This window comes from Cimex lectularius, unplaced genomic scaffold (genome assembly GCF_000648675.2).
Source record: "Cimex lectularius strain Harlan isolate CLEC.00 unplaced genomic scaffold, Clec_2.1 scaffold256, whole genome shotgun sequence".
In the NCBI taxonomy this organism is placed as follows: domain Eukaryota; kingdom Metazoa; phylum Arthropoda; class Insecta; order Hemiptera; family Cimicidae; genus Cimex; species Cimex lectularius.
Genome location: NW_019392862.1, coordinates 10,053 through 82,141, shown reverse-complemented (window position 1 = coordinate 82,141; position 72,089 = coordinate 10,053).

Sequence of the window (72,089 nt, the reverse complement as noted above, 5' to 3'; positions counted from 1 at the left end):
GAGATTAGGAGGTCCAGTTTTGCTCTTTAGATCAAAACGTTGTTTTTTCAGGAGTAAAACATTTGGGTCGGTGTACCCGGCTGCGGAAGTCGCTGAGAACATCGGAAATGGAAAGTTCTGAGACAGTGCACCGTTCGTTACCCGTATCTCGCCATGATCTCAGAATTGGTTACCCTATCTCGGGCAAAAGAGAGTTATTCTTTTACTTCACGCAACCTATTCTCTGCTATCTTCACGCCAAAAGTAGGTATTAGGTCCAACGTTTAAAGGTCTTTTTGTTACTAAACCGTCTAATTTGGTGGAAATTCATATTCCTTCTATCCCACCTGAAAAAGTTTATTTTTAGCATGAAATAACTGTTACTATACCATAGTTGCAATTCAACATTATCAAAAACACAACGGAATTTTTTTTTGATTTGTAGAACAGTCTTTCTCGATATAATTGTAATGTCCACGGTTTTAATACACCTAGATAAATTTAACGTTAGGTGTCAATATTTATCAATTCCTCCGGCTGAGTGGAAAGACGTGTAAAATGTTGCTTGCGGTTAAGGGGATGCCTAAGTATTGAAAAACTCCCTTAATACTTGGGATCCTAGGTTCTGCACTTTCCCAGTTACGGTATCGAAGGGTATAAGAGGATTTATTCTTTCGCCTCCATCCCAACGGCTTATCTCCGATTTTACAGCAAAGATTTTAAAACAATTTAAATGTCCTTTTAAATCTTATATAGGAGAATATGTACTAAACCGGATAACAAACTAGGCCCCTGATTGCGCGTTGTTTTTTTTTATGCCGAGAGATTTTCCCGCATTTTATATTTTATATAGGTTACATCAGACCATCAGAGATTTATAGTATATGCATGACAATTTTTTGATATATGAGGATTTTATCGAAGGATTGGTCGTGCCTGTTCTGGGTTAGCTGCAGATTGATCTTCGTCTGTATATTCTCGCTAAATAAAATTTCAATTTAATTTAAATCAAAAAAGTTTTCTTCATCTCAAAGACCTTACGGAGATATCTAAATAAATTCTAACGTCTGTTTTCCTTTGGGATAGATTTCTTTAGGAAAAGTTTTCATATACTATATCCAATAAAACCTATATTTTCTTTTAGTGCGATTTATTTCATTCAAATTCATAGTATTTTATTGAAAAATTCTTCTTTACGGATGGGCAACCACTGAAATACAGCTTTATCACCGTTCAGACGATACGGAGAAGTCTCGCAAGAAAAAACTGGGATGGTTCCTTGCATTTCTGTGCATTTTTCCGGTGTCAGTTGAAAACGAATAGCTGGAGCGATGTGTTATAACGTTGCTTACAATCCATTATATTTCGTGGTCTGATTGATTAAATAACTTCTTTCAATTAATTAATCGTTTTATGTATGAAAAATGGCAAAAAGGAGGGAAAATTCGAAAGGTGGTTGAGATGGAAGTTGGTGTCCGAGTGGATCGAAGTCATGACAGCTCAAGTGGTAAAGTAGCGGCTTATCTAGCCGAAGGTCGTGGGCTCGAATCCCGCGCGTGACACTAACTTTTTAATTTCAATCAATACCTTACATAAAATGATTAATTGCTTACAATATGTTATTGAAAGTTACCTTTAATCTCTCATTGACAGCAGATATACGTCAGGGTTATATGGAGGGAGAGTCTGTACTCATTTCGTGTCGATGATATTGTCCTGTTGCAATTTTACTCGATTTTGGCTTAAGATACTTTCTGCTTTAAACTAGCATCTACAACATTTTATAAATAAGGAAAACGTCCTGCGGTTTATCAACCTTTGACTAATGGCTGTAGCTAAAGTCTTTGAAGTATGTAAAATACGGTCTTCAGATGAATATGTTTTCACCCAACACGGTCATCTAGGGATATTTGAACAAATTTGTGCCGAGCTTGTGGTTCTAGCAAAACATGACGACTTAATTTTTGATGGATTGCTAGTTATTATATAAAACACATTGAAAAATGGCAAAAAGGAGGGAAAATTCAAAAGGTGGGGTTGAGATGGGAAGTTAGTGTCCGAGTGGATCGAGGTCACGATAACTCAAGTGGTAGAGCAGCGGCGTATCTAACCGAAGATCTTGGGTTCGAATCCCGCTCGTTACACAGACTTTTTTTTATCTCAACTAAAAACCTTAATTAATTGAAATATATTAATTGGTCAAGCGGACCACTAAAACTAGTGAATATAATACACATATATGAATGAATTACATTAAAAATAATTTGAAAAATGGCAAAAAGGAGGGAAAACTCATAAGGTGGGGTTGAGATAGGAAGTTGATGTCCGAGTGGATCGAGGTCACGATAGCCCAGGTGGTAGAGCAGCGGCGTATCTAGCCGAAGATCGTGGGTTCAAATCCCGCTCGTGCCATTAACTTTTTTTCATCTCAACTAAAAACCTTAATTAATTGTATTAAAAATAATAAGTATATGATATCTCTAAGTGTTTAGGAATGTTAATACGCTCAGGAGCTTCTCCATATCACATTGAATTTGAATTCAATTAATTAATCTTTAAGTAAGGTATTGGTTGAGAAAAAAACGCAATGTCACGAGCGGGATTCGAACCCACGACCTTCGGCTAGATACGCCGCTGCTCTACCACTTGAGCTATAGTGACTTCGATCCACTCGGACACCAAATTCCCTTTTTTATCTTAACCTATACCTTACTTAAAGATTAATTAATTGAAAATGATTTATTTGGTCAATCGGACCACGAAACCTAATGGATTTAATAAGCAAAATGAATTTCATTTGTCGCCGAGAATCAGATAGATTACTCGACATTTGAAAAATGGCAAAAACGAAGGAAAATTCAAAAGGTGGGGTTGAGATGGGAAGTTGTGTCTGAGTGGATCGAAGTTACGATCGCTCAAGTGGTAGAACCGGGCGTATTTAGCCGAAGGTCGTGGGTTCGAATCACGCTCGTGACACTGACTTTTTTATCTCAACCAATACCTTACTTAAATATTAATTAATTGAAAAAAATTTATTTGGCCAATCGGACCACGAAACCTAATGGATTAAATTTGATTGTTTTCAATATTTATTACATACGTCATATATGGGGAAATGGTAGGCTGAGAATACTGAACTGAAGTCGAGAAAGAAATGGGTCTATTGTTAAGATTTTGTCAATTGATATTGCCAAAAGGCAAGTCGCATCGACAGCCCTTGAAGTCGGAATAAAGTTGATAAGTGCTGTTTCCACGAAGTTTCTTTGACCTCAATCCCATCCGGCAGACAAGCATCTTCAGACCTGCCCCCTTTTAAATTCTTTGGATCTTTTCCTTTATTAAAACACTGTAAGGCCGGATGTGAATTCTTCCAATCGGGATGTTTTGATTTATTCATTTCAAAAACGCCTCCCGTGTGTACACAGGAAAAGCTTTTTTGTTTTATTACATTTTTTGATGTAGGCAGGAGTAAACCAAGTTTGGGACGATTTGGAAAGAATGAAAGCACTGGTTAGGTATGCATTGAATCGTTCAACCTTAAATATTCTATACTACTCCTCAAGAGTTTCTCTCGCCTCATCTATTTTGCATCAGGCTCCATTCTTTTTGCTCCCTTTTTCAATGTATTGCTTAACAAAATATGCGACTTTGAAAACTTAAATTCCCCAGATTTTGGTTCATAGATTTTTACCTCAAACGAATCAAATTCATTTAGGTAAAATTATTTCCTGGAATTTTTGCATGCCATTTAAATCGTGATCGTGTCATCATGTAGTGGAATACTGGTTTTAGTATATTTGGCACAATTAGATGTATTTTAAGACGAATCATTATAAAGATTTTGAATAAACTGGCACTTCTATATTTGATTACAGACCAGAGTTTCTATTATACAAGTGGATAATTCTTATCAAAATTTCGAAAAATATCTTGTTCATTATACGTTTCTTTTGTGACAAAAATAAAGGTTGACAGATTGAAAAAGAATGATAGCGAAAAGTGACATAGATAGACAGATAGATAGAAAGATAGAGAGGGAGAAATTTTTCGAAATCGAACTCCTCTTCAACATATGTTAAATTTACGCATTTGAACCATTTTTTTAATATTCCAGGTTGATTTTACAATTGAATAGTTGAAGGTTTTGGAACTTCGATTACGCCATAAGAAAGCTTATTGAATGAAGACCTTTTCATAATGTTTTGTACTCCTACAAATATGTTGGTTGAAAAAAGTTCTTTTTGGAAATTTATCATACAAATATTTTTTTAAAGAGATGCTCACGATCTTGAAAAAATCCCAATTTATAACTTAAAGACGGGATTTTTCTCAAAAGTGAAGTTATGAATTTTTACATGTTTTTTCGAAAAATTCTGTCCTCAAGCCATAAAGTGGGATTTTTTCAAGATCTTGAGCATCTGCTCCAATTTTCAAATTCTGCATTAAATTTCCTATAAGAAGGGGCTATTTTTAATCTTATCAAATGCCGATGTATATTTATTAATTTAACCCAAAATGAAGAATTTAAAAAAAATTTAAAAAAGTAAATTTCCAAAAATAACTGTTTTACAACAAGCATATTTGGAGGGGTGCCAAGCATCACAAACACTTCTTCATTTAATATGCTTTCTTATGGTATTCTCAAAGTTCCAAAAATGTGAACCCTTCAACGGTAAAATCAACCTGGAATAAAGAAATTTTTATGGTGTCTGGGACCTCAACAAATACTTTGTTAAAAAAACTGTTATTTTTTGAAAATTTGTAAAAAATTGGAAGAGATGCTCAAGATCTTGAAAAAATCCCAATTTATGACTTCAGGACGGGATTTTTCTCAAAAGTGAAGTTATGAATTTTTACATGTTTTTTCGAAAAATTCTGTCCTCAAGCCATAAAGTGGGATTTTTTCAAGATCTTGAGCATCTGCTCCAATTTTCAAATTCTGCATTAAATTTCCTATAAGAAGGGGCTATTTTTAATCTTATCAAAGGCCGATGTTTATTAATGCAACACAAAATGAAGAATTTTAAAAAGGAGATACTTTTGATAATGTTTCAAAAAATAACTGTTTTTCAACAAATGTATTTGTAGGGTTCCTAGTACCTAATAACAGGTTTTTTTAACAAAGTATTTGTTGAGGTCCCAGACACCATAAAAATTTCTTTATTCCAGGTTGATTTTACCGTTGAAGGGTTGACATTTTTGGAACTTCGAGTACACCATAAGAAAGCATATTAAATAAAGAAGTGTTTATGATGCTTGGCACCCCTACAAATATGCTTGTTGGAAATCAATTATTTTTGGAAATTTATCAAAAATTTCTCTTTTTTTAAATTCTTCATTTGGGTTGAATCAATAAACACACATCGGCGTCTGATAAGATTGAAAATAGATTCTTCTTACAGGAAATTAACGCAGTATTCAAAAATTTTGTTCAAAATTAAAACAGATGCACTAGACCTTGAAAAACAGCAAATTTACTACTACTGCTTAAGGTCGGAATTTTTCGATTTAAGAGAAAAAAGAGACAGAGAGTGTTAGGGCGTCCCACTCGCATTTGCAATTATTGAAAAAAAAAATAGGCAGAAAATTTGAAAAAAGTGGTTTGAATCCTCATGGGCGACTCCCAATCGTTGGATATTAAGCCCTCCTTTTTTTTCCAATTTTCAAAAAATAACTGTTTTTTTAACAAAGTATTTGTTGAGGTCCCAAACACCATAAAAATATCTTTATTCCAGGTTGATTTTACCGTTGAAGGGTTGACATTTTTGGAACTTCGAGTAAACCATCAGAAAACATATTAATTGAAGAAGTGTTTATGATGCTTGGCACCCCTACAAATATGCTTGTTGAAAAACAGTTATTTTTGGAAATTTACTTTTTTTAAATTTTGTTTAAATTCTTTATTTTGGGTTAAATTAATAAACATACATCGGCGTTTGATAAGATTAAAAATAACACCTTCTTATAGGAAATATAATGCAGAATTCAAAAATGTGGTTAACAATTGGAACAGATGGACAAGATCATGAAAAACAGCAAATTTACGTCTTAAGGTCGGGATTTTTTGGAAAAAAAGCGTAAAAATTCATAACTTCTGACCGGAATGAAATAGAACAGTTCAATTGGTTGTATTTTACTCTATTTTTGATGTACTAAAATCCAATTTTTTCGGGTTTATGCTGGACCACCCTGTATTAATGTAAGAACACAAACCCACATTCCCACGGAATGATTGTAAGAAAGGGGATCGACAGTGGATAAAACAGAAAGAGCATTTTTTTGGTGTCCCTTAATGTTAAACAATTAAAATTAAAAGATACCTCAATATCAAGTATCTTGGAAAGATTGTTAAATACAAAAATGGCGTTGGACAAACACTTTGAGCAAACTGGCACGATATTGACAGTTTTAATGGTATACACAGTTGCACTAAGTTTTGAATTCGAAGTCTCAACTTACTTTGGACTTAAAACGCGAAATTTACCTGACTATCCGACTTCCAATCGTTGGAAATTAAGCCCTCCTATATGACTGGATATCAACAGAATCCATAAAAATAGACAGATTAGCACGACAGTCTTTTTAAATGATAGTAACAGATTAGAAATTCGTTTAAAAATGGCACGCCCTTATCATTTGTAGGTTACTATCTAAATAACAGCTTTTAGGAAGCCGTTGGGGACTTAAAATAATTAAATTTAATACGATTAACCGGTTAAGTGGATAATGCCATTACATAATTTTCCTTCAAATTAGAATATTACATTTTGACAATGGATTTATATTTGACCCATTGCAATTTTTTCGAATCGTACTGTGCACCCGGTGATGTAGAATTTAAATAATGATACCCTTCGAGAGGTCGTTAAAATGGCTCTAAATAATTTATGAAGCCCTTTTCTTTTCTTTAATTCCGTCTAAACCGCATCCGAGGCGGGCGGGATCCTTTTTATTAAATTTCCTCACTCGAACGGTTTTTATGACTGGGAAATTAAAATTCATGGGAGCGCAGTTGAAAAATTACAGAGTTCAATTAAGGCGGGGCAGGGGGAATCGGCCATGGATTCACTTCACATTACCTGAGACATCAGTATTCAAGATTTGTCCTATCCGGCCTCAAAAGACCGTTGGAGCAATTCTAAAATCTCTCAAGTGTAACCATATACACTGATGGACAAAATTAACGGACCAAATCCAACTCTTCTAGGAGGGTAGGACAGTAAGTGGTGCGCTAAATTTGTCCATCAATAAACTTATTAATTTTTTTAAATTCACTATTTTTCGTGGTGAGATGGGAAGTTAGGGCCCGAGGGGATCGAAGGCACGATAGCTCAAGTGGTAGAGTAGCGGCGTATCAAGCCGAAGGTCGTGGGTTCGAATCCCACTCGTGACATTGACTTTTTTATCTCAACTTAAAACCTTAATCAATTGAATGATATTAATTGGTCAAGCGGACCACGAAAAATAGTCAATTTAATGAATTAAAAAGAAATACACTTCACTAAAGCTCTCCGTGGCCATTTCATTTGTCGCCGAGAATCAAATAGGTTATACGACATTTAAAAAATGGCAAAAAAGGAGAGAAAATTCAAAAGGTGGGGTTGAGATGGGAAGTTAGTGTCCGAGAGGATCGAAGTCACGATAGCTCAAGTGGTAGAGTAGCGGCGTATCATGCTGAAGGTCGTGGGTCGAATCCCGCTCATGACACTGACTTTTTTATGTCAACATAAAACCTTAATTAATTGAATCTTATTCATTTTGCGAAGTTGTAATGTAGGTGCACTTCTGCCGGCTTACCAGAATTTACAATTAAATTAAACGTTTAAATTTCAATTTTTGTAAGTTGAGCTGTCAAATGATACCCTGGAACACATATTAAACTTAATTTTCTCTTATAAGCGTCAAACATCTATCTCTCACTGGTAAATCATGTTATGATGTTCGTCGACGTTATAATTTCACATTAATTCCTTTCTTCTTCCTTGTATTAATTTTCAAGCGATATCTACTCGGAGATGGGTTTAACTTTTCATTATTGTAAAGGGACATGGTCAAAGGGAATCATTCTTTTGGGTGTGCGAGTGTAAATGAGAGTAACTTTATTACTTTCGAAGAATTTAGTTTGTACGGTATGAATATCATGTCTTCTCTCCTTCATCGTTTCATTTAATGTTTAATGTGACATCCTTAATTCAGACAATCATGGAAAAAAGAAAAGAAGTAGCAGTTTTACGTTTTTATTTCTTTTTCGCCGACATTTTAATCCACTTATTAGATGAATAAACTTTTTAAAGCCCTGAGTTGATCGCATGTCAACTCAGGGCATTTTAATTAATGTTTAGGCAAGATGGAATTAAAGGGTATTATTTTTTTCTTATTATATATTATATAATAAGAAAAATATTATGATATATTAATAATGATATATTATTATTCTCTTTCTAGAAAATACAATTATAGGTTTAATTGATACAATACAATTGATAGGTTAAAGCACAATTATTTTAATTGTAATATATTTCGCGTTTTTTTTTCAATTTTTCAAACTTCTTTATGGTTTATACAAACCTCTTTTGTTCTTTACATGATTTTTTAATCATAGTTATCTACTGTTTGTACAGCATTTAAACTTTTTCAATAATCTAATTGCATTTATTTGAAAGTAGTTTTGATATATATATATATTTGACGAGGGTTCGCAACAGCAGGAGTTATATCATTGTTAATATCATTTATATATCATTATTATATCAACTCTCGGAATATATCTTCTCGTTTTTGAAAAAATGCCCATCTGTAAGTATGTCGTGTTCGAATCCAGAGCCACTGGATTCGAACCCGAGACCTTTACCTTACAGTGATGAGCGCAGTGTCAACGCCTAAATCCAGGAACACACTTAACCGATGGGACGCTATCCGACGCAAGCACACGTCGCGTACAGTCCACTGCGTTTATCACAATAATCACTATCACAATCCAACTCATCTTTTGTTCTTAATGCACTATTTTAAGCAAAACCTTGTAATAAATTGTTAGTTAAATTTTATGAGCGCAACCACCTAATAAATTGTTTGTTAAACTTAATTGTTTTAAATAAAGTTATTCCTAACCATCATAATTAAACAATGTTTATAAAAACTTATGCATTTTCGTTCTCGTTTAATTTGGTTTACATTAAAATACCATTTTTTCTTTCTTTTCTTTTATTTTCAGTAATTTCGTGGTAATTAATTGTAATGTATTAATTGGTCAAGCGGACCACGAAATTAGTGAAATTAATGAATTGAAAAGAAGTACACTTCACTGAAGATCTCCGTGGCCGTTTCATTTGTCGTCGAGAATCCAATCCAATTACACGACATTTGAAAAATGGCAAAAGGAGGGAAAACTCAAAAGGTGGGGTTGAGATGGGAAGTTAGCGTCCGAGTGGATCGAGTTCACGATGGCTCAAGTGGTAGAGCAGCGGCGTATCTAGCCGAAGATCGTGGGTTCGAATCCCGCTCGTGCCATTGACTTTTTTATCTCAACTAAAAAACTTTAATTAATTGTAATGTATTAATTGGTCAAGCGGACCACGAAATTAGTGAATTTAAAGATGGAAACGTTGGCAAGATAAATTTAACAGTTCTATGTAATGATTTCTTATAACACTTTGTTATTTTATAAGGCTTTAAAATGTTTATTATTAGAAGCTAAACGAAATGTTAAATTTTATCAGATTTATAAATAAATTCATTAGTTTTCGTGGTCCGCTTGGCCAATTGGCAAAAAGGAGGGAAAATTCAAAGGTGGGGTTGAGATGGGAAGTTAGTGTCCGAGTGGATCGAGGTCACGATAGCGCAAGTGGTAGAGCAGCGGCGTATCTAGGCGAAGGTCGTGGGTTCGAATCCCGCTCGTGACAGTGACTTTTTTATCTCAACTAATAACCTTAATTAATTGAGAGATATTAATTGGCCAAGCGGACCACGAAAACTAGTGAATTTAATATGTTAAAATGAAGTTTACCTTCACTAAAGCTCTCCGTGGCCATTTCATTTGTCGCCGAGAATCAAATAGATTCCACGACATTTGAAAAATGGCAAAAAGGAGGGAAAATTCAAAAGGTGAGGTTGACATGGGAAGGTAGTGTCCGAGTGGAATTAATTTGTAATCACAGTTAATTTGTTTATTTTAAAATACGTAATTAATATAACGACAATATACATGTGGTTTGAATAAAAGTATGAGTGTCCGGTTCTTTTGTTTTACTTCGACTGTACTCGATGGCCGATGCGACCCGACGAAAATCTGGACAGTGGGGATCGCACAGCATCGGGTAGATATGCACGGGGGTAATGCAACCTTATAAAAAATCGGAATTTGGATTTGCTTCGGGTAGCATCGGGTAGCGTACGTGTGTTTCTGGCTTAAACCGTTGCGGTCACCGACGCTCCCTCCCATTTTTGATATTGTAGTTGAAGTTTTGAGACTAGGTGGAAGAAGGCGGATTTTATGTTTTTTTCTCGGCATGTTTGTTTATCTGTTTTTCAATATATTGTGTTTGTTGTGTTTTCTTAAATTATTAGTATATTAATTAATCTTTGATTTTGTTTGAAATGAAAAAGTTAATTCACGAGCGGAATTCGAACTCACGACCTTCGGCTAAATACGCAGCTGCTCTACTTGTAAATCCGAGGCCCTGAAGATGATCTCAATAAAGATCGAAACGTTGGCACTAGAAAGAAAATGTTTTTCTGAAACCTACATCACACCAGACAGCATCTCACGATTTCTGAATAATCTACCACTTGAGTTATCGTGATTTCGATCCACTCGGACACCAACTCCCCATCTCAACCCAATCTTTCGAATATTCCCTCCTTTTTGCCATTTTTCAAATGTCATGTAATATATTTGATTCTCGGCGTATTTAGCCGAGGTCGTGGGTTCGAATCCCGCTCGTGACACTAACTTTTCCATTTCCACCAATGCCTTACATAAAGATTAATTAATCTAAGAAAAACTACTTGGTCAATCGGACCACGAAATATAATGGATTATTATTATTCTTGAATTGTTGTTTTTTAAATGAAAGTTTTTTTTTGTAAAATAACATTGTTTAGATCTTTATATTCTTTGAAGGCAGAATTGACAAAGGGAAACCGCCTTTCTCCAGGCCAATTATCACATATCAAAGCATTTCGACGTGCAATGCGAGAGGGGAAAGTGATTAGGAAAAATACAAAATAAGCAGTTACAAAGAAATGTCAGGTGATTGGAGAAAATTACCGGCCGTAAAGGTTTGACTGCAAAGTAATGACAGAGCAGGGGCATTTAGCGATCGATGACTCAGTTCAACAGGGTCTCACGAAGAAAAACCAAATAAGCAAGCATTCAGCGTTATTTCCCCGGGCAGCATATCGGCATTGCCGTTTTCGGCGGTTAGACCCGTAGTTTTCGGTTATTTACTTCCACTTAGCGTGCCGATTGTAGTTCTAATTCCGTCAAAAGGAGTGTAAAAACGAGTCCCACTTAAGAAAAGGGGGCCAGGCTCTTCAAATGACAAATGAAAGCTCCTCAAAAACGTGCAACGCCTGTTTGGGCGCAGAGGTGACAATGCCGACGGGGTGGCCTTTGTGGCTTCGGACGCCCCTTCATCCCTCATCTATCTTATTCGATACACCCCGGGAAAAAGATGAATGAAACTCTCAAGTGGGATCTCTCGGGGCCGTTCTACATCCCGGCCCATTGTCTGCTAAAATTGGTACCATGCAAATCGTCCCTGTAAATCGAGGACGATTTTATTCTTCTATGCCTTGTCATCAGAAAACGCAAGAGGGTCGGGCTTTCTCAATGAGTTGGCTCTTTTTGAAGAAAATCTTAGAAATTTCCACCGGTTCCAATTCTTTCTTTTATTCATTTGAAAATAACACGGGTGCTGTTCACATGTTCATAAAATTTTACAAACATACAACTGTATAACTGTGAACAGACAATGCCTGTCGGGAGTTTACTGATCAAAAGTACATATAATCATAACAGGTTTTTTGGCCCTTGACCAAGGTACAACTTCTGAATGTGAGGAGTGGAAGAAGGAGATTAAACTGTTAATAGATTCAATTTTATAATTTTTGGAAGAAAAAGAAGAAAGTTTGGCTCATCATAGATATAAATATTCTTTTATTTGAGCAATATGTATATTACAACTTAAATGAAGAACACACACACACACACACACACACACACACACACACACATATATATTTATATATAATAAAAATTATTTATACATTTTATTAATAAAATTATTTTTTGATTCTGATGGCTTTATTATAGATAATTTTAAAATCGCAACTGATTATAATAAAATTTGTTCATGTGTTGGTAAGAATATTATATGTTTTATATATTTAGTGATTTCGTAATGTTGTTTTAGTATTTTTGCTTTAATAGATTTCAAATTTTCTTTTATTTTTAACATAATTGTCAGGAATTTTTTTATGCATGTACTACATGGGGGTCTTTGTAAAAAGTTGGCAGAGGTTCCCGAATAAACATTGTTTTTGGGTAGAAAAATAAATGCACAAACCATTTTGTTCATCGTTCTAAGATTATTCACCATAAACTGTAAGGGTATGTAAAAAAATCAATCCCCTTTGAGGGGGTGGTCGCCTAAGAAGGCGGCTCAACATAGATCGTTTTTCAACTTTATTATACAGGCATGCTTTTAAATCAAACAAGACTCTAATTTGTTACATTTGTCCTGAAGAACCGGGGAAAAGAAGGGCCCTCGTAAAGTTCGGCGGTTTGGCTGTTGAGTCAACGAAGGTCGTCGACTGGTGGGGTTAACGAACCACTAGAAAACAAATCGGGGAAAAGTTTTTGAGTGGAGATAAATCTTGGAAATGGTCAACAAACGATCGGACATAGTGTACTAGGATAAAACTGGGATTCAAATTGATGGAAAATTATTTGACAAGCATAAAGAAAACTATTAAATTTATTGTTGTTCTGTTGAAAAGAAAACTTCTAGTACGTTCAACTATTTTTCGATGTTTTATTATTGTTAAATACCTCTGCATAAAATGCTTGAAAAGTACATAGTATAAATTTATTGCAACAGCATTAATGTTTATTATGTGTGGTGGTTAGTGACAGTTAGTCAATGATTATTCGGAGATCGTGAGATGCGGTCTGGTGTGACGTAGGTTTTAGAAAAAATTTTCTTTATCGTGGCAACGTTTCGATCTTTATTGAGATCATCTTCAGGGCTCCAAGTGTTTGTTTTCCTTGTAGATGTGTCATTCTTGTGTGTCGAAAGTTGCAAACACACAAGAATGACACATCTACACAAACAACAAACGCTTTGAGCCCTGAAGATGATCTCAATAAAGATCGAAAGTTGCCACGATAAAATTTTTTTTTTTCTAAAACCTACGTTACATCAGACCGCATCTCACGATCTCAGAACAATCAATGTTTATTATATTAATTCATATATGTTTAGTGATCGAAATTGACCATATTAATTATTTCAATTAATTACTACGTTAATAATAATGAATTATGCTGTGAATATGATAGCCTTTTTGGGAAGGTATTGTAGAATGTTTGAAATAATAAGACGAAAACTATAACATAGGTAAATAAACTTACAAAATCCACGATGAGAAATGAAATGTATTATTTTTTTTTCATTTAGGGAACATTCGGATATAGGAATGTTTACTGTTGTTCAAAAATTAATTAAAAAGATTCTTTGTCCTAATTTTATATTTTTTTCTCAGCCCTGTAGGGCATAAATAATAATAATAATAAAGTCTTATTGGGGGCGTCGGTGGCCGCAACGATTTAGGCGTTGACACGGCGCTTATCACTGTAAGGTAGAGGTCCCGGGTTCGAATCCAACACCCGACATACAAAAAAAAATTAAAGTCTTTATAGTTAATTAAATATTACAAAGAGATATACATTACTCAACATTTGACAAACAAACCTAAAACAAACGAAACACTTGCTCTTATGGTGCAAAAGTGCTTTATTCTAGTTAGTATAATTTTCAAGGAATAATGTTAATAAAAATACGTTTATCAATCATATCATCATATATATATATATATATTGCATGTTTCAGCAGCATGTACCTACGTTGTTAATTTACATTTTTGCCACGATTATCTCAAAACATAATAAGAAATGAAGAATAATAATATTAGAACAATAGGACTGATTTGTTTATAGTGTTTTTCCAAAAAAGATTGACCGATATGTGACAACCAGTAAAAAAATGGTCAATTCATATTTTTGGCATGATGAATGACAAATTTAGTTTTATTTGTTCATTTATGCTAAGTTATAAAGCGGAGATAATCTTCAGTGGGACCATTTGCTACAACTATTTGCTAAAAATTGTAAAATTGAGAACGTTTTCAATTTCGTCTTGGTGTCTGAGGGTTGACGAACCTGTAGTTTGTTCGTTTTCGATCATTTTGGTTTGCATATCCTTGCTGTTTTGGTTTGCCAGATTAATATTTTTTCCAATGTGTGTTTCTTATTGATCTACTGTTTCATAATTTGTTGATGTGGTGAGGAGCGATCAAGAATGAGGTAGTTTAGAAAAACACCTTTTTCATTCTTTCGCCGACGTTTCGACTTTTATTCTTTAGGGCATAAAGTGTGGTGCTATTCTTGTAGTGTCATATTGATTGTGTTACCACGACACTTTCACACAAAACCGATATGACACCACATGACTAGTAACACACTTTATGCTCTAAAGATGACCCGCATAATGGTCGAAACGTCGGATAGTTTTTTTGTTGTTGTTGTTACAAAATAGTTCATTGTTTTTTCTATCTCATTCTTGATCGCTCCTTAAGACTTCAACAATTTTTTTTCTAAATTTAAACAACATGGGTTATTTTTTTTTGTAATGCCGATATTCAAATTTCTTAAATAATACTGTGCCGATGTTTTCTTATATTTTGACCTCAACAGTTAATCTTATGGTTCTTCCTTCTTGAAGGTGGGATAATAGGTCATTTCAAAAAACCACAACCAGTTTTTATCCACAACCAGTTTTTATCCACAACGTTTCGGATTTATTTGAATCCTTCCTCAGGTGAGTTAACGCCTGTACACATGGTTTTCATTGTTTCTTCACTACTTACAATGGTTAAAAAAGTGGTCGTCAGTCATTAATATTTTATAACAATTTATTTTAAAAAAAAGAGCCAGTGTGGTACTTATTCAGACTAGAAACCAACGTTTTAATATTTTGAACCTGACTAGACTCTTATCGCAACCTCTCCTATGACGTTCGACCTCTTATCAACATCTTATCACAGACCAACGAATCAACATTAAAAATACCACTCAACAGTTAAAATTGCATTTTTCTTATAAATCTATTTTTAAACAACAAATTTTATTTATTTTATTAACAATATTTTAACAATTATTATCACAACTATCACAGATTTTAAAATTGACTAGAACTTATCATATCACAGTCTTGACGGTAATTAACAGACAGTTTATCTTTTTTTATGTAAAGGGCCTCTAGGAACTTTCGTTTTTTACTATTTCGTTCCTTTGTAACAATATTAACATCATCAAATAAAAAAGTATGACCTTCAACAACTGCATGTTGTGCCAAGGCAGTTTCATTGTTTTTATTAGTTTGGACTGTGTATTTATGTTGGTAAATTCTATTCTTTAGGTATTGTTTGGTTTCACCACAGTACACCTTCCCGCAGTCCCTGCACTCAACCTTGTATACCAGGCCTGATTGTAGTCCTTTCTCAATTTTATCTTTTAGCGGTGAGTAGTATTTTTTGACCGCATTACTGTTTCGGAAGGCCAACTTAACTAGAGGGAACTTCCTTTTCAAACAACTTCTCAACTGTTCCGATAACCCTTGGATGTAAGGGAAAGTGATATAGGAAATTCCAGAATCATTTTCATCTTCTAGGTTTTCCGAGTTTTCATTTGGGTTTATCTTCCATAGATTGTTATTGTTTATAAATTTATTTACCATTTTTCTCGGATACCCATTCTTTTTTAAAATTTCTCGAACCAGTGTTTTGTCTTTCTTGGTAACACATTTTGAAAACCCTTCTTAGTAATCCAATCAGCACATTAACTTTAGTTGACCATGAATGGGAGGACATATACTGTATTAGCCTGTTCGATGCCATGGATTTGGAGTACCAACTCGTACTCAGATTTCCATTAACGATGTTTTCTTATATTTTGACCTCAACAGTTAATCTTATGATTCTTCCTTCTTGAAGGTGGGATAATAGGTCATCTCATGATGGATCAGGATGGCTCATCATGGATGAGATGACCTATTATCCCACCTCCAAGAAGGAAGAATCATAAGATTTCCATTAACCTTATGTGTTACTTTCACATCCAAAAACGCTATACAACCGTTTTCCTCCACCTCACAGGTGAAGTTTAGTCTTTCGTGGTAACTGTTAAGTATTTTCAGTACCTCATCAATTTTATCTTTTGGAAGGGCCGTCAAAATGTCATCCTCGTATAAAACAAAAAAGGGGGGGGGGCAAAATCAAGTTTCGCCAAAAACACGTTCAATAATTCAGACATAACCAGATCAGACAGCACTGGACTCAACGGATTCCCCATTGCCACTCCAAAAATTTGTTTATACGTTTTGCCATTATATTGCAAATAACCAGAAGAACAGCAAAATTTGAGTAATTCAAGAAATCTATCTTTTGGTATACATGTGTGTTCTTCGATTAATGACCACTTATTGTCAACATTTTCTAGTATCAACTCAACGGGCAAGTTAGTAAACAATGCACTCACATCAAAAGATACCAATTTATGATCATTAGGTAACTGAAAGTTCATTATTTTCTCTTTAAATTCAAAAGAGTTAGATATGTTATAGGAATTAAATTTTCTAAAATGGTTCAGGGTTTTTACCAGAATACTGTGTCATTAATTAAAGTGATAGCAACACACAGGCTTTGTTATCTATTTTTCTCAAGTACTCGCAGATTAACAGTAACTAATAGATAACTTTTACACACCTTTCCCAGTTGACTTCGCATTATTTTCGGCTCGGGTTGATGAGCAACAGATTGTTGATCTTTCATGGAACAGTGACCACACAGAAATCAAAAGTCGTTTTTCATTCGAAAACAATACCCCGCGATAAAAAAGTCTGGAGTGGGACATTTCGCGTTAAGTCGGTAACAACTTAAACACAATGGATTTGAAGGCAGGTAGGGAGAGGCTTACAATAGGCCAAGCCGGTACCCCATGCCAACGGTCTCCATGACTCGACACACTTCACAATATTTGAATATGTGAATGGTTCTAGTTAGCTGCTCGTTAAAAAGCAGGAGATGGCCTATTTTTAACCCTTCAGAACCGACTTAAGAGAAGATTAATAACGAAGCGTGACAGACTTAGAAAAGGCCAGCTTACATTTTTTTTCGCCAAAGAAGTTTTAAAATTATTTATCCTCTGTCTTTACAAGTCGATCCTGTCATATACGTTTCAAGCCGGATTCGTTCTTCTTTAACATAAAAAACGCGTAAAAAATGTATCAGTCATGTCAAGTTGTGAAATTTGAATATGTAATATCACATTATAACGCCCAATCTTAATCTAGTTTATATCAAAGAAATTCAACTAGAAAACACAAACATTCGTGATATCTTTACGTTAAAAAAAGTATGAGATATTGACCGGATTGCAATTGCGATTTGTCAGACGCTTCATTTGTTCCACTGTAATCGAACAGATTCGACCTCCTCATAATGCAGTAGTGGGTACAAATCATATGCACCCTTTCCGATTCGCGTTAATACCGGTTCTATTGAGTTTAATTAACAAGAGCTCGTGTCCAATTTATGTAAATTTCGCAGCTGCATCTCGCTCTAAACACAGAGTCTGTGCTATTAGAGGTCGTTAGGAATCCATGCATGCTTAATTGTCATGGTCTTAACGATGTTATGCTCAATCTACGGCCTATTAAATTATTTCCTGTTTGAAAAAGATTTCCATTTGATTAAAGAATGTCAAAACCATTGGATATCCTTTTTCACAAAGCGAAGGTTTTGGTGAAAAAAAAGAAAAAATTGAGTATCCCACTTGTATAGCCTTACAAATTGTATCAAATACAGTATTACGTGACTTTGAATATATACTACATATACATACAATCACGAACCTTTCTGTTTAGTATACAGGGTGGTACAACATAAGCCCGAAAAAATTGGTTTATAATACACCCTAATAAAGTAAAATGCAACCAACTGAACCGGTCTATCGCAATCGTTTCGGAAGTTATTATTTTCAAAAAATCCCTACCTTAAGCCATAAATTGGCATTTTTTTCAAGATCTTTTGCATCTGTTCCAATTTATAAATTCTGCATTACATTTCCTATAAGTAGGGGCTATTTTTAATCTTATCAAACGCCGATGTTTATTAATTCAACCCAAAATGAAGATTAACAAAGGAGAAACTTTTGATAAATTTTCAAAAAATAACTGTTTTTTTTAAACAAACGAACGTATTTGTTGAGATCTCAGACACCATAAAAATTTTTCATTCCAGGTTGATTTTATCGTTGAAGGGTCGACATTTTTGGAACTTCGAGTACGCCTTAAGAAAGCATATTAAATGAAGAAGTGTTTATGATGCTTGGCACCCCTGCAAATATGTTTGTAGAAAAACTGTTATTTTTGGAAATTTATCAAAAGTTTCTTTTAATACTTCAATTTGGCTAGAATTAATAAACATACATCATCGTGTGATGAGATTAAAAATAGATCCTTCTTACTGGAAATTTAATGCAGGATTCAAAAATTTGAAGAGATGCTCAAGATCTTGAAAAATTCCCAATTTATGGCTTAAGGTCGGGATTTTTCCCGAAAAGGAAGGAAATTACGAATTTTTACGTGTGTTTTTTTTTCGAAAAGATCTTGAGAATCTGTTCCACTCTTTAAATTCTGCATTACGTTTCCAATAAAAAGGAGCTATTTTTAATCTTATCCAACGCCGATGTATGTTTATTAATTTAACCCCAAATAGAGAATTTTAAAAAGACAAGAGAAACTTTTGGTAAATTTCCAAAAATAACAGTTTTTCTACAAACATATTTGTAGGAGTGCTAACCATCATAAGCACTTCTTCATTTAATATGCTTACTTATGGTCTACTCGAAGTTCCAAAAATGTCAACCCTTCAACGGTAAAATCAACCTGGAATAAAGAAATTTTTATGGTGTTTGGGACCTCAACAAATACTTTGTTTAAAAACAGTTATTTTTTGAAAATTTGAAAAAAATGGAGGGCTTAATATCCAACGATTGGGAGTCGCGCATGAGGATTCAAATCGCTTTTTAAAATTTTCTGTTATTTTTTTTCAATAATTGCAAATGCGAGTGGGACGCTTTAACACTCTCTCAATCTCTTTTTGATGCACAAAATGAAGAATTTTAAAAAAGAGATCCTTTTGATAATTTTTCAAAAAATAACTAACATAACTAAAAACTAAAACTAAAAGGATCTCCTTTTTAAATTCTTCATTTTGTGCATCAAAAAGATACTGAGAGAGTGTTAGAGCGTCCCACTCGCCTTTGCAATTATTGAAAAAAAAAAAAGTTATAAAACGTGGTTTGAATCCTCATGAGCGACTCCCAATCGTTGGATATTAAGTCTTCCTTTTTTTAATTTTCAAAAATTCAAAAAATAACTGTTTTTTAACAATGTATTTGTTGAGATCCCAGACACCATAAAAACTTCTTCATTCCAGGTTGATTTTACCGTTGAAGGGTTGACATTTTTGGAACTTCGAGTACACCATAAGAAAGCATATTAAATAAAGAAGTGTTTATGATGCTCGGCACCCCTACAAATATGCTTGTTGAAAAACAGTTTTTTTTTTTTTTTTAATTTATCAAGTTGTTCTTTTTTTTAATTCTTCATTTTGGTTGAATTAATAAACATACATCGGCGTCTTGTAAGATTAAAAATAGATTCTTCTTACACGAAATTTAATGCAGTATGCAAAAATGTGGTTAAAAATTGAAAGAAATGCTCTAGATCTTGAAAAAATGTCAATTTATGGCTTAAAGTCGGGATTTTTCGATTTAAGAGAAGGAAAGAGACTGAGAGAGTGTTGGGCGTCCCACTCGCATTTGCAATTATTAAAAAAAAAAAATAGGCAAAAAGTTTTAAAAGGTGGTTTGAATCCTCATGAGCGACTCCCAATCGTTGGATATTAAGTCTTCCTTTTTTTAATTTTCAAAAATTCAAAAAATAACTGTTTTTTAACAATGTATTTGTTGAGGTCCCAGACACCAAAAACTTATTCATTCCAGGTTGATTTTACCGTTGAAGGGTTGACATTTTTGGAACTTCGAGTACACCATAAGAAAGCATATTAAATAAAGAAGTGTTTATGATGCTCGGCACCCTACAAATATGCTTGTTGAAAAACAGTTTTTTTTTTTAATTTATCAAGTTGTTCTTTTTTTTTAATTCTTCATTTTGGTTGAATTAATAAACATACATCGGCGTCTGGTAAAATTAAAAATAGATTCTTCTTACACGAAATTTAATGCAGTATTCAAAAATGTGGTTAAAAATTGAAAGAAATGCTCTAGATCTTGAAAAAATATCAATTTATGGCTTAAGGTCGGAATTAGAAGGAAAGAGACTGAGAGAGTGTTAGGGCGTCCCACTCGCATTTGCAATTTTTGAAAAAAAAAAAAATAGGCAAAAAGTTTTAAAAAGTGGTTTGAATCCTCATGAGCGACTCCCGATCTTTGGATATTAAGTCCTCCTTTTTTTCAAATTTTCAAATTTTCAAAAAATAACTGTTTTTTTGACAAAGTATTTGTTGAGATCCCAGACACCATAAAAACTTTTTCATTCCAGGTTGATTTTACCGTTGAAGGGTCGACATTTTTGGAACTTCGAGTACGCCGTAAGAAAGCATATTAAATGAAGAAGTGTTTATGATGCTTGGCACCACTGCAAATATGTTTGTAGAAAAACTGTTATTTTTGGAAATTTATCAAAAGTTTCTTTTATTTTAAATGTTTCGTTTGGGTTGAATTAATACATCGGCGTCTGATAAGATTAAAAATAGATTCTTCTTACAGGAAATTTAATGCAGTATTCAAAAATGTGGTTAAAAATTGGAAGAAATGTTCTAGATCTTACAAAAATTTCAATTTATGGCTTAAGGTAACCCTAACCATCCCTTAAGGTAGGGATTTTTCGATTTAAGAGAAAGAAAGAGACTGAGAGAGTGTTAGGGCGTCCCACTCGCAGTTGCAATTATTGAAAAAAAAAACAGAATGTTTTAAAAAGTGGTTTGAATCCTCATGCGCGACTCCCAATCCCAAGGTTTAAAAATTTCAATTTTTTTAAATTGAATTATCTTAAATTAGTGTTCAATTCTGACTTTTCAAAACACCTTTCGTACCACAGATTTGTTGCTCTAAAATCGCTGGGAATGTAGACTGCGAGAGCTGATAGGCTTAACACTGTACATTTACATTTATGTGCATACATGTTCAGATTTGACCTTATTCATATCTGTAATCAGTTATAGTACCAGGAGATTCTACCTGAAAAATTGCCTTAGTTTTGTAGTAAATAAGCAGCATACAAATCAAAGGCCATTTTTTTTTAAAAGGTCACACAGTATATATATTATAAACATCTTTTAAAAGGATTACCAAACCATCAAATACTTCCTGAATTCTGATGAAGTGGGAAATATAGGTGTATTAGCGAAAAAGCCGAGAGGCTCGCCCCTGACATGCTCCTGTCAATTGGTTGCCGCAGCTGTTTGATTTACTGCTTCATTCGCAGGACTGTTCCATTAATCAAGGAAGGGAAGATTGGCGCTTTGGAAACTGTCCCATTTTCCCTAATTTCCTCATTGGATCAATTTCCATTTAGTTTCGTCAATGAGGAGTTGTCGAGTTTGGACGCCTTTCATGAATGCAATGTGCACCGATAACTCTCGAATCATTACTATAAAACAATCACTAATCGATTTAACTGGTTTGCGTTATTTTAAAATATAATTTTTATAATTGTCAATGAAGATCAAACATCAGATATGACAGATCCCTAGGAGTGTAAAACGAAGATATGCTTTTCCTTTAAAATCTGATTGTCAAAAATCATGGTAAGTGTCCTTGTAACACTCATACTTACAATAGCAACATTTTGTTTTGTTGTTAATAATAAAGTCGAAATGTCAAAACTGGTTTATCACACGTTGCGAGAGTATGGGAGACATGACCTAGAAATGGAAGAAATGGAAGCTGTGTTGATAAGTGCTAAAACGCTAAATCTCACCGGCATCACCTGGCTCCTTTAATCAAAGCTTTCCCAAGTACGGCAATCCTTTAACCCTGTCCCACTTCCCCTTCACAATCTGTCTCATCCTATTGGACTTCATAAACTACGTCTTCATTCCTCCATTCATTGACGTTTCGGGGGAAAGGGAAATTTGTCCTATGGAGGACTTCTTTTCAACCTTTCATCGCTTCACAACGATTTGCAAATGACAAAAAGTATATTGTTAAAAAAAAAAAAATCAAAAATACGCAATGAAATAAAATAGAACATTTCTGTAAGAAGTTCTGAACATGCGTAGGAGCACCTTTCATTTAAAATCTTTTATTAATTAACGAATATTTTTACGGTTTATTGTCTTTTAATATTTTTATTATTTTTTATAGTTAAATTTTTGAAATTTACACTTCACTTGTGTATACATTACAGACGGAAGACAAACAATAATAAAGAGTGCTGACCACCACCATATTTTCATATTTCAGAAACATACATTATTTTTGTCTCAGAATAAAACGACAAAATTAAAAGTTCAAACTGATCGGCATTTTGTAAGAACTTATTGATCTTTGCTGATGACGACGCAAAGCCAAAACGCGTTTGAATGAAATCTAAATCTGCGAGTGTAGGCGTGAGAGTGATCAAGTGCCGATCGGTTTAACATGGACTAGCAGACTGCCAACCATCAACGTGTAAAATTTTATCATTTTATATCATACTTTATTGAGGTAATAAGGGGATAATTTATAAGGAAAAACCGATCTGTGTAGTATCATCGTTGACACCTTAAGAAGACGTGTCCTGCTGAATCATATCTTACTCCCATCGTGTATGTATGGGCATATGTGCATGTATCAGCATAAGTTGATGACTATTTTCACAAATTCCTTTTCAAAAATTCAGTAAAAAAATTATGGTGTAAAATGGGAACGTAAGTGGCAAATAGCTTGATTGATTAATTGACAGCTTTCAAAAATAATAATACTATAAGTTTGTTACTGTTATACTTACTATACTATTACTAGATTAATTATAATAACTTATATGCGATCCACCACTAATAAAATTTTGAGGATTAGGGTAGTGGTAAGTTTAAAAAATTATCTAATTTTACTTTAATTTAAAATTCACTATTTCGTGGTCCGCTTGACCAATTAATATATTACAATTAATTAAGGTTTTTAGTTGAGATAAAAAAGTCAATGGCACGAGCGGGATTCGAACCCACGATCTTCGGCTAGATACGCCGCTGCTCTACCACTGGAGCTATCGTGACCTCGATCCACTCGGACACTTCCCATCTCAACCCCACCTTTTGAATTTTCCCTCCTTTTTGCCATTTTTCAAATTTCGTGTAATCGGATTGGATTCTCGGAGTTGAGATGGGAAGTTAGTGTCCGAGTGGAGTCAAGCGGACCACGAAACTAGTGAATTTAATAAGTTTAAAATGAAGTATACCTTCAATAAAGCTCTCCGTGGCCATTTCATTTGTCACCGAGAATCCAATCCGATTACAGGACATTTGAAAAATGGCTAAAACGATGGAAAATTCAAAAAGGTGGGGTTGAGATGGGAAGTTGATGTCCGAGTGGATCGAGGTCACGATAGCTCAAGTGGTAGAGCAGCGGCGTATCTAGCCGAAGATCGTGGGTTCGAATCCCGCTCGTGCCATTGACTTTTTTCTCAACTAAAAACCTTAATTAATTTTAATTTAAAAATTTTATTTTTAACAATATACATAATTTCTTTTTGTATCCTACCACCTGTGTTAGCTCAGTGCTCATAAGCTTAACTTTGACAAAAATCGAAGTTATGATTGCTACTACTATGTTTATGCTTTGATAAAGCATTTCTAGTGGAAATTAAAAATAAATTTCCCCAAAACTGAGGCCGTACTTTTTACCAGATGTCACCGTGTCTTTAGAGACCAAGTACCTGTTACCAGTTGCAAACTCCATGGGGTAAAAAATCAAATACTTAGGCGTTATTTTGGACAGCAAGCTTAATTTCTCTAGTGACGTAAATAAAACCATAATAAAGGGAAGGTGGCTACGAGGTAACTATTTCCGCTTTTGTCCCACAACTCTGGACTCAATTTCAATAATCAACTCCTCCTTTACTAAGTTAAGCTTGCGCTCCTGTACGCCTGCCCAGCTTGGAATTGCACCTCCAGGTCAAATTGGAAGAAGTTACATTGCATACAAAATATCTCTCTGAGTCTGGTAACCTCTCAGAGCCGCCCCACTAAAATTAGCCTCCTCCATGGGAGTACAAACATGAAGGTTTTCATCGTGCCACTACCTGCTTATAACCTGATCAACAGCTGAAACGTCGAAATAATTTTCCTAAACTGCATCATCTATCAAAACAATAAAAATGTCAAGACAACTAATTTAAGGCAATATTTATACAATGAAAATATTTGGTCAACGGATGCCTTTTTGACATATCCTGGTTGGAATTCGCTTTCTTGCCTCTCCCTTCTTATAACCTTGACCAACGGATGACGATCGTATTGATATACGACGAAATTAAACGGCTTACAGAAAACTTTTTCAATAAACTGATTAAGCACAGAAATCCTACATGCCAAGAAATTGGAAGGTACCCTACGAATACCATTTCGAAACACAGGAGAATAAAACATATATTATAATAATAATTAGGTTAATTTATGGGTAATAGTGTTTATGTGTGAGCGTGTATGCTCACTGCGATCTTGTAAATTAAATTCACTAATTTCGTGTGCCGCTTGACCAATTAAAGCATTACAATTAATTAAGGTTTTTAGTTGAGAAGAAAAAAAGTTAATGGCACGAGCGGGATTGGAACCCACGATCTTCGGCTAGATACACCGCTGCTGGAGCTATCGTGACCTTGATCCACTCGGACATCAACTTCCTATCTCAAGTGGATCCGAGTGGATCGAGGTCACGGCTCAAGTGGTAGAGCAGCGGCGTATCTAGCCGAAGATCGTGGGTTCGAATCCCGCTCGTGCCATTAACCTTTTTTCATCTCAACTAAAAACCTTAATTAATTTGCTTGTAAATTAAGTATACGAACGTGTATATTAATGTACATCCGTTGCAAATTTGTTTCATTATCAATCTTTTAATTTATTAATTTATTTATCTTATTGTTTTTGTTTTTATTTATTTATTCATTTATTATTGAGTAAGGTTAACGGCTAATTATTAAGCGTTAGTGATAAAAAGATTAAAACCTCTAGATTTCTAGGTAGTTCTTGTGAATATAATTATAGTTTGGATGATGACCATCGCCACTTAGACTGCTACATAGATGGTTCAGTTATCAAAGGCACAGGGAGTGGTCCTGGAATCTACCTACTTAAATTAGAAATCAGCATCTCCTCCCCCTTGGATATAACACCGAAAAAATACCCGTTTTTCAGGCATTAATATGGGCCATCAATGTGTTTTATAGAACACTTATTGAAAATAAAATTAAGGGAAAATATATTAAAATTTTTTCTGACAGTCAGGCTAGTCTTAGGTCATTACAAAAAGATTTGTCAACATCTAGACTGGTGGAGGAAACTGTAGATCTATCAATAGCATCTCTTCCAGGTTTGAGAACAAGGTAACCATCATTTGGATACCAGCACATAAAGGACACCATGACAATGAAGAGGCGGATAGCCTGGCCAAAGAAGGCTCTAATACTGCGTTTGTCGGGCCACAACCGGTATTCCCTCACTCTATGAGCACAGCGAAAGAGAGTATTAATAACTGGGGTATGAAAAAATTCCTTAAGGAGTGGAATTTAATTAACCCCCGGACACAGGCAATCGAAAGTTGCCCAGGTGATCAAACCAGCAGAATCGAAATGGCTATTCTCTATCTGAAGGAAGGGAATCGGGAGGCTGATGACGGGACACTGCCCACTGAGAAGACCCCTGTATGTAATGGGTATTCTACCAGATCATCTTTGCCGTTTTTGCGAAATAAAAGAGGAAACGGCAAGGCACTACCCCACAGATTGTGATAGGTATGCTAGTCCAGATTTGAAATTTTTGAAGGAGCAGGCATTACCAAATCACTCCCCGAGATAAAATGGTCCAAAATGCTGGGGTTTGTGAACAAGTCCAAGAGATGAACACGTGAGCCGACGAAGTCCCGGACCTTTTAGGGATGGGGTACGAGTCTACCCAGGCATTTAACCCCTCGGGACTTGGTCGCCCACCCTGCATAATATATATGTATATATAATATATTGTTAAAACCTCTATATTTAGACTAGGGATCAAATAGATCAATTATTATAACGGGATGAAATAGTGCACCGCCACTTCCCCTGAAACTTAAAGGAATGTGATCCATGTAAATTTATTATAAATTATTCAAATCTATCGAAAAAAAATCTAATGCAATTCTTCAAGCTTTTCAATATCATTACAATCATATTGATTTGCCTAACACGCAATGAGAGATACTGCTTAGTAGAACATCATAAACAGTGACATTACGCGTTATACAGTACCCAACATTAGAATTTTTAGCAGAGGTTTTTTACATTTCAATTTTGTATACAAATTTTTTCCTACTTTGTTTTTAAATATACTAATATATAAAATATAAATAATACTTTTATAGTATTGATTTTTGTTTACAATAATCGTTTTAATTTATTTGGTGATTCAGCAATGTATGTTATAGATTGATAAAATATTTCTCCCTCAGGTGGGAATTGTTTTGTAGTTACATTCGTTGTGCTGTTCATTAACCAGTTTATTAATGACTTTTGATACCCATTATCCGTTAACATAGATTCCATATTTATTTTGTTTTCCTTATGGAAGCAATTATCACTTAGTTTTAGTGCCCTATCTGTCAGGCTGTACGAAATATTGATTTTCATTTAAAAGCGACTACAATACCTACGTTTTTGCAATTAAGAACAAGTCATCAACATATTTTTTAATTTATTTTATGGAGAATTTCTAGTTAAGAACAATTATTAAGAAATCGTGAGATGCGGTCTGGTGTGATGTAGGTTTCAGAAAAACATTTTCTTTATCGTGCCAACGTTTCGATCTTTATTGAGATCATCTTCAAGGCCTGGGATTTATAAACTCGTTTTTAATTATACAAATACATGTAGGATGTGGAAAAACGTGAATTTATACAATGCAAAATTTATTTTTTATATTCAATCAAAGTATTTCTACTCACTCAAAGTGTTTGTTTTCTGTGAAATTGTGCCATTCTTGCGTGTCGTGATAAATTCCCTTTTTTCCACATCCTACGTGTATTTGTTAAATGTAAACAGTGTTTGTAAATCCCAGGCCCTGAAGATGATCTCAATAAAGATCGAAACGTTGGCTCGATAAAGAAATTTTTTTCTGAAATGTGTGGTCATTAGTGACTGTTAATCGATAATTATTCAGAAATCGTGAGATGCGGTGTAGTGTGACGTAGGTTTTAGAAAAAATTTTCTTTATCGTGGCAACGTTTCGATCTTTATTGAGATCATCTTCAGGGCTCAAAGTGTTTTTAGATGTGTCATTCTTGCGTGTCGTGTTGACAGTGCACTGATGTTTGTAAACATTTTTTAATAATGTCACTGAGTTTTAATTGGTGTAAGTTTTGTGTTAATGTATTAATGTTTTTGATGCTCGTGGTGATTTCTATGTTTAAATTGTTTCTGTTCAAATGAATTGAAAGAGATGCGGTCTGGTGTAATGTAGGTTTTAGAAAAACATTTGCTTTATCGTGCCATCGTTTCGGTCTTTATTGATATCATCTTCAGGGCTCAAAGTGTTTATTTTCCGTGCAGATGTGTTTTTCTTGTCTATCGTGTTGTTGTTGTTAAGAACAATATAATCTAGTAATCAATCCTCATAGAAAAATAGATTTCTATCCATACTTCCTTCCCCACTCCTTCAAAATCCAACGTATATAAACAAAAACATTAATATCTCGTTGGCACTATCAACACGACACACACTAATGACACATCTACACAGAAAACAAACACTTTAAGTGACTTTGATTGAGTCTAAAATTTCTATCATTTTTTCACATCTTACAAGTATTTGTATAATTTAAAGAATGTTTATAAATCCCAGGTCCTGAAGATGATCTCAATAAAGATCGAAACGTGCCGTAGGTTTAAAAAACCATTTTCTTTATCGTGCAACGTTTCGGTCTTTATTGAGATCATCTTCAGGTCTCAAAGAGTTTATTTTTCGTGTAAATGTGTCATTCTTGTCTTTCGTGTTGTTGTTGTTGTTGTTAAGAACTATACAATCTAGTGATCAATCCTCATAGAAAAATAAATTTCTAACCATACTTCCTTCCCCACTCCTTCAAAATCCAACGTATATAAACAAAAAACATTAATATCTCACTGCCACTCTCAACACGACACACAGTAATGACAAATCTACAAACAAAACAAACGCTTTGAGTGAGTACTAATACTTTGATTGAGTCTAAAATTTCTATCGTTTTATAAATTCATTTTTTCACATCTGACAAGTATTTGTACAATTTAAAAAATGTTTATAAATATCAGGTACTGAAGATGATCTCAATAAAGATCGAAACGTGTGACGTAGGTTTAGAAAAACACTATCGTTATCTTGCCAACGTTTCTATCTTTATTGAGATCATCTTCAGGACCTGGGATTTATAATTTTTTTTAAATTAAACAAATAAATGTAAGATGTGAAAAAATGAATTTATACAACAATAGGAATTTTAGACTCGATCAAAGTATTTGTACTCACTCAAAGTGTTTGCTTTCTGCGTAATTGTGTCATTCATGTGTGTCGTGTTGAGAGTGTGACAAACAAGAATGACACAATTACGCAGAAAACAAACACTTTGAGCCCTTAAGATGATCTCAATAAAGACCGTATCTCAGGATCTCCGAATAATATGAAGTATCTTCAATAACTTATGACAAGGAATTTTAGTAAGTTCTTGTTCCTTCCAACGTATTGTTAGTACATTTTAGCCCTAATTGTGTATTGGTGAATAATGACTTCACATGAAGATAAATTGATGACATTGTAAGATTTTTTTTTTTAGTTGAAACTGTTCAATATGTTACCAACCAATTTCGATTATTCAACATATGGACTCGATGCATAGATAGATGAAATATATGAAACTGGGGGCCTATGTGGTATGTCCAATACGTTTATGTATTTTTGGGCATACCGCACTATACCAAATTCATATAATTAATTGTGATGTTTTTAATATAAATGATTTTTTTTTTTTTGTATTGGACCAACATAATATCGTAGGTGTGGCAGTTTAGCTAGTTTGACCCAAACACAAAAGGCCCATCGATATTTTTTTTATATTTTACCCGTGCCATGGGTGATGTTGCGTGAAATGCAGTCCACCTGGTCATGGCTCATTACGCCCCAGGTGCTGGACCCGCGACACATCCATCTTTGGCCTCTTTGACAAATTTTCCCGTATTTTTTTCTTCTTTTTCAATCTAAAGGGCGGATCGAGCCCTTGGAGCGGACGACGGACAGGTAAGAACGGTAGCCTCCGGCCCAGATGTCTCCAATAATTTTATAAAAGGGGGAAAATTCCCCGTAGTTTCTAAAACAAACTTTCCAAATGGGCAGGGAAAACGGGTTAATTTCCTCAAAAACTCTCTCAAAGGCCGGTGATGTAAGTTTTAACGCCGTTTTTGTTAAAGCGAACGGCCCAAATGGAATCAAAGGAGCCCATCGAGATATGACGGGATTTTGAAACCGATGCGGGCCTTATCGGGGGTCCGACCCGACGTTCTTTCAACAAACTAACAGATCTCATAATAGCATTTTTTAACCCTCTTCAAAACACGACATCACAATGCGACTCGATTCAAAGCGTGATTCTCGGGAGTATCAACAACGTTCACCCCATTACGACCTCCCGCTGTTTCTTTCCGTATTGCGGTACATATTCGAGTGTACTCAAATGACATCTGTACTCTTCTCTCATAAACCGTTGACAACATTTTACGACCCTCCATAATATATTTACACCCCGAGGCCTGAAGTAAAAAAGTCTTTAAAGAAAGAAAACTTGATTAAATTTCATTTGAAAATCTGATTTTATCATGATTTATTTTAAACTTAGAAACAAAGCTTAGAAAAGGTAAATTTATAAAAAATATAATATTGGAGGATTGTTGGTCTGCGAGCCGGATAGGCTATGTCGAATTGGCTGGCATTTATCACTCGATACAAGTTTTAGTGAAATCTAACCCCCCTAAAAAAAGGTGCTTAAGTCTAAAATCCAGCAGTATCGATCAGTTTAACAAATTGTATGACGTTTTAAATTATCCAAAGATGTTGTCGAAGAATGACCGCAAGGACAATTTACAGGATTTTTTAACTACAGCACAACCCATGAAAAAACCGACCACCTGGTTTTTGCACGAAAAATTGCCAATTGTAGAAATGCATATTTACTCAGCCTTTTAAGTCACAGACCTTAGATAAGACTCACTTTTTAGTAAATTTTACGCTGAACAAGATGGTTTTTTTAAAATGTTTTCCTTGTTACCGTCTGTCATCACAAATTTCTAAAAATCTGGAGCGTGTCAATTTTTGCACTGGAAAAACCAATTACCTCGTATATATGGTAAAATCGGGAGAGAGAGTGTTCGGCTTTTTCCATGAGCACGTAAAAATTACGTTTTTGCCAAAAAAACCATGAATAAGTTGAAAACGGTTGAGGTATCGGGCAAAGTGGAAGTTGACCAATTGAAAGCGCATTAAAAATCAAATCGATTGTTAAAGGACATCGATCCAGGACGATTTCCGGGTTCCACAGCTCAATACGAATATTCCATAAAAAGTGCAAAAATTGACACATTTCAGAATTTTTGAAATTAATGATTTATTATTATTACTAACTCACCGAAGTGAAATCTAAAACATTCTCAAACAATTTTACAGTGTTTTATATATATAGTTGTAGCAAATATTTCCCCGTGGAGTACATTTCTGCAAAACATAGCATAAATGATCAAGTATAACTTTATATTTTATATTTTACAATTATCAAGCCAAAAAATTAACTAACCATTTTTTTACAGGTTGTCACATATCCGTCTATATTTTTGAAAAAACATTTTAAAAAATCATTATTTATTATGTGTAGTGTTAGTGACCGTTAATCGATAATTATTCAGATATCGTGAGATGTGGTCTGGTGTGATGTAGGTTTTAGAAAAACATTTTCCTTATCGTGCCAACGTTTCGACCTTTATTGAGATCATCTTCAGGGCTCAAAGTGTTTGTTTTCTGCGTAAGTGTGCCATTCTTGCATGTCGTGTTGGGCACACTCAACACTCAAAGATAGAAACGTTGACACGATAAAGAAAATGCTTTTCTAAACCTACGACACACGTTTCGATCTTTATTGAGACCATCTTCAGGACCTGGGATTTATAAACATTTTCTAAATTATACATATACTTGTAAAATGGGAAAAAATAAATTTTTAGATAAATTTTTTAGACTCAATCAAAGTGTTTATTTTCTATGTACATGTGTCATTACTGTATGTCTTGTTTAGAGTGCCAGTAAGATATTATTGCTTTTTGTTTATATACGTTGGATTTTGAAGGAGTGGGGAAGGAAGTATGGATAGAAATCTATTTTTCTATGAGGATTGATTACTAGATTGTATTGTTCTTAACAACAACAACACGATAGACAAGAATGACACATCTACACGGAAAATAAAAACCTTGAGCCCTGAAGATGATCTAAATAAAGATCGAAACGTTGGCCCGATAAGAAAATGTTTTTCTGAAACCTATTATTTATTTATTACGTATTCTCTGAAATATCTGAAACCTATTACTCTTATTTCTGGTTTCGATTTTTATCGATAATTGTGGTAAAAAAAAACGTTTTGTTTACCAAAAATTTTGACAAATTGACAAGGTATATGCTGCTAAAAAGTACAATTCGCATTTCAGAACTGTTTCCATTATAAATATTTTTTATTTTATTACTTATTGATAAACATATATTTTATGAACATCATAGTAATCATAATAAAACACTTTTGCAACATAAGTGCAAGAGAATTGAATTTGTTTTAGGTTTTGTTAAAATGTTGTGTAATGTGTGTAAGACTTTATTATTATTATTATTATTTAACACCTACAGTGCTGGGAAAAACAACTCAAGATAAAAGAACCTTTTTAATTAGTTAAATTCACTAATTTCGTGGTCCGCTTGACCAATTAATCTATTATAATTAATTAAGGTTTTTAGTTGAGATAAAAAAATCAAGGCGTTTCAAGCCGAAGATCGTGGGTTCGAATCCCGCTTGTGCCATTGACTTTTTTATCTCAATTAAAAACCTTAATTAATTATAACTTTTTAATTAATGTTCGAAAAACATATTTCAGCTTTACTTTACTTTACAAATTTGAAAACCACTAAAACTGTGTTTCTCCCGACAGAAGAGTCGTACTGTACTTTTTTATTATATCTATATTGTATAAAATCCTTATAAAGTATTTGAAAAAAATATATCCTTTTGGTATTGTTACGAGTATTTTTATTTGTATAAAAGCAAACAATACCATTGAATTTAGTGATGTATTGTTTAAACAAATATTCTTCTTCATTTTTCCGTTAAAAAAAACCCGGACTACACTACCTTGTCCCTTCAGGCAAGAAAATGAGGTAATTCCCACGCCGAAGCATGATTTAGTAACATTGGCGATTCGGCCTTACTACAAAAAGGACCTTTTGGACTAAAGAAAGATAAACTCATTTTTATTTTGTACACGCAGGTTGTCTTTTAATTTTTGCAATTTTGTAAAAAGATAAAAAATTATTTTTTATTATTTATACATATTTTGTTTGAAAAGTGGAATGCAATTAGGATTTCTTTTGTTAAATTCATATTGAAAAAAATCGTTTAAAATAAAAATGGCATTAGTTATGCCAAGGTAGTTCCTTCTACCAACACGTAATGAAAGTATGTGGTGTCTTTTATCGGACACTGCCGAATCAGACAATAATAAAAAATAATATTCAGCAGATCCTTGCTACGCAGTGAAAATAATACAAATGAATTAAAATCCAAATTACAAAAAAAAATTATATTTCTTTCTAAAAAATAAACAAACAAATTCAATATTTCGAAATAAAATATAAAAAAATCTCAATCAAAATAATCATACTAAAAATAATTAAAATATTTCTTTTGCCAACCTGTTAACGTTACATTATACGAAGTAAACGCTACGACTGCCTTCAAGCTACTGCCCGTTATGGCGAAAGCAGAGCTAGTTTTTCTTACTATTAGTTTGGTAAATGAATTAATTAAGCGTGGGGATTAGTGACCGTTAGTCGATGATTATTCAGAAATCTCGAGATGCGGTCTGGTGTGATGAAGGTTTCAGAAAAACATTGTCTTTATTGTGCCAACGTTTCGATCTTTATTGAGATCATCTTCAGGGCCTGGGATTTACAAACATTGTTTAAATTTAGCAAAAACATGTAGGATGTGGCAAAAGTGAATTTATACAATGCAAAAAAATATATTTTTTATATTCAATCAAAATATTTCTACTCACTCAAAGAGTTTGTTTTCTGTGTTGTGCAATTGTGCCATTCTTGCGTGTCGTGTTGAGAGTGCCAGTGAGATATTGCTGTTTTATGTTTATATACGTTTTGAATGGGTGGGGAAGGAAGTCGGTATAGAAAATAAACATAAAATATATAAACAGCAATATCTCACTGGGACTCTCAAAACGACACGTATAAATACATTGATTGAATATGTATTAAAAAAAAGTATTTATTTGCATTACATAAATTCACTTTTTTCCACATTCTATATGTATTTGTCAAATGTAAACAATCCCAGGCCCTGAAGATGATTTCAATAAAGATCGAAACGTTGGCATGATAAAGAAAATCTGAAACCTACATCACACCAGACCGCATCTCACGATTTCTCAATAATTATCGACTAACGGTCACTAATCACCACACATTCATGATTTAAAATGACCATTTTAAAATTTAGGATCTATTGGCCTTCTTAATTCTACTATAAAGACTAAAATAGTACCGAAAGCCAAAAAGCGTTTTCCACTTATTTAGTAAAACCCCTGGCCTTTACACCCAAAATAACACAAAATTGAATTAATATACATAAATACTGTTATAAACTAACTAATTTCCATAGACTGTAATTTTTTCTATTTCATTCACAACGCATATTCGACAAATTAAAAGTTTTTACAACAGATCATTTATTCAGTTAGATTGGTATATTATAAAAAATAAAATAAAAAATTTAAATAGCTTTTGCCATTGTGTATTTTTAAAAAGAAAGTGATTAAGGATCTGTAATGTAATAAGTATTTGGCCAATTTTTATGATCTAAAATTTTCTAGCATTTTATAAATTCACTTTTTTCCACATCCTACATGTATTAAATTTAAACAATTTAATGTTTGTAAATCCTAGTCCCTGAAGATGATTTCAATAAAGATCGAAACGTTGGCACGATAAAGAAATTATTTTTTCTAAAACCTACACACCAGACCGCATCTCACGATTCTGAATTATTTACATTTCTATGTACTACAAATCAAAATAAGAAAATTTTCATGACTTAACAAATTTAAACAAATACAAAATAAGAATTTTTCTAAATAAATTATTGTTTGTTTGAAAATAAAATAACATTTGCTTCATTGTTAGTTATAATAATTTAACTTGAAAATTACAACATAAAAGAAGGATAAACAAAAATCAATTAATTTAAAACTGTCGTGATTTTCGTGACAATCATTTAAAAATAACAAGGCAAAATTTCCAAAGAATGAAGGAAAATATTATTTTTATAAGTTCTTCAAATAAAGGAAAGAAATAACAACATTTATTGGAAAAAATGGTGTCGGATTTTGTTTGAATACAGTTTGAACGACGTTTTTATATCGTTTCGTGTTGTTTCAGGTTTTCATTTTTATTGGATTTCTATCTAAATATTTGGATTTATTCTGATTTTTCGATTGACTATTGGCCTTAAAGAAATATTTTAACGTATTTTATTCTGAGATAGGACCCAGTTTTCATAGTAATAATGTATGTTTGAATAAATCAAAGCTATGTCAACAGTCGATAAAAAAGTTCAATATGTTTATTCGATCTATAACATAATTACATACTTTTAAAACTTGAGAACAGCTGCATTTTCCGTTACGAGTCGTATCGGAAATGTTGCTTTAGCCTGGGATAAATGGGTGGTGATTTAATTTTGCGAAAGGGAAAAAGAGCTAAAACTGCCAATTACTGAAATATGACAAAGCGAGCGCCCAGTTAAAAGAGAGTCAAGATAAATTTATAATCTCGTCTGGTTAATAACAGTGATCCTATGGGGGGTGAATCAGTGTGCTGGGGGGTTAATGATAGGGAGGATTGAAAGGACGAAGAGGGTTTATCCCCCACCCTATTCTGTTTATCAAATCAAACTTAAACACGGACCAGATGCTACCGGCTATTAGTGTTATCATCTCGTTATTTTCACTCAAGAACACGAGGGGGTGAAATGAGTGGGTTATTATTTTTCAGCCCAGTACCATTCTTTTTTTTTGACGTGTCAATAAAAGGCGGGGTTTAATTGTAAATGATTATTTCTTTGGAGGATTGAATCTATTTTATTTAAAATACAATGATACATTTCTCACAATCCCAGCGTTTATTCTCGATGAAAAAACACTCGAAACATAAAATACACATACAGACAAACAAACCGAAATTGAAAAGGAAATAAGGAAAAGGAGAAAGAGATTGATTGATTAAACGTTTTATTTAACTAATTAAGGTTTTGGTTGAGATAAAAAAGTCAGTGTTACAAGCGGGATTCGAACCCCGTTATGGCGAAAGCAGCGCTAGTTTTTCTTACTGTTTGTTTGGTAAATGAATTATTTAAGTGTGGTGATTAGTGACCGTTAGTCGACGATTATTCAGAAATCGTGAGATGCGGTTGGTGTGACGTAGGTTTTAGAAAAACATTGTCTTTATTGAGCCAATGTTTCGATCTTTATTGAGATCATTTTCAGGTGATCCTATGAGCCTCAGGTGGTAGAGTAGCGGCGTATTTAGCCGAATGTCGGTGGTTCGAATCCCGCTTGTGACACTGACTTTTTTATCTCAACCAAAACCTTAATTAATTGTAATATATTAATTGGTCAAGCGGACCACGGAACCTAATAAAAAGTTTTATTTAACCACGCAAAGACAGGTCTCGCGGACCCTTCTTCTGCTTAACGTGAGTTATACATTTTACATTATACACACAATTTATGCAGACTCTTTTGGTATTTACAATTCATTTTTACAAATAGATTACGAAAAAAAATAAAGCTTTTAACATTTCTCACTAAATATTTCACAATACAACAATTTTTGATTTACAAATTTATAAGACAATTTATGTATTTATTTATGCAAGAATTCAATGAATAACAATCAAAAGAAAAAAATTATTTTCAATTAATTAACCAATTATTTTTTAATTTTTGTTATTAGTACAGTTATTTAGAGAATGCAAAAACACATAATATAAAACCAAATATTAATTAATTTAGANTCACTAAATATTTCACAATACAACAATTTTTGATTTACAAATTTATAAGACAATTTATGTATTTATTTATGCAATAATTCAATGAATAACAATCAAAAGAAGAAAAAAAAGAAAATTATTTTCAATTAATTAACCAATTATTTTTGAATTTTCGTTGTTAGTACAGTTATTTAGAGAATGCAAAAACACATAATATAAAACCTAATATTAATTAATTTAGATTTCCATGATTTTAAGATGGTTTTTAGTTATGTCCCATCAGATGTTTTAGACAATTCATTTTGAAAGGAAGAAAACTGTTCTCAAAGGATACTATTTGGAACATTATTAAACAACGTCATCACATGATTAACCAGTCAAGTGGTTAGAGCAGCGGCGTATTTAGCCGAAGGTCGTGGGTTCGAATCCAGCTCGTGACACTGAATTTTTTATCTCAACCAATACCTTACATAAAGATTAATTAATTGGAAATAATTTATTTGGTCAATCGGACCACGAAATCTAATGAATTTAATAAGTTAAATGAAGTATATCTTCACTAAAGCTCTCCATGGCCATTTCACTTGACGCCGAGAATCAAATAGATTTCACGACAATTGAAAAATGGCAAAAAGGAGGGAAAATTCGAAAGGTTGAAGGTTGAGATGGAGAGTTGTTGGAAGGTCGTGGGTTCGAATCCCTCTCGTGACACTTGCTTTTTCATTTCAACGAAAACCTTACATAAAAATGTTAATTAATTGAAAAAATTATTCAACAGCTTTATGCTGGTAATTAAGAAAGCGTTGGAGTATGTTTTATTTCTATGAATTGGAATTTCGAATATATTGCTTTATCTTAAGTTTATTGTTTGNACACCTTGGATTCAACTTTTATTATCTAATTCTTTTTTAAACAAAAAAATTATACGATTTTTGTGTTAGTGTTATCTCTTTAAGTTTAATCGTCATCTTAACATTAGTTTAATAACGTACCGGCAGTTATTGGGCCCGTCTCCATTGACGGGTTTGTTGAATTACTTTGTTGTACCTTCTTCCACACCTAATGCGTAAATGCGGAAATGGTTTGAGTAGTGCAACAAACCAGCGAGTGAAGACGGAACCAATAAATGCCGGTTCAGCATGAGATCACCGACTCACAGACCAACACCCAGCATCAACGCTTTGTTTAACAAGGTTGTGATGTCATCTTGTGGCCTGGTGGTATGGTGAACTGTTGACACGTTTGGTCGTTTTTGTTCATTTTGAACTGCCTTTCCTGGATGTTTTGACGTCTCAGACGCTTTTCGGCTGCTCGTCATTATCAAAGGTGGTTGTGTGGGTTTAATTAATGAATTTTAATAAGAAGTCGACTGAAGATGGCCAACGGTCGAACAGAACAACAAGGATAATAAGTTCAAAATGAACGGAAAAGATCGAAATACTTAAACTTTTGTCATTTACACCCCCACGAATATTTTATTGTTTTCATTCCAGTAAATTATAGATTTCACGTTAGTCAAAATAAGGCGATTATAGATTTCTCACTTTCCGAATTTCATTTTTCACGAAAAAATGCCAGATTAAATCGAATCTATCTTAAAACGGCGAACTTGAATACTTATATAACGAGAAAAAATTCTGTATTGACGTACACAGGAAAAGAATATTTTTAGGATAGAAAAGAGGAAAAATGAAAGACGTAGTGAAACGACTGAGCGGTTCAAAATAATCTATTTCGTCCATTGAAATATTGAGTTTTCAATTTAAAAAATATTTTCATCTTCGAGCCTTGCGGGCTTGGGACAAGTTATGCCTAACCAATGATCGTGGATCCGGAACCGGATCAAGAAATTCAATTACTGCCAACAAACCCCTCCTATTCTGCCTTGTTTCTGAATGAAATTGTGGACATTTTATGAAATAGTTTATCGACAAATCAGAAAATGTAAAAATTCCAAGTAATATATTCAAGCGAGAGAAATTATATAACACTAATATATATAATAATAACAATAATACTTTATTAAAATAGAAAAAATACAACAATTGGTACAAAGTAAATAAGCACGGCTAGGAACCCTCTGCTGAATTAATGCACAATAAAGCTTTTAATTACAGATATAATATAAACAAAAGAAAACAAACGAGAAGCAAAAAAAAGTTATATAAAGCAGGAGTGTGAATGATAAGAAAAAGAAAATAAGGAAAAATAGTAAGATTTAAAGGAAACTTGTTACTTCTTGAGAAATGATAGTACAGTATACAACTGCTTACAATTAATTTCATAGTGTCGATAATCATTGCATATCTAAAAACCACTCGTATCTCACTCTCCAGGCGTGCCGAGCAAAATATATTAACGATGAAGGAAAGGAATTGATTGGTGTGATATTCCAGAATTTCAGCCCTGGAAATGACGGACTGTCCCAAATATGATACGCGCAGTTCTGAAAGCAGTGAGTAAATTCCCAGAAAGCGATACGCATTTTCCCGTGCATTACTGTTACAGAGAGGACAGATTTCATTGTATGGATCATTTAAAACCCAGGGTTTAAATTTCAGATTTAACAATTTTCATCTTAATTTAAAAAGCCATCGAGAATCTCTAAGGTTATGGTTCTATGAAAGGTTGGTTATGAAGTATGATTATGAGGTATGGGTGCTCAACGAAAATTGCCTTATACAAGCAAAACCTCTCTGTACTTTTTTCCTTATCCATTCACAATGAACTTCGTTTGTTTTATTGGGGAGTTTTAAATGTTCCAAGAGAAAATTAGAGAAATTTTATTGATAAACCTATTTAATAAATTAAGGTGTTTAGTTTAGATAAAAAAGTCAGTGTCACGAGCGGGATTCGAACCCACGACCTTCGGCTAGATACGCGGCGGCTCTATCATTTGAGCTCTCGTGACTTCGATCCCCTTGGACACTAATTTCCCATCTCAACTCCACCTTTTGAATTTTCCCTCCTTTTTTGCCATTTTTCAAATGTCGTGTAATCTATTTGATTCCCGGCGACAAGTGAAATGGCCACAGAGAGCTTTAGTGAAGTATATTTCATTTTAATTCATTAAATTCACTACTTTTCGTGGTCCGTTGACCAATAATATCTTTCAATTAATTAAGGTTTTTAGTTGAGATAAAAAAGCCAGTGTCACTAGCGAGATTCGAACCCATGACCTGCGGCTTGATACGCCGCTACTCTACCACTTGAGCTATCGTGACTTCAATCCACTCGGACACTAACTTCCCATCTCAACCCCACCTTTTGAATTTTCCCTCTTTTTTGCCATTTTTCATTTTTATCTCAACTAAAAGCCTTAATTAATTGAAAGATATTAATTGGTCAAGCGGACCACGAAAACTAGTGAACTATTTAATAAATTTTTTTTAAGTAAAACTAAGATACTTAATTCTTGTAAAATTACATTGATAATTCTAATTTTAAAATCACATAGGGACCCTAACCTCCAAAATTGATACCAGGCTATTTCTCAAACGTCATGTATCGTGCAAACCTATGGATTGTTAAGAACAGGTTAAAATGGTGACTAGCAAATAATAAAATTTTGCCTGAAAGTCAGTATGATTTTCGCAAAGGCCTGCGATCCAGTATGCCCAATCTAGACTTATTGTCATATATGATGTTTTCTTTGACTCAGAACAATGCTCTAGCTTTATTCCTTGAGATGTCTTTGACTTCCACAACGTGGATGCCAGCCTTCTGTATTTATATTATATATGAGGTATTAAGGTATTAAGATGATAAGAAGTGGTCTTCCTAGTTGGGTACTTCGACAATATACTCAAGACAAATTAATATAAAAATAAATGAATCCAACCTTGGCCTTTTCCGGTCCTACCGAGGCCATCCACAGGATGGTTTACTGAGCCCAACTTTATGCAGTATGTGTGGTGATTAGTGACCGTTAATCGATAATTGTTCAGAAATCGTGAGATGCGGTCTGGTATGATGTAGGTTTCAGAAAAACATTTTCTTTATCGTGCCAACGTTTCGATCTTCATTGAGATCATCTTCAGGGACGCGAGTGAAACTTGCAAGCTGAAGAATTTGATCCACCATTTTAACAAAGCTATGTCCACCCTTTACATCGGAGCGCGGGACCTCACCGTCGATGTGCCAGTTACCCCTCACAAAGGGAGAATAGTCATGAGCCACGATCCAAAAAACAAAGGGGGAAAACATGGCATCAAGCTGTACTCCTTGTGCGATGCTCACGGAGTCGTCATCAAGTGCTGCCTGTTCGGCGGCGAAAAAGGCAGGATGCCGGTCGAGGATATCGTCATGGAACTGGTCTCCGATCACCTGTTTCACGGTCACTCTCTCTACTTGGTAGAATTTTACACTAGTTTAAAATTGGCGTCGTTACTCAAAGAAGGAGGGACCTACTGCACCGGCGTCCTCAGGTCGGACCGTTTGCCCAAAGGCTACGACGTCCCATCTCTGAATCAAGGGCAGTTAGTGACTAAATACTCCAAAGGTGTTGCCGTCTGCAAATGGAAAGACAGAAGACACACGCTCTACATCACTTCAAAAAACAAAATATAAAGGAATATCCTAATATCCTAATAGTACTAAAAAAGGAAAACCCTCCTCTTACAGAAGCATACCTAGAAACTACTATGGAGATTCGTGAAATTTTTAAATCTTGGATCGCTCAAAGTGTTTGTCTTCTGTGTAATTGTGCCATTCTTGCGTGTCGTGTTGAGAGTGCCCGCACGAGTACACGAGAACGCATCTGATTTCTGAACAATTTATACGATATCTATGTTTACAATACTGAGGAATGTATTCCGCAACAAATCGTATAACACAATTAGCAGATGACATCTTTCATTAAGCCAAGCACAAGACTATCGAAGAATGTTTAGCAGCTTCAGATGGGTTTGTTTACAAAATACTGGGCCGATATAAATAGCCTTGCGATCAATGTACCGATTTCAATGCTGTACCCATTTTCTCGGATCAAGTTACTCTAGTCGGTTTAAACTTCAAAGTGGTCGTGACCGTTAACTTTGTTCGTCTCTTAATCGACAAAAAATTGAATGGGAAATCCCACAAAGGTGAACGTTTATTCAATGTCTTGAAATGCTTTTCTGCTACAAAATGGGGGACAGATCCCAAGATTTCTATTTTATAGAACCTGCATTCGTAATGTAATTAATTTTAGAGCTATTTTTTATGGCTAGGCCAGCAACTGTCTTTTCAAATGGCTAAACCTATTTTGTAACAAATGCTTAAGTAGATGCTTAGGTTCCCTGCCTTCTACTCCAGTGATCACCGATCGAAGCTTGCGAGCCTCCCTTAGAGATCAGAAGAGAAAAAGAATGGAGATCAACTTTGTGCTTAATTCATTTTCATCTCAAAGTAAAATTTACGAAAGTCTCTCCCTTTTGAATATCCTAATATCCTAATAGTACTAAAAAAGGAAAACCCTCCTCTTACAGAAGCATACCTAGAAACTACTATGGAGATTCGTGAAATTTTTAAATCTCATAACTTACCGATTTTTACACTAGATTATAAATGTTATACGCAAGAAAGATTCCTCAGAGATTACTCTGGTCTTCCTAGCCATTCCATAAATTCATTTATTAACAGCTGATATTAAGTCGATCGGCCCTAATGTCCATTTAATTTTTACAGTGGTTCAGTAATGGAAAATAAATCAGGTTGGGCAATGTGCGACCCTTCCGTGAATATTTGCAGAAAAATCAATAATCCGATTTTCAACCCTTTCCCAGATGATTATTCAGAAACCTACGACATACCAGACCGCATCTCACGATTTCTGAATAATCATTGACTAACAGTCACTAATCACCACACTTTCGCAGATGTTAAACATTTTACGTTTTTTTTCAAGTCTAGATTTTTTATAAATATATTGCTAGCTCTTAAACTATTCATATTTGTGGAAATCCAAAAAAAGCACTGAACAAAGAGAGACAAATAGTTAAATTTTTTTTAAAAAAAAGCACTCTTATCGAACTTGCAATTTAATTTTTGGTAATAAAAAAATCACTAAATCTTTCGTAAACTTATAAATACATTTTTTGTACTAATTTTAAATTATGCAGTTTGTGAAAAATTTAGAGTTTGTTTTGTTACCAAACATTAAATTGTAAATTAAATAGGGATGCCTTTTTGAATGAAATTTAACTCTTTTTCACTCTTTTAAATGATTTTTTTTTAGATTTCCAGAATTTTTAAACAGTTCAGGAGTTACGAGTAGATTTATGATGAAAACCGTAGACAGTGGGGAAAATACACATAAAATATTGAATGTCTGCGAAAGGGTTAAGAACCGGACCGTGGTGTATACGGTGTTGTTTTCTTCCATTTGGGTCATAGATTGTGCTGGTAAAATTAATGCATTGAGTAGAGAGACACGTTGTGTACTAACAAATATCATTGAAAAAGTTAGCACGTTGGAAAATTGCACACATAAGAAATTATTATGCAGAAATCGTGAGATGCGGTCTGGTGTGATGTAGGTTTCAGAAAAACATTTTCTTTATCGTGCCAACGTTTCGATCTTTATTGAGATCATCTTCAGGGCCTGGGATTTACAAACATTGTTTAAATTTATTAAATGTATGATGTGGAAGAAAGTGAATTTATACAATGCAAAAATTGTTTTTTATATTCAATCAAAGTATATCTACTCACTCAAAGTATTTGTTTTTTGTGTAATTGTAAAAATGTTTGATGTATGGAATGTGATGAATGTTTTATATGTTATAATATGTGTTTTGTGTGATGTGATGATATATATGTTACCTATATTGAATTTGATTAATGATATTGGCGTAGGTGCGACTGTGTTTCCATGGCCTTAAAGAAGATCTCAATAAAGATCGAAACTCGATAAAGATCGACACGATAAAGAAAATGTTTTTCTGATACCTACATCTCACCAGACTGCATCTCACGATTTTTGAATAATCCTCGACTAACGGTCACTAATCACCACACATAAGAAATTGTGTTTTGTGGGGTTATAGGCCACACCGGTTTAAGGCAGAATGAAATTACATATCAACGCGCGCGCGCGTGTGTGTGTGGTGGTTAATGACCGTTTATCGATAATTATTCAGAAATCGTGAGGTGCGGGCTGGTGTGATGTAGGTTTCAGAAAAACATTTTCTTTATCGTGCCAACGTTTCGATCTTTATTGAGATCATCTTCAGGGCCTATAAAAAGTCAAAATTCACTTTTTTCCACATCCTACTTGTATTTGTTAAATGTAAACAATGTTTGTAAATCCCATGCCCTGAAGATGATCTCAATAAAGATCGAAACGTTGGCACGATAAAGAAAATGTTTTTCTGAAACCTACCTCACACCAGACTGCATCTCACGATTTCTGAATAATTAGATATCAACATTTTTTTTACCGATATCTTTCGAGTAGACGGTAGCGGTTTTTTATATCTCGTCATTTCAGTAGTGTTGCTGATTCCAAGTTAAGCAAGAGTCTAGGTGGGCCTCAAGTTAAAGAACGCAGGTAAATAAAAACAGTTGGATTTGCTATGCGCACTATGGAAAACATTGTAAAATCTTTGTAATAATAATTATCCTATGATTTTGCCATAAAATTGGATGTCATGTTTTAAGTATTATATATTAGTACAGTTTTTTTATCCTGGATAATTGTTGCTTTACTTGGTTGACAAAGGTATAAATATTTTGGACAGGATAATCAAGAATGCTCAAAATTATTGTTAGTCGAACGATTTTGTAAAGATACAAAACACAAAAGTTAAAAGTTTTTGTTCTTAGCATTTCATTTAAACCCAATTGAATTAATAAAAAGCTTCTGACGCTGACAATCGATTTTTTCCCCCGATCAGAACAAAACAAGGAAAATGCAGTCGTTTCCCACAAAGGCTGTACGAGAGGCCGTACCGCCGATTAGGGGCTTTTAGGTCCGACCCATTTCCCCCGGCCACACCCTTTCTCTTCCTGGGTGAGTGGGCGAATTTTATTAAATAGCCATCGTGTTGCCCTGAGGGGACAATATGATGAGGGTGGATGGGGAGTTTCGGTGAATGCAGAGGACGTGCACGTGACCGTGCTCCTGCCGCTGACTGCATGGGAACTTGTTTACGGACAAGACAATGGGACGTATTGTCGACGTTGGAAGATGCGGTCCGATTAATTAAAATGGGACACTTGTATGATCATCGAACGGTTTCGCCCGATAGGGGCATCGTACTTGCAAGTCACTGTTTACGACCCAATTAACGGGGGATGTTTATCCGAAATAACAATCCAACATTTACAACTTCCACAAGATTGTAACTAGCTAGCTAAACTTAATAATAAGTATGTAAACTTGTAACTTTATTACTACTTAAAGCAATTTAATCACGCATCAAAGTCATCAAGACTTTCTCAATAACCGAAGATTCTTTAAGTTAATAAGTTAGTAGATCAGAATAAGTCGTATATAATAGACCAGAATAAATAATTTACACCATGCTTTATAAACTTAACGCTTCCTATACATTCTTTCCTCATCATGAAATTTTATCTAGCCAACCGCTATTTCACAGTGAGGTGCGTCAACGAGTCCTTGGAAGTCAGATGCAAGACGGCCTTCCATAAGGGAGCACTCTTGGTCCCATCCTTTATATTATTTATACTGCTGGCGAACGAACTAAACCATCTTCACCGCCTACGCTGACGATACCGCAATTTTGTTCTCTAACTCCTATCCAAGCTACATCCAACACCTTGGGCTTATCGAAAACGGCTCGCAGCAAATCTATTGAAGCAAAAGTAGAGGACAAGTCTTAATGAAGAAAATGTACTCATTGGATCATCGAAAAATTGAATTCTTGCCCTTCACTGTGCATAAACAACTATAACATATATAGTATATATTGGAGAATTTTGGAAAAGGGCGCCAGCCTGAAAGAGGGCGCCACACAAAGATCGAGAGTTTTCGCGGGGAAAAAACCTTGACCACGTGAATACGGGCATTTGATTTCTAGTCTCTCCTAAATTTAAAAATTCATATTTCATATCTCAGCTGAGTGTGGATTGTGAGAAGAGTCTTGTATTATAATTTTTATTGTTTGGTAATTAATGTATATATGTTTTCTATTATTTTTTTAAATTAGAAGGATTAACTTTTATTTAAATTTTGTTTTTTCCTTTCTTGTTTAAACCTTTTTTTTCTGAGGAGATCCACATAGTTCAATATAACGAAGAGATACCCTCTTCCATTAAAAATTGTTAGTGCTATACCTGGAATGCAGATTGACGTGGAATCCTCACACAGGACTTGGCAGACATCACACCCTAACAAAATACTTAACAACTACGAAGACTTGTACCGAAATCCGTCTTGACTGAACTAAGTTTTTTTGACCATTCGGACGTATCATAAGGAGAACCTATACTGCCGGACCGCGTCAATTAATTACAATTTTGGTTCATGAAAAGGGCCTTTTGTAATTGACGTCTTCTTCAGGTCGTGTCTAGCGGTGCGGCTTGAGGAAGGTAAAGGGTTGTTTCTTCTTTGCATTTGTTTCAAACTGGTATCCTAAATGGGTTTCCTCTTGCTAGTAGTAATCAAGACTTTACTGCAACCCTTTATATGCAGTCGAAATATGCGGTTTTGTAAAACCATCCAACGCCCAATCAAAAGTCCTCGATCAAATCGTCAAAACTCATTACCCTTCCATTTACCTCACTATCCATAACCACCTCCACAATTCTTTTTGTCCATCCATCCTAACCCTACTGCCCGAGCCACCTCTATGCATTTCCATCCCGAGAACCCGCCACGTCGCCTTAATTCTCGGTGACCGCGTGACCTCTTTTTTTCATAATCTTTCCAGCTGTGTTCCAGCATTTGATGGTTTCACGTGGCATTTGTCTTCCGGGGGCAGCAGTGGCATTAATCTTAGTTAGAATACAAATAAAATAATTAAAAAAAGAAGAAGAAATTCATTAATCAAATTCAATACTGATAACATACCTATATCATCACATTACTTCTCACAAATCAAATATTTTTCACATAGTCTAATTTCCCAACAATTTAGCTTTCCTTTTCCTATTTATCCCTTTCTATATAATCCTGAAAGGACAATCTGGCCGGAACATTTTTTCCCTTCATCGGCTCTTTTCACCTCAAAGAAGCCGACGCCTTATACAAAAATGTCTTTTCTATACCGACATCCTTCCCCACCCCTTCAAAATACAAAGTATATAAACACAAAATAGCAAAATCTCACTGGCATTCTCGACACGACACGCAAGGATGGTACAATTACACAGAAGTAGAAATACTTTGATTGAATATATAAAAAAATATATTTTGTATTGTATAAATTCACTTTTCCACATCCAAAATGTAATTGTTATATGTAAACAATGTTTGTAAATCCCAGGCCCTGAAGATGATCTCAATAAAGATGGAAACGTTGGCACGATAAAGAAAATGTTTTCCTGAAACCTACATCACACCAGACCGCAACTCACGATTTCTAAATAAATGATTAACGGTCACTAATCACCACTCAATTCAAAAGAATATATATACCAGATAATTCGTTTTAACTTTGTGGTGGGTGGTAAGTGTCAAAATGATTATACTAAATCAACATTTTGAGAATTTTTGCTGAAAAGTATCTTCGTCTTATAGAACAAAACAGGAAGGATAGACAGGCAGGAATGATTGGAAACGACGAGAAATTTCAAAAATAAAAGTAATTACATCATACAATTCTTTTTAAATCGATCGTTTGATTATATAATTTTAATTAGTTTTTTTTTATCACCAATAGCTAGCTCAATTACCTAACATAAATTTTATATATTATCTTTTTTTAAATGTCACACTAATAAAATACCAACCGTTTTAGTTTAAAAACAACTGATTGTTTGCTTAACTTTAAACGCCAATCTATTTAAACTTAATGAAAAAACGCTGGATGGATAATTTACGAAAAATGTTCTCATTAAATTAAATTCCATGTCGTGCAGGATCCCTCTTCCGGTTGGTGGGTTTTCGGCCTTTTACCCGGTAAAAGGGAAAAAATATAAGGAATACTTTTTCTAATTGCTTCGTCAAGCAAGCCCAGGGAGGAAGTTTCACAACTCTTTAATTTACTTTTCATCTTATTTAAAACCGAGGTATAAAGTAATTGTAAATTTTTCATTCACTCTTAAGCGTTATCTTACCTTGAGTAAAGGAAATTAATACTTACAGACACTAAAAATTAACTCTGGTTGATGTTTAAAAATTAGTATAAGAGTTTTAAATTTATTAAGAGAAAAGATAGCAGAAAAAGTCGTACTAATTTGACACCTGCATACGAACTCACTAGAAAATACACTCAAAGAAGAGTTTTAGAAAAATTATTAATTATTAATTCACTACTTTCGTGGTCCGCTTGACCAATTAATACATGACAATTAATTACGGTTTTTAGTTGAGATCAAAAAAAGTTAATGGCACGAAAGGGATTCGAACCCACGGCCTTCGGCTAGATACGCCGCTGCTCTACCACCTGAGCTATCGTGGCCTCGATACACTCGGACATCAACTCCCCATCTCAAACTGAAAACTCATAAGGTGGGGTTGAGATGGGGAGTTGATGTCCGAGTGGATCGAGGTCACGATAGCTCAAGTGGTAGAGCAGCGGCGTATCTAGCCGAAGGTCGTGGGTTCGAATCCCTCTTTTTCATCTCAACTAAAAACCTTAATTAATTGTCAATTATTAATTATTTAGACAAATCAGACACTCGTATTTTGTTGTTCATTTCGTTCATTGATATGCATTTTTATTGTTATATTAATCACAACATACTGTAATAGAATCCAAATTAAATAGGATCAGAATTCATGAGTTAAAAAAATTAATTATGATGGTTTGAAAGAAAATTCAACAAAACAGCGAAAAAACATTTAATGATAAATTAAAATTTAACCAACAATTTATTACGGTTTTGTTGGTAATAACTAAAATTATACCTCCTCGGGCCTCACGGAGGGCCTTATCTCCTAGGCATCGGGTACAAAAGCGACTGAATTTCTTTTTGTGAAACATAAAACCATTCATCAAAAAGTGGATTGTAGATGTTCCACGCTTTTTGGAGGCGGCATCTCTCTTTATCATGTTTGATAAGTAGCCTATAGAGAACGTGCTGTCCAATTCATTGTGGCAATCCCTGCATCCTAAAAATAATGGGTGACAACTCGATCTATACGCGGTCTAGCATTTTCAAACGTTCACGCTAAGTTGTACCCATGAACGGAGTGAATGGGACAACGGTTTCAAGAAGAACTTCTTCAGTATACCTAAGCTAGTAAAAGATGCATTCTGTATGATAATCAGCTCGGCACGGGCATGGCCGATGATTCTACCCCACAGGCACTGTGACTCACTCATGGCAATGAAGCAAAACGTTCTCCTGATCTTCTCCATATACTGTCCCGGCCATCTGATTGCCACAAACCAAATTGTCCGTGAAGAGCCAAGAACAGCCCCTATTTGTTTAAGACACCAAGCGATGGTTTTTGAATAGTTTTCTACTCGATACCTTTTTGGTGGTAAAGATCCTGATCCAGGACGTTTAGATACTAGGCTTGAATTCTGACGACGATTTTACAGTTCACTCTTAATTGAATCATACAGCCGTACATCGAGGATGATCACTACTGGCTTTTCGAACCAGACTTCCGGTGGGCTTAAACCACTAGAGAGCATCGTCCATGGTAGACTGCGGCACACCCAGGACTCGGGTTACGTGACGTACTTTACGGTCAAAGCATGTGCTCGGGCAAGATTTCGATTTTTTTTCTTTCTTCCTTTTTTGCATTGCGAGGATTGACAGACCAAAATGATGGAAATCGACCAAACTGCATGTTTATCAAGCGTTAGATCATATGATAAATTGGCATAACATATATTTGAATTGGTCGGCACAGTATTGTCTGCAAAAAAAGTTCTGCCGTACGTGGTTAAAATTTATGGGTTGAGTTTGGTCCGTATCTCTAGGTTTATACTTTATATATCGTTCGTGTTTTCCGGCCTACTCCCTTTCTATTGAAACCGTCTCGGGTGGGATTGCCGACGAGGGCTTTTTCAGGATCCAATATATTCGACCATCATCAATCTCCGATTGTGTACCGAATTGCCTTGTAACCGTTGTATGTAGTTGACACAAGCTCTTAGGCAATCTGCCTAATCGAGCGGTCGACGTCGATTGGAGATAATTGCTTATTCGAATGCAGATGATGGATCATCGCCATGTGCTACTGGTTTTACTAATCCAAGTTTTAAAAAATAAGATGTGGTACAATAGCGGCAGAAAGTAATAACATTATCGATACCAGTTGAGGATGCATACTTTGAAAAAGTATCATTTCTCCGATGCATAATATTCATTCAGATTTATTTCCTCCCTATGTCTTTTAATATGCAGATGAAGCTAAACTTGTTCCCTTCTCGTCTGCAAGATGACAATCGGTTGGCGTCTGTGTCTACATTAATTCAAAAAACCCTCAACAAGGGTTCACATCAACATAATTATAATGCTTTACTGATACGCCAACAATAGCTATTGAATAAACTTTTGAACAATGAATAGCCTGCACAATATAGATATATTCTTTCATTTTAGCCCTCTCAACCCTTTCACCACCAAATTGAATATAATTAATTTTTGTCTAGTGACCTGTTTTATCGACTTTTAGTTTTTCTATAGACACAACTATTCTAAAATTTAAATGATATGTAAGAAAGTATAAGATTTGTTATAGTAACAATCAACGATAATGTTTAGTATACAATTTATTTATTTTCTGGAAGTTGCGATTTATTCCCAATTTTTTCCCTTTCTAGTTTTCCTATACTCCTCAATTAGCTCATGTCGTACTTCTATTAAGTTTAAGTTATGATTTCATTTGTTTTAACGTATTGTTTAATGATTTTACCTCATTCTTTTTAGATATTCTAGTCTTGCTGTTCTTATTTAGCTTTCCCTCGAAATTATCTAATGATTTTTATAGTTGTCATGTATCTAAACGATCAATTCAGGATTTTAAAATTTGACTATTTCATTATTTGTAGATTACTATATTATTTTTTCTTCTGATATTTAAGGGTATGTGTTAATTTTCGATTATTGCTTGTTTTAAAATTTAGTGCTATTTCTGTCGTTCTAGATGATTTATGTTTATCCTTTTTTATGTTTTTTCTTTTATTTTGCAACGACCTTCGGTTGTGAATTAATGAAAAAAAATCCGATCTATCCGATCCTTACAGTAAATTAGGGGGCACTATTTAACTTACATTCTCACAGCCTTAGAGTACTCGAAATTCCTCGGGAGCAATTAGGGTTTAGCCACTCCTTTCACGCTAATAAATTAAATTCACACTACCGCCATTTTTCTAGATATTCCTCCGGAGCAATTAGTGTTTAGCCACACCTTTCACGCTAATAAATTACATTCACACTACCGCCAGATTTCTAGATACTCCTCCGGGTAATTGGTGCTAATCCCTGCCATTTACGCTAATAAATTATATGCACCCACCACAACTCATTCACATTACTCAGGACAGAAATGAAACGAAAATCAATGTTTTTCAGCGGAATTTTATGCAAACCTTACTTTTATCATTCTCTTACCTATTTATCCCTAACTTTACTAAAAATTCCATGTTCCAATTTACAAATTCACATCTTTGCTTTAAACAGAGGGAATCTAAATAACACATAATAAAATAACACAACAAAACATAAATAATAAAATCATAGTAATATTGTTATTAATATTTTCTATTTTATTTTTACAACTAACAAGAATATATCGGTTAATTTAATTAAAACTAATAGAATAAGAAAAACTTTTTTCCACATCCTACATGTATTTGTAAAATTTAAACAATGTTTATAAATCACAGGCCCTGAAGATGATCTCAATAAAGATCGAAACGTTGGCGCGATAAGGAAAATGTTTTTGTAAAACTTCACCCCAGACCGCACCTCACGATCTCCAAATAATCAATAAGAATAAATTAGAAATATTTTGAGCAGTTCATATTTTATATAGATATAATGGAGATAAATAAAAATACTTTAATTTACAATTTTGTGCACATCAATGAAACATACAGTAAAAGCATATGCAACATGGAATTAAATCCGTATGTCGTCGGAGATCGTTCTAAATTGTCACACATAATTAGAAATTAGAAATTAAAAATTAAATCCATTACATTTCGTGGTCCGATTGACCAAATAACCAAAAAAGTATTGCATTTCAATTAATTAATCTTCATGAATGATATTGGTTGAAATGAAAAAGCTAGTGTCACCAGCGGGATTCGAACCCACAAACTTAGGCTAAATTCGCCGCTACTCTACCACTTGAGCTATCGTGACTTCGATCCACTCGGAACCAACTTCCCACTTCAACCTACCTTCCGAATTTTCCCTCTTCTTTTACCATTAAAAAAAATTAAACATAGAACTCGTGATATACACGCATTAATTGTAGAACGTAAAAATATTAGAAATAAATACACAGAAAATTAATGAGTTTTTTTTAATCAAGATCATTAACTATTTTATAGGATTGAGGTATTGAACGAAGGAAAGGTGTGAAAGGAAAACGAAATTAAAAATTAAATTCTTGGACAATGGATCTATATTTCCAGGCGTGGGAGCTTACCGTATGAGCCCGAACCATTCAACAGCTCAATGATTTGGACTGTTGAGAGAGTGAATGACCCGAGGTGAAACAGACGAATCTCTCCCGTAATCGAACACTCAGCTAGGAAATAAAGAATTGTCTCAATTGATCGGGTGCTGCAAAGAGAACAGATCCCATCCCTCTAATCCAAAGAGCAGAGTTTAAATGGAGAACCTTACAACGAACTTTTAGAAACCAATTCAGATAGATTAAGACCGACGAAATTTTGTTCTTTTTTGTTAAATAAGCTACACGAATGAGATTGGTTTTTAAACAACGAGAAATTATCTGAGGATTGTACACGGGTTATATTTTAACAGCTTACAGTACTCTTTGGATGCTAAGATATTTTAGACATTTTAACCTTTAATCTTGTAATTATTATTTTGCAATATTATTCAGTTTTTGTTTTGCAATTTGGTGTTCGACTTTTCCCGTTTGGAGAATAAAGAGATAAGCTGATAAGTGTGGATTTTAGGAAGGTGAACCTTCTCGAGGACAAAAGCGGTTTAATTGACTTGTTACCGTCTCTAGATACCCGTACTCATTAGGACATGTATTTGTCCTCGGATGCACGTTTGTCAACACTATGTGTTTGAACCGGACTCGGATCATTAAGTATTGCAGCTGTTCACGAAGCACGCGTATGAATAATTGACGACCCTATCTCACACCTCGTTAACTTCAAGACTGGCCGTTTACTGGAAACTGGTTTTGACAAACAGTTTAGCCTTGATGGTGACAAATTGTTTTTAACCCTCGACCACACCGAATGATCTACAGCCGATACGTTCCAATTTTATTGAGCTCGCCTGTTCAGTTTGTTATCGGGCATATGTCATTTTTCAAATTATATCGCACAATTTATATAAAAGAAGAAAAAATGTTTAAACCTTTTTTTTTTGGAGGGGGCAAATTCTGTTTTTTATTATGGCATAAAAACAATAAGAGGCACAATTTTTTCGGAGGTTTTAAATAACTTTCCAAAAACACTATTTGTTGGGAAACCTAAAAACAAGCAATCAAAACATTTGTGTCCAAATTAAATAGAAAACTCCTACATTGTGTGGTGATTAGTGACCGTTAATCAATGATTATTAGGAAATCGTGAGATGCGGTCTGGTGTGATGTAGGTTTCAGAAAAATATTTTCTTTATCGTGCCAACGTTTCGATCTTTATTGAGATCATCTTCAGGGCCTGGATTTACAAACATTGTTTAAATTTTACAAATACATGTAGGATATGGAAAAAAGTGAATTTATACAATGCAAAATATATTTTTTTAAATAATCAAGCACTTTTTCCACATCCTACATGTATTTGTTAAATTTAAACAATGTTTGTAAATCCCAGACCCTGAAGATGATCTCAATAAAGATCGAAACATTGGCACGATAAAGAAAATATTTTTCTGAAACCTACATCACACCAGACAGCATCTTAAGATTTCTGAGTAATTATCGATTATCGGTCACTAATCACCACACACTAGTGAATTTAATTGAGCCCAATTTCAAGAGAAATTCATCAAAAAAAAACACCCTGTATACTTAAATGCATTTGATTCAAAAGTCCATAAAATATTATTCAACAAACTTTAGAAAAAAGGCATAAGAGGTTTAGTTTTAAAATTGATCATGGGCATATATCATTTTTCAAATTATATCGCACGATTTATATAAAAGAAGAAAAACTGTTTAAACCTTTTTTTTGGAGGGGGGAAAGGTCTATTTTTTATTATGGCATAAAAAACAATAAGAGGCACAATTTTTTCGCCGGTTTTAAATAACTTTCCAAAAACACTATTTGTTGGGAAACCTAAAAACAAGCGATCAAAACATTTGTGTCCAAATTAAATAGAAAACTCCTACATTGTGTGGTGATTAGTGACCGTTAATCAATGATTATTGGGAAATCGTGAGATGCGGTCTGGTGTGATGTAGGTTTCAGAAAAACATTTTCTTTATCGTGCCAAAGTTTCGATCTTTATTGAGATCATCTTCGGGGCCTGGGATTTACAAACATTGTTTAAATTTAACAAATACATGTATGATGTGGAAAAAAGTGAATTTATACAATGCAAAAAATATTTTTTTTATTTTACTCACTCAAAGTGTTTGTTTTCTTCCTAATTGTGCCATTCTTGCGTGTCGTGTTGAGAGTGCCAGTGAGATATTATATCTTGTACATTCCTAGTGGTCGGGTCTGCATTGATCATCAGACCCTATGCCGCGTGCAAAGGGCTATCTAAGCCGAAATACATCAGCTCGGTCTCCCGCGCACTCCCTAGATAGAGAAGGCTACTTTATCTTCCAGAGTATTGTGGCTTCTCTAGCGTGGAAACTTCTGAATCCGCTCCGGCCGCGGTTTCGTTTAAAGTGGAATTTCTAAACACCCCCTAGAAAGGTACCGCCTCCGGTAAAGCCTCCTATCGAGCTCACGTGCAAAGCATACTCGAGTAGGAGCAACCCCCCTTACGATCCTGGCAGGGCACTGTGCACATGCACCGGATATGAGTACAGACAGAAGAACACTGCGCAGATACTGCCAGGAAGAGGAGGAGACCGCAGAGCATATTTTATCTTTCTGCGAAGGTATGTGGTGCAGATTCTTGCAACTAGGACAGGAAAGATCACAAGCAAGATCCTACACTAAGAAGCCACTGGCTAGGCTCGGGAGGTTAATTAACATCCTGTGTGTTATAAAAACTAGAAAACCACACTACATCTACTGTAGTGGCCTTGTGGCAGCCTCTTTTATCCCTATCCCTACCCGCATTTTATTATGATTTAATATTTTTTTCTTCTCCTTGCTATAGGCCTTTCTATTTTCTATTGAAAATTTGTTCAAGCATTTTTCTGGCTATATGAGAATATTGGAACGATACTTACTTTAATAATTGTTTACACTTTATAAAGCACATAAAGCCTTATGATACCAGCTTTTATGATATTAACGTTTTTAAATTTAGTTAGAAATTGAGTCTATGGCTAAAACGTATATTAATTTAATATTTACTTAATGTTAGCAATAATTTCCCAAATAATCCTGTTAATGAAGACTTGGCTGCTTTGATGTATTTATATTTAGACTGTGCGTTTATAAATGCTCAAGCTTTGGTTTAAATTAGGAAAATCATACATGTCTCTTTGTCCAAACCCCAAATCAACTTAACAAAAATAAAAGCGTCTAATATAGAGACCGTGACATTAAACGGAATAGGAATACCAATTCCAGTCGGAGACGGTGCTAGATAAAAGACTCACGTTCGCCACACACGTCAAAGAGGACTGTAATGCAGCAATGGTAATAATGTAGTGAATGTTTCTCATTTTAGAAAGTCATCTCTTTGTGAAGTTTAAGGAAACAGCAATGCCGTCATCATTTCGTGTCTAACAATGACAGTATTTATTTCGGCTTAAAAAAAAGCTTATAAATAAATTAGGGGAGATTGGAGGTTTCTTCACAGTTGTTTGAACCGCGGGCTTTTGCTGTTAATTGGAAGAAAAGAAGAGAATATTTTCAATCCGTTTAACTTTTTAATGACTTGTAAATGTTTATGTGTGGTGTGGGCGGGACGGAGAGAGAGAGAAAGAGAGAGAGAGTGAAAGAGAGAGAGGGAGGGAGAAAGAGAGAGAGAGAAACACAGAAAGAGAGAGAGAAACAGGGAGAGAGAGAGAGATTGAGAGAAACACACATACAGAGAGAGAGAGAGAGAGAGAGAGTGTGAGAGAGAGAGAGAGAGAGATAGAGAGTGAACCTGAAACGATCATAACTCTATTGAACTATCTAAGTTTCCTGAACCATTACCACCATTACTTAAGCATCAAAACACAATGAATCAAGTGAAAAAGACAAAATATAGCTTGCAAATTTATTGTTTAAAACGTCTAGCATTTTAGATTTGCATTAATTAAAATTATTGTTTTATTTGTCTTATCTGCTTTTATGACAATTGTGCTTTATTTTTTAAAAAGTTTTTGTTTTTTAGGATCTCTATTGATTAAATTATTTATATATTTTTGGAGAATGTATTTTTTTCTCATTTGTGCTATTATTTATGTATATGTGTGTGTGCGTGGTGTTTAGTGACCGTTACTTTATGATTATTTGGAGATCGTGAGATGCGGTCTGCTATGATGTAGGTTTCAGAAAAACATTTTCTTTATAGTGCCAACGTTTCGACCTTTGTTGAGATCATCATCAGGGCTCAACGATGATCTCAATAAAGATCGAAACGTTTACACGATGAAGAAAATGTTTTTTTAAACGTCAAGCCAGACCACATCTCACGATTGAGGTTGAGAATTACATTAATATTATTATTTATTACAATATATTTTACAGCATTGATGAATTCTTATGTGAATCTTTTAGGCTTATTTTAAAGAGTATCTTTTATTAGATGTATTCGATTTTTATTTATATTATTTGAGGCTCAATTAATATTGATTCCAAGAATTATAACGTTTATAATGTATTTTGGAATAGATTGGACAAAATTTATTTCTTAATGGTTTTTATGTGTATTGTTATAATAATTTGTACGATCATAGTTTTGTGCTAAATCTAAGTGCACACATTTTGGAAATTGTGTTTTGAGAGTCCTTCATTTTTATTATCATAATGTACATTAATTTTTTAAATTTTTTAAGTCTTAATTAGTTATTTAGTAATTCAGTAATTTTTTTTTGTTCGAAGCGTGTATCGATAAATATACCTAATTTTGTTGTGTAATTTTAGTTTTTAAAATATCCCATTTTTCATCAAATTTTTTAAATTTTTATTGTATATCCAATAGGCCTGCTTCTTATCCATTTTGACCAAAGACGCACTCATTTGAGAAAAAAGAAATATACATACTTACATTATTTTTCAAAAAGTTATTATTGAAATTATTTTATAATTTTATTAAGTTCTCTTTTAGATGCAATGGTACTGATATTTTATCTCTTTTGCATTTATTTATTTTTTATTATTTAATTAACAATTATATGGAGATCGTGAGATGCGGTCTGGTGTTACGTAGGTTTAGACAAATATTTTCTTTATAGTGCCAACGTTTCGATTTTTATTGAGATTATCGTCAGGGCTCAATGATGATCTCAATAAAGATCGAAACGTTGACACGATGAAGAAAATATTTTTTAAATGTCACGCCAGACCGCATCTCACGATCTCCAAGTAATCATTAACTAACGGTCACTAAACACACATTATAGTTAATATATACAACCATGATTTATTTTTTGAAAGTATACTTAACTAACAATATTTATATAACTTATCTATCTTATAAGTTAAGGAACGCTTGGAATCACTCTTTGGCATGATCCTTGGCCTTATTTTGGACGATATCCTGTTTAATGTAGAGTTCAATATCTTCTTTAAGGTGAAAGAAGGACAAAAGTGTTGGAATCACCAAGCTTTCGGCAACATTAAGTCGCCATCATCAGGGCCTATTTATTAAGAAAATATACATATAAATAGCTTTATCCCCACTTCTTGCTGATCTGGTTATTACTGATTTGCTAGAGTGGTTGTTGCTCCAACTCTCTTACGGTATAAAATTCTTAATTAAATACGTGGATGACCTTCTGGCAGTTGTACCAAAGGAACATTTCCAAAAACCTTTTGAATCTTTTAACTCATATCACCCTGCACTTAGATTTACATTTGAAGTGGAGAGTGATGGAAAATTGCCTTATTTAGATCTGATCGTTGAGAGGGACAATGACAGGCTCATTACTGATTGGTATAGGAAACCTACTCATAACGATAGATACATGGATTTCCGCTCATCTCATTCATTTTCTCTAAAGGTAAATGCTGCCAACAATTTAATAAACCGTGCTTTAGGGCTCTGTGACCCTAGATTCATAGATAAAAATAAAAAACAAACAGTAAAACGAATTTTATTAACGAAACGTTATCCACTGGCACTTATATTCAAACTTGTAAATGGATTTGGAGTTGGGATGAATAACTGTTGGTATTCCGTTGGTGAATGTTGAGGTGAGCCTACTCCAACTTCCATTGGCTTCAGGTCAATCACCTACATTCCCGGCGTGACTCAGAGAATAAAAAATTAATGCTCAACAAAATCAATAAAAAAATTGCCTATAAATACAAAAATAATCTCTCTAGTCTCCATACCTTTCTGAAGTATAAAGAGCCTATTGGCACACGATCTAATGTTGTTTATAGGGTTTCCTGTGGTGGTTGCGACGCTCAATATGTTGGACAAACAAAGCAAAAAATTCACATTAGAATGAACCAACTGTATCAATCCAGCTTTAGATGAGACAACGTTGTGTCGGGTTTCATCTTAATTGTAATCCTTTGCATTTATAATTTTAAACAAGCTTTAAATTAAATTCTAGTCATTAATGTAATACCCTGTGATAATATAATGTATTTATTGGTTTTAATCACAACAATAGTTAGTAAGAACAAAAAAACAGTTGGACGTAAATGTGTGAATTATTAGTGAGGTAATTTATTTTATATATAAAAAATGTTATTGTATATATTAAGTTATTATTTTTGTCAATCATTAATATCATGATTACTCATTAATTTACTTTACATAGATGACTTGTTCACCATAAATAACCGAATGCTGGCCATGTGCTTCATAACCTAAACCATTGCATTTGTTTTTTCCGATGAGAAATTTTTTTTTCTCTTCTTTCTTGGGAAAGTATTCACTGATGTTTTTGATTTTTGATTAATTATGTATATTTTCTTAATAAATAGACCCTGATGATGGCGACATAATGTTGCCGAAAGCTTGGTGATTCCAGCAATTTTGTCCTTCTTTCACCTAGTAAAGACTTTAAAGAAGATATTGAACTCTACATTGCTTATCTGCAGGTCGATCGACAAACATGATATCCTGTTTGTTTAGTGACGATTTGGGTCTTCTCCGAAGTATATGGAGCCAAAATCTAGATCTAATCTTATTTTCGATCTATAAAATATGAAACTAAATTCAATATCTGAACCCATTCTGGTATGAGAGATACAGAGGGGTGCTATTTTATGTATGTGGCTTTTCTAGTTCAATCGTTTGGTATGTGTTAGGCCTAGGAAAGTAACCTCTTCGCATAGTAGGACATCATAATTTCCTAGCTTTATTTCTGGGACAGAATTTCCTAGTAAAAGGGCATACTTGTGCCTTGCTTGGTTAAAACTCCAGTCCTCTTTTATTGGACCATTTTTTCAAGGGGATAGCTAGTTCCGTAAGCATTTCTATATGAGATCTGGATACGCAGGTAACATCAGCAAACTATTATTTTCAGTCCTGTTGGAGTTATTTCGTCCTAATCGGATACAATATTAACCAGCGTGATAGCGCATTATTTTAACCTCACCCAAAGGTGTTACCAGCAGATTTATCGGCGACCAGATCAAAACCGAGACATTTTGATTTTGTGTTGAATGCTGTTACGCACGGTTGAATACTCCGGCATGTTAACTCAATGAGTTCTGAAGCAATTAGTCCAAGACGAATGCTCTTTCCTCTCGTAACTTACGTCATAACACATCACGTATACATTGATTATGTTATTTATAAGCTCCTGACGTTGCTTCAGCTATTAAATTGCGCGATGAATGGTCCGTTATTAAAGGGGCTTAAGGGTGGCTTCACTTCATTTCGTCAGTAGCAACGTAAATATTTAATTGATTTAATTTGACTTAAAAAAAAGAGATCAATAAATTAGGGGTGTAGTATGGCGGTCTGATTCGTCCCTATCGTTTGAATCAACGTTCTTTTGTTACGGATTGAAATGAGGAAGAGAACACATTTTCGTTCCGTTTAACCGTTAAATGGCTTCCTCCCTTATCGACTGACGATGCGCGAGTGAAAACTTTTCCAGGGGAGTACAGATAGGAGGGTTCATCCGTTTTGAAATGAGATTGTGAGATCCCTTTGGGGGCTATTAGCGCGTCCACTTGCGGACGGCATATGTTGTGCGCGTCGTACACGTGTCCGGCACGTGCAATGTCGAGTATATGCCTCGTCCGTCGTTACTAATTCATCAGGTGAACCGAAGGGCAGTGAAGAGGATTTGGTGTCGCGTTATGTACATTGCAATGTAAACGCAAACGGCAGTCGGCCGGCTTCTGTTTGAACAGCGTCGCCAAAGCCATACAACAAACCCTCGTTTTACGGATGGACTGATAAATCCCACTGTTTGCCCTTTCGTTGATTGTTGAGTAATTGCGTCTTCAACCTACAAATCGACGATAAATAATTATTAATATATATCAAATTCTTCTTCAACAAACGTTCAAGCTATATAAAATAAGCTTATTCCAAAAAATATTATAATTCCAATTTCAGTTATCCTATAAAAAATGCTTTCTTTCACAAACATATTTTTCACCTTTTGTCTTTCCATTTATTATCTTCCCTGTCCTCCAGTTTTCTGCCTGATTTCTTACATAGTTTTATGTTATTCATTTTCCATTTTACATTTATCTTCATTACATCCTCAATTTTAGAATGTATGTATATCTCGTCTCCCTTATTTTTATTTTTAGATTTATACTTCTATTTCTTTTTCATGCGTAACTTTTATCATCCTTACTAAACGATATTTGGGATGAAACATACTTTCTCGATCAAATATTACCAGCAGGCAACTTTTATTTCTAAATTTCGGAGAATTAAAACTGAATTTTGCTCTTTATAAGTGGTTAATATTACAAGATGTAGGTATTTGAATCATACGTGCCCTAGTAATTTTACAAAAAAAAATTTATGCCAGCATTTATACTATTCTCACACTTTTTTTCTTTTTTTCTTCCTATTTATTATATACCACCTCTCTCCTCAGACCTTCTAGTTTTCTGTCTACCTATTTCTTTACAATTATTAATTATTCAGAAATTGTGAGATGCGGTCTGGTGTCTGGAGCCCAACTCTCTGGCACTCCCAACACGACACGCAAGAATGTCACAATTACATAGAAGACAAACACTTCGAGCCCTGAAGATGATCTCAATAAAGATCGAAACGTTGGGACGATAAAGAAAATGTTTTTCTGAAAACTACATCACACCAGACCGCATCTCACGATTTCTGAATAATTATCGATTAACGGACACTAATCACCACACATTTCTTTACAATGTTTTATGTTATTCATTATCCCTTGCAAATTTTATCTTTTTGTATTCTCTAGTTTAGAAAATATGTATGTCTCGTCTCCTTATTTTTATTTTTCGATTTATACTTCTAGTTCTTTCTTATGCGTAACTTTTATCCTCTTTCTTAAACGATATTTGGGATGAAACTACTTTCTCGATTATATATTACCAGCAGGCAACTTTTATTTTTAAATTTCGGAGAATTAAAATTGAATTTTGCTCTTTATACAGTGGGAAATATTACAAGATGTTGGTATTTGAATCATACGTGCCTTAGTAATTTTACTGCAATAAAAATTTTATGCCAGCATTTATACTATTCTCACACTTTTCTCCCTTTTTTCTTCCTATTTATTATATACCACCCCACTCCTCAAACCTTCTAGTTTTCTGTCTACCTGTTTCATTACAATGTTTTATGTTATTCATTATCCCTTGCATATTTTATCTTTTTGTATCCTCCAGTTTAGAAAATATCTATATCTCTTCTCTTTATTTCTATTTTTATATTTATACTTTTATTTCTTTGTCGTTTGTACCATTCCTATTTATTATATACCACCTCACTTCTCAGACATTCTAGTTTTCTGCCTACCTGTTTTTTTACAATGTTTTATGTTATACATTATCCCCTGCACATGTCATCTTAATTTTTATTTTTCGATTTATACTTTTATTTCTTTGTCATTTGTAACTTCTATCATCTTTCTTAAACGATATTTGGGATGAAACATACTTGCTTGATAAAATTTTACCAGCAGGCAACTTTTATTACTAAATTTCGGAGAATTGAAATTGAATTTTGCTCTTTATAAAGTGGGAAATATTACAAGATATGTGTATTAGAATCATACGTGCTCTAGTAATTTTACTGCCATAAAAATTTTATGCCAGCATTTATACTATTTGGCTCTATAAATTTGATCCAACAATTAAAGTCTACATAGATTTAACTATCACTAATGGCCGGCTTTGTTATTATAGCTTTTAAAATAATCCTAAATACTTCCAATAATAAAGAAACTACACGTTGGCCAGCTCGGCTTGTTGATTTTTTTTCCGTAACAGTACATCTAACGTGGAGTAGAATATCGTAAATCTCATGGTTTTATCTCAATCCAATCAAAAGATTAGATTTTTTAAACAGAAAACATAAAGCCAGAGTTTTCTCCACCTTAATGTAACTTTCCCAACTTTTGACCCACGTTTAGATTTAGCACAGACTTTTCTTTCAGATTAGTCCACTTTCGTTCTAAAAATTACCGGCTACGTACAAAATAACTGCACAAACATCATGAAATTTGCGAAATTGGATTTTTGGATTAACTTCTTAGAACCGTAGCTCCCTTACATTAGACTTTTTTAAATGTCTAAACACTTGAATATTTTATGAGCTTTCCAACGGTCTATTCGAAAACTCCATCATTTTTATTTTTATTTAATTTTTTGGCAATTTCAGTTTAAATTTGGGAAACACAAGAAGCGATAAATGCGTTGTCAGTAGTTCTGTACTAATAGGTAGAAAAAATGAAATAAGTATCCCTAGGCTTAAAGCCAATAACAGTCATTTTTGTAGGTAATTTGGAAAAAACCTTTTTGTACATAAAATTGAGACACCGAATCATTTTTTAAGAACATTTTGAGACATTTTTAAAAATTAGTAAAATTAAAGGGGAGCAACATATTTTTTTATACAAAATTGAGAATAAACTTTGAATGGCTTGTCTGATTTAGGATTTTTCATTTCAATTCATTTTTGGATGTTTTCAGGATATTAAACACCATTGAAAATATGAAAAATAGTTATAGAGTCCCTTTGGAAAAAAACTTGGTGCATTATACAACATTCAGAGAAAAAATCAATTTGTACGAGCCAAAATAAAATAAAACAGAAACTTTGAAATACTAGTATTTTATTTTTATTTTTTAATTTGCCTTCATTAAAAAAATTGTTGGAGCACATCACGCGGGTCACCCTGTATTTCCAATTAAACAAAATAAACGAATTTTTATATATAGCACTATATAATTTGCCAGACCAATTTTATAAAAGTTTGCTAGTGTTACAAAAGCTACCGAGGACTAACAAAGATAAAAAAATTCTGGAAAAACGTCTCGGGGGTTGCGTGGAATGTATTAATGTGATCCTCGCTTGAATACAAAGCTAAACGCGGTTTGGGGTTGTATACTTGACGAATAATATTGGGTTGTCCGGAAAATAATGCAGGATTTTGGTATTAAACAAAAAAAAAGAAACTAGTTACTTTAAAGCAATGTTCTTTAATCAAAATAATTTCCCATACTCTCAATACATTTCTCCCAACGTGTTGGTAACTTATTAATTCCGTCTGAGTAGAATTCAGAATTTTTAGAATTGATAAAGTCAATAAATGCATTTTCCAGTTCCGTTTGATTTTTGAATATTATGTGTTGTAAGTAGTGGTCCAGGTGTCTAAAAAAATGGTAGTCAGTAGGCGAGAGGTCCGGAGAGTAGGGTGGGTGAGGCAAAGTTTCATAGCCAAGCTCCAATAATTTTTGTGACGTTACACGTGACACATGTGGTCGAGCGTTGTCATGCAACAAAATGGGCCCTTTCCGATTGACCAAAGAGGGCTTCATTACTGCCAATTTCTGATGCATGGTATTAATTTGGTTACAGTATGATTCAGCATTGATGGTTTCGCCAGGATTTAAGAAGCTGTAGTGTATTAAACCAAATGAAGCCCACCATACCGTAACCATTACCTTTTTTTGATGAGTTGGGGGCTTTGGAAAATGTATTGGAGCTTCTCCTTTGTCGAGCCACTGTCCAGAATCCACTTTTCGTCACATGTAACAATTCTGGCCAGAAATGGGTCATTTTTGTTTCGACAAAGAAGTGATGCACAAACATCAAAGCGCTGATTTTTTTGGCGATCGTTTAATGAGTGTGGAACCCAATTTTCGAGTTTTTTCACTTTTCCAATCGCCTTGAGGTGGTCAGCGACGGTCGTTTTACTGACTTTGAGTTGCTCTGCAAGTTCTCGAACAGTTGTTTTGGGGTTTTCTTCCACCACTGATCGCAGAACATCATCATTAAGAGAGGAAGGCCTTCCACGACCTTCTTCATCTTCAAGGCTGAAATCTCCCTCCCGAAATTTTTTAAACCACCTTTGCACAGTGCACTCATTAACACAACCCTCGCCCCAGACTTGGTTAATGTTTCTAGCCGTTTGGGCTCCGCTTCGGCCGAGTTTAAACTCGTAAAAGAAAATCGTACGAAATTCTCGCTTTGACATTATAAGGATGACTGAATTATTTCCAAGTAGCGGAATGCTACAGAGGTAAACAAACAATATCATTTGGAAGAGGATTAATAAGTGTTGACATTCATACAAATGAGTAATCCTGTAAACGTAAACAGAATATTTTATATAGATTTTTTTTAATGAAAACTTAAAATCCTGCATTATTTTCCGGACAACCCAATAGATCGCATGTCAATGACATGCGTTGACTGTTCAATAAGTTATACAGTGTATTTTTTAGATGGCAAGGCTGAGTTTCTCTTGAACCAATGACATAAAAAAAATTTGTTTAATATTTTTTAGTCTAGTTTGAGAAACATTATACAGGATATTGGTACTCGGATTTTAAATTGGTCAAAAAATGAAAAGTTATCTAGAAAGTTTGAAAAAACGTATTTCGTTTGTTTCGTGTTCATTCCAATCTTTTAATTAATTATGGTTTTTAGTTGAGATAAAAAAAGTCAGTGTTACGAGCGGGATTCGAACCCCCGACCTTCGGCTAGATACGCCGCTGCTCTACCACCTGAGATATTGTGACTTCTCTCCACTAGGACACCACCTTCCCATCCCTTACCTTTTTGAATTTTCCCTCCTTTTTGCCATTTTTTGAAATTTGAATTTATTTAGAGTAGCGGCGTACCTAGCCGAAGTTATGTACTAACTTTAATGAGTTAAAATGAAGTACACTTTTCTAAAGCTCTCCGTGGCCATTTCATTTGTCGCCGAGAATCAAATAGATTACACGACATTTGAAAAATGGCAAAAAGGAGGGAAAATTTAAAAAGGTGGGATTGAGATGGGAAGTTAGTGTCCGAGTGGATCGAAGTAGCGGCGATTCTAGTCGAAGGTCGTGGGTTCGAATCCCGCTCGTGACACTGACTTTTTTATCTCAACTGAAAACCTTAATTAATTGAAAGATATTAATTGGTCAAGCGGACCACGAAAACTAGTGAATTTAATAAGTATGGAATAACGTTTTCTTCGCCCTATCAAATAAAAAATAAAATCATACTGACTTTCAGGCAAAATTTTATTATTTTCTAGCCACCATTTTAATCTGTTTTTAATAATCCATAGGTTTTCACGATACATGACGTTTGAGAAATAGCCTGGTATCCCTATGTGATTTTCAAATTAGAATTATCAATGTAATTTTACAAGAATTAAGTATCTTAGTATTACTTAAATTTTTTTTATTAAATAGTTCATTAGTTTTCGTGGTCCGCTTGACCAATTAATATCTTTCAATTAATTAAGGCTTTTAGTTGAGATAAAAATGAAAAATGGCAAAAAGTAGGGAAAATTCAGAAAATTCAGAGGAAAATTGAGATGGGAAGTTAGTGTCCGAGTGGGTCGAAGTCACGATTGCTCCAGTGGTAGAGTAGCGGCGATTCTAGCCGAAGGTCGTGGGTTCGAATCCCGCTTGTGACACTGACTTTTTTATCTCAACTAAAAACCTTAATTAATTGAAAGACATTAATTGGTCAAGAGGACCACGAAAACTAGTGAAGTTAATTCCAATAATTGCCTACTTTACTAAAGTAAACATTAATTGCCCTTACTGTTTACATTCTGTCATTGTTTGTCAAACTCACATTATGAGAGAAAATCTTAATTCCTGGAAGTAAATAAATTTTACAATAATACCTAATCGTTACATTCAGAATTCCATTCAAACTGAACCGAAGAACACATTTTTCCGAACAACAGCGAATTGATATGTACGACTGTTTTATTGACAGTCGTGGTACGTGCTTCATGCAGTTGAGTTTTGTACTCCCAGAAATGTCCTGATTGTCGCAGAATAAATCACAAAAGTTTTTCTCGCAATATGAGGAGATACGAATCGGTTACTATTCCATCATCAACAATCCGAATTCCGCTGTCCGAAATGTTGAAGGATTTTAGGTTTTTCAAAAAATAAAATTAGAGACTTACTCCGAACATTAAACCGTATCGCTCTCATCTTGTCCAGAGACTTCGGGACTGTGATTATGACATGCGTCTAAAGTTCCTTGTTCAAAACATATGGCGTTTTGATAAGGCGAAGAAAACGTTATTCCATACATCCAATGGATTGATGAATCCAAGACCACCTCCAATGGCATTCTAAACTGTCGCAATTTTCTAACGTGGGAGGGGCAAAATCCGGGAATTTTGATCATCAGGTGTGTCGCAGTATCAACGTTTGGTGTGGACTTCTCCAAAATAAATTAATTGGGCCTTATTTCCAAGAAAATAATTTAAATGGTGCTCAGTTCCTCAATTTAAGGTTTTACTATTAGATGATGTTCCTCTGCAACATGGCATGTTGTATGGCTGTTTTTGCCTATAAATTTTTTATCATTTTTGAAAAACCTCAACAGAATGATTATTTTCACTAATTTCGTGGTCCGCTTGACCAATTAATACATTACAATTAATTAAGGTTTTTAGTTGAGATGAAAAAAAGTTAATGGCACGAGCGGGATTCGAACCCACGATTTTCGGCTAGATACGCTGCTGCTCTACCACTTGAGCTAAAAAAAATGGCAAAAAGGAGGGAAAATTCATAAGGTGGGGTTGAGATAGGAAGTTGATGTCCAAGTGGGTCGAGTTCACGATAGCTCAAATGGTAGAGCAGCGGCGTATCTAGCCGAAGATCGTGGGTTCGAATCCCGCTCGTGTCATTAACTTTTTTCATCTCAACTAAAACCCTTAATTAATTAGAATGATTATTGTCTAGGTTTTTATTGCTATAAATTTGTTTATATAACAATTATTTCACCCATAACAACAAAATTGTCGGAATAGAATTAGAATTTTCAATTTAAAATTCTTTCATTTCTCCTTAAAAAATGGTTTTTTCATCTTTCAATTATGTTTTTATATTCTTGTTGAAGGTATGATTCATCGTTTAAGCTGAGAAAACCATAACCAATCACAATCCTCTGCAACAACTGAAAATAATGATTCTCTAACTTGATGGATGCCCAGCACACAATTCTTTGCAGGTGAAACGCTATTTGAACCGCCACTTCCGGGATAGGTGGATAGGTTCTCAAGGCCCGATCTGTTGGCCTTCTCAAGGCTCGATTTAACTCCACTTGACTGTTTTCTGTGGGGCCATTTACATAACAGTGCCCACGCCAATCATAATATAACTCAGCAACCTCGGTTGAAGAGCTGCGGCAAAGGATAGAAAATACTTGTCAGTCCATCTACTCTGACTCTATCGCTCTGACCACCGGTGAAGAGTGGTTAAAAAGAGCAAATCATTGCACCTTCACGCAAGGCAGGCAGTTCGAACATGAATTGTGAATAATAAATAACAAACCAAAATTTGTTTTCTAAACTTTGTCATTAATTGAGCAATTTAAAATCCGATTGTACCATTGTGTTCCTTTAAAATGACGTGCGAGGATAAGTAAGGTCTTATTGGAAATTTCTAAGTTGAACTGGGCCTCATTTACCCCGTATAATTTTTCTACAAAAGGGTAACAATGTCAAACTAGATTAAAAAATATTAAACATATGTTACAATTAATTAAGGTTTTCGGTTGAGATAAAAAAGTCAATGGCACGAGCGGGATTCGAACCCACGATCTTCGGCTTGATACGCCGCTGCTCTACCATTTGAGCTATCGTGACCTCGATCTACTCGGACACTAACTTCCCATCTGCACCACACCCTTTGAATTTTCCTAGTGTCCGAGTGGATCGAGGTCACGATAGTTCAAGTGGTAGAGCAGCGGCGTATCAAGCCTAAGATCGTGGGTTCGAATCCCGCTCGTGTCAATGACTTTTTTTATCTCAACTGAAAACTTTAATTAATTGTAAGATATTAATTGGTCAAGCGAACCATGAAACTAGTGAATTGAATGAAATGAAACATGTTTTTTTTTTGTATTTTTTGCTAGTGTCATTGGTTCAAGAGAAATTCATACCGGCCATCTAAAAAGGACACCCTGTATCCTCTCTATTAGCGGTTCATTTTCAGTAGACTTAATGACTTAAATTTATCAGTTTTTAAATTAAATTATTTATTTAAATATTCCTACATAAAAAACCCTCGGCATCATCTCGTTGGAATGTTTTTTCTTGTGAATATGGGAAAGCATCAATTTTATGTTGATTAAATGACTGTTATCAGGTCTTTCCATGTAGGAGATTTTGCATGGCAGACCGTTTTATGAAAATTACATGAGCTTGTAAACCCTATCTAACCCTCTCGACCTTATTGAGTAAGCCTCAAAGTTTACGCACAATATGGTTTACCAGGGTCACCTTAAGTTTACACGGCTTCTGTAAACTACACATTAAACTAAATCATATACACATGCTGCAATTAGGATGAATCCATGCACAATTCGTAGTGGTTTACAGGAAATGAATTTATAAAGCAACCATTATCCCGAGATTTACTTTGAGATATTAATCTCAAATGCTCTAGGAGATAATATAGCATTTTTTAATAAAACCAAATTCGGTTTTGAACATTAACAATTTCGTGTTGTAGCGATAACTAATTAGAACATCTGAAACCTAGGAAAAGATAAATGTTAATTGTGTTTTTAGGTCACTATTCCGACAGTGTTGGTCGATTAATCAATACAATTCGAACACGACGCCCAACCATTCATCAGAAGATCTTTTTGAATCCTCCGGCCGATGGATCATCATAATTATCCATAATTAGCCGTTAGTATTAATGCAAGCTTTTTAAAGAACGGCGTTGTCTCTTAAGAAAAGACGAGAAAGCAATGCATCATTTATAAAGCTCCTTTCACTGCTCTAAAATTATTATGAAACAATTTTTCAAATTTAATAATATTTTTTAGATTATATCTACAGACGACATTTTCATTAGCAACATCTAATCTATTAAAAGTTATTAGATTTGTTCACTCACTGAATTGTAATTTTAACACAATAACAATAAACATATGATTAATAACAATCGCACTGGCATTTAAGAAATGAAATATCATTTTCAAAACGTAATTATAATAAAAATGTGAAGTTGTGTAATGTTTAGAAGGGAAAAATCAGCAACACCTTTTTCAACAATTTAACATAATTGTGATAAAATAACTATATAATATAAAAATCTTTTTATATCACTTCATGGTAATGAAAAGAATTAAATAGAAACGAAAATGATACATAATATATCATTACTTTGTATATATAAAGTGGAAGGTTTATGGGCCGACAATCAGCTGAGGTCATCGCCGGCCCTCCGCATGTATTCCTTCTCTTTCCTGTCTTTCTCGCGTATTTTGTATTGAACTGCAGCCATTTGAGCATCTCGATCTGGTTACTGACTCTCTGCTTTTACTTGTATATTACGTCGTTATTTTAAAAAGCTAGCCTCATGTTAGTACCTCAGGTTGTCAATTTAAGAATAGATACACAACATACAATACATAACATATATATCGCCACAAACATAGAAGTCTGGTCCTGTAAGCCCAATTCCTCGGGGCGGGGTAAATAACCCCTTCCTTTCACGCAAATAAATTACGCTCTCTCTCTCTCTCTCTCTCTCTCTCTCTCTCTCTCTCTCTCTCTCCCACTCATTCATTCTCTTTCATTTTCAAGATAACGTAGATAGACGTTGGATTTAAGAGTCGTCTAAAGTCTACATTCTGGGATTAAAAGAATCGAATTAAATGAGATTTAAGAATTAAGGATTAAATGACAGATTTGTAGGCTGTTGGTGTTGGGTCTTTGACTTTGGAAAAAAGTGTATGTACTGTTTCATGTCTTTTAAAAGTTATTTTAATATGTTCTGAGGAGAGAAATTTACTTATTTTGGACAAATTATGGACGAATGGAATGGACATGTATATAGGTTTGTCTTTGTACGATTGGGTTGATGAATTGTGTACTGTGAAGGATGTTGTTTTGCTTAGTGCAAGGTTATAATCGTTTATGATTCTGTTGATCATATTTTTAGGCTGGTTGTTGTTATTGAAGATTTGTTTGTATGGTTGAATATTTCTTAGGCGAAAGGATTCATGACTTAGAGATATGATTCTGTTTAATAATCCTTTAGCCGTGTTTAATAATGCGTTTACGGGGATGGTATGATGTATAAACTTATTAACTAACTAAATCAACTCCTGAAAGGCAAACATAAACCGACTGTTGAATATTTCATTTACCATTAATTTATAGTAAAGTAATAAATTGAAACGCTAATCATTAATTAATATAAAATAAGTGCAACAATAATCTATTACAGTATATTTTGTAAGTTTTTTCGCAATAATACCTAAAAGAATAACGTTGTTCATTTCTTTCTGTTTTGGTTAAAAATCTCTCACTGCTTCCTACGGCCATGTTGACACAAAATTATAGAGCTTATTTGCTTTCCTTGTCCCCTTTCTGACAGCACTCTCGTCGTTTCCTTTTCGATGAATAACGAGAACGACTGTGATTGCGATTAGCAAGTATTCAATAAATAAAAGCACTGGTAATAATTGAGTCGTTAGAAATTCAAAAACTAGACCAAATGACTTTTTCTAGATGGAAAGTTCAATACGGCCACTTGAAGATTTTCACCTCAGTTTTATATATTTTTTATTGTCTTCCTGGCCGGTTGCAAACTGAAATAAAATGAAAACAAAATTTATATTACTCTAGAGAGGCCGAGTCCATGTATTCCGTGGTTTCATGGTTAGGTCGGGTTGGGAGGTGTTTGTAAATTTGGCCAAAGTTAAAACTGAATATCAAGTTTATCAATTACCTCCTGGGCTTCGTCCGAAACCGTAATAATCACCTCGGACTCGCGATGTAGTGCATGCAATTTTGGCGCGCACGAAAGCAATAACTAAATCAAAAGGTTCTTATCGGAAAATATAACAAGAAAGTCATTTTGGGAGTACACGTGTTAATGGACTGGATGTATCTTAAACGCGAAAAGTACGTGAACCAATGGACGCGCAAGCAGGCGCAAATAAGATTATCGGGGAAAAGATTAGATATTAGCGG